This window comes from Larus michahellis, unplaced genomic scaffold (assembly GCF_964199755.1).
Source record: "Larus michahellis unplaced genomic scaffold, bLarMic1.1 SCAFFOLD_26, whole genome shotgun sequence".
NCBI lineage: Eukaryota > Metazoa > Chordata > Aves > Charadriiformes > Laridae > Larus > Larus michahellis.
Genome location: NW_027436225.1, coordinates 1,384,478 through 1,451,107, shown reverse-complemented (window position 1 = coordinate 1,451,107; position 66,630 = coordinate 1,384,478).

Genomic DNA, 66,630 nt, shown 5'->3' with positions numbered 1-66,630 from the left:
CGGGCATGGCGGCGGCCGTCAGCCTCGGCGCCACCGGCGCCCACCTGGCGCCGCCGCGCCAGCCCCCGAAGCATTTTCCGGTAGGGCCGCGGCTCTGGCCACAGCTCCCACGCCCGAAGAGCCAGGAGGGAAAGCCGTGCCTCGTTGGAAAGCTCTTTGGCAGCCGCTCGCGTGGCCCCACAGCCCGTGGGGCTGTGAGCTTTGTGGCGGCCGTCAGCCTCGGCGCCACCGGCGCCCACCTGGCAACGCCGCACCAGCCCCCGAAGCATTTTCCGGTAGGGCCGCGGCTCTGGCCACAGCTCCCACGCCCGAAGAGCCAGGAGGGAAAGCCGTGCCTCGTCGGAAAGCTCTTTGGCAGCCGCTCGCGTGGCCCCACAGCCCGTGGGGCTGCGGGCTTTCCGGCGGCTGTCAGCCTCGGCTCCAGCGACGCCCACGTGGCGTCGCCGCGCCAGCCTGCAAAACATTTTCCGGTAGGGCCGCGGCTCTGGCCACAGCTCCCACGCCCGAAGAGCCAGGAGGGAAAGCCATGCCTCGTTGGAAAGCGCTTTGGCAGCCGCTCGCGTGGCCCCACAGACCGTGGGGCTGCGGGCTTTGCGGCGGCCGTCAGCCTCGGCGCCACCGGCGCCCACCTGGCGCCGCCGCGCCAGCCCCCGAAGCATTTTCCGGTAGGGCCGCGGCTCTGGCCACAACTCCCACGCCCGAAGAGCCAGGAGGGAAAGCCGTGCCTCGTTGGAAAGCTCTTTGGCAGCCGCTCGCGTGGCCCCACAGCCCGTGGGGTTGCGGGCTTTGCGGCGGCCGTCAGCCTCGGCGCCACCGGCGCCCACCTGGCGCCGCCGCACCAGCCCCCGCAGCATTTTCCGGTAGGGCCGCGACTCTGGCCACAGCTCCCACGCCCGAAGAGCCAGGAGGGAAAGCCGTGCCTCGTCGGAAAGCTCTTTGGCAGCCGCTCGCGTGGCCCCACAGCCCGTGGGGCTGCGGGCTTTCCGGCGGCTGTCAGCCTCGTCTCCAGCGACGCCCACGTGGCGCCGCCGCGCCAGCCTGCAAAGCATTTTCAGGTAGGGCCGCGGCTCTGGCCACAGCTCCCACGCCCAAAGAGCCAGGAGGGAAAGCCGTGCCTCGTTGGAAAGCTCTTTGGCAGCCGCTCGCGTGGCCCCACAGCCCGTGGGGCTGCGGGCTTTCCGGCGGCCGTCAGCCTCGGCGCCACCGGCGCCCATGTGGTGCCGCCACGCCAGCCTGCGAAGCATTTTCCGGTAGGGCGGCGGCTCTGGCCACAGCTCCCACGCCCGAAGAGCCAGGAGGGAAAGCCGTGCCTCGTCGGAAAGCTCTTTGGCAGCCGCACCCGTGGCCCCACAGCCGTGGGGCTGCGGGCTTTCCGGCGGCTGTCAGCCTCGGCTCCACCGACGCCTACGTGGCGCCGCCACGCCAGCTTGCAAAGCATTTTCCGGTAGGGCCGCGGCTCTGGCCACAGCTCCCACGCCCGAAGAGCCAGGAGGGAAAGCCGTGCCTCGTTGGAAAGCTCTTTGGCAGCCGCTCGCGTGGCCCCACAGCCCGTGGGGCTGCGGGCTTTCCAGCGGCCGTCAGCCTCGGCGCCACCGGCGCCCACCTGGCGCCGCCGCGCCAGCCACCGAAGCATTTTCCGGTAGGGCCGCGGCTCTGGCCACAGCTCCCACGCCCGAAGAGCCAGGAGGGAAAGCCGTGCCTCGTTGGAAAGCTCTTTGGCAGCCGCTCGCGTGGCCCCACAGCCCGTGGGGCTGCGGGCTTTCCGGCGGCCGTCAGCCTCGGCGCCACCGGCGCCCACGTGGTGCCGCCACGCCAGCCTGCGAAGCATTTTCCGGTAGGGCCGCGGCTCTGGCCACAGCTCCCACGCCCGAAGAGCCAGGAGGGAAAGCCGTGCCTCGTTGGAAAGCTCTTTGGCAGCCGCTCGCGTGGCCCCACAGCCGTGGGGCTGCGGGCTTTCCGGCGGCTGTCAGCCTCGGCTCCACCGACGCCCACGTGGCGCCGCCACGCCAGCCTGGAAAACATTTTCCGGTAGGGCCGCGGCTCTGGCCACAGCTCCCACGCCCGAAGAGCCAGGAGGGAAAGCCGTGCCTCGTTGGAAAGCTCTTTGGCAGCCGCTCGCGTGGCCCCACAGCCCGTGGGGCTGCGGGCTTTCCAGCGGCCGTCAGCCTCGGCGCCACCGGCGCCCACCTGGCGCCGCCGCGCCAGCCTGCGAAGCATTTTCCGGTAGGGCCGCGGCTCTGGCCACAGCTCCCACGCCCGAAGAGCCAGGAGGGAAAGCCGTGCCTCGTTGGAAAGCTCTTTGGCAGCCGCTCGCGTGGCCCCACAGACCGTGGGGCTGCGGGCTTTGCGGCGGCCGTCAGCCTCGGCGCCACCGGCGCCCACCTGGCGCCGCCGCGCCAGCCCCCGAAGCATTTTCCGGTAGGGCCGCGGCTCTGGCCACAGCTCCCACGCCCGAAGAGCCAGGAGGGAAAGCCGTGCCTCGTTGGAAAGCTCTTTGGCAGCCGCTCGCGTGGCCCCACAGCCCGTGGGGCTGCGGGCTTTCCGGCGGCCGTCAGCCTCGGCTCCACCGACGCCCACGTGGCGCCGCCGCGCCAGCCTGCGAAGCATTTTCCGGTAGGGCCGCGGCTCTGGCCACAGCTCCCACGCCCGAAGAGCCAGGAGGGAAAGCCGTGCCTCGTTGGAAAGCTCTTTGGCAGCCGCTCGCGTGGCCCCACAGCCCGTGGGGCTGCGGGCTTTCCGGCGGCCGTCAGCCTCGGCGCCACCGGCGCCCACCTGGCGCCACCGCGCCAGCCTGCGAAGCATTTTCCGGTAGGGCCGCGGCTCTGGCCACAGCTCCCACGCCCGAAGAGCCAGGAGGGAAAGCCGTGCCTCGTTGGAAAGCTCTTTGGCAGCCGCTCGCGTGGCCCCACAGCCCGTGGGGCTGCGGGCTTTGCGGCGGCCGTCAGCCTCGGCGCCACCGGCGCCCACCTGGCGCCGCCGCGCCAGCCCCCGAAGCATTTTCCGGTAGGGCCGCGGCTCTGGCGACAGCTCACACGCCTGAAGAGCCAGGAGGGAAAGCCGTGCCTCATTGGAAAGCTCTTTGGCAGCCGCTCGCGTGGCCCCACAGCCCGTGGAGCTGCGGGCTTTGCAGCGGCCGTCAGCCTCGGCGCCACCGGCGCCCACCTGGCGCCGCCGCGCCAGCCTGCGAAGCATTTTCCGGTAGGGCCGCGGCTCTGGCCACAGCTCCCACGCTCGAAGAGCCAGGAGGGAAATCCGTGCCTCGTTGGAAAGCTCTTTGGCAGCCGCTCGCGTGGCCCCACAGCCCGTGGGGCTGCGGGCTTGGCGGCGGCCGTCAGCCTCGGCGCCACCGGCGCCCACCTGGCGCCGCCGCGCCAGCCCCCGAAGCATTTTCCGGTAGGGCCGCGGCTCTGGCGACAGCTCCCACGCCCGAAGAGCCAGGAGGGAAAGCCGTGCCTCGTTGGAAAGCTCTTTGGCAGCCGCTCGCGTGGCCCCACAGCCCGTGGGGCTGTGAGCTTTGCGGCGGCCGTCAGCCTCGGCACCACCGGCGCCCACCTGGCGCCGCCGCACCAGCCCCTGAAGCATTTTCCGGTAGGGCCGCGGCTCTGGCCACAGCTCCCACGCCCGAAGAGCCAGGAGGGAAAGCCGTGCCTCGTCGGAAAGCTCTTTGGCAGCCGCTCGCGTGGCCCCACAGCCCGTGGGGCTGCGGGCTTTCCGGCGGCTGTCAGCCTCGGCTCCAGCGACGCCCACGTGGCACCGCCGCGCCAGCCTGCAAAGCATTTTCCGGTAGGGCCGCGGCTCTGGCCACAGCTCCCACGCCCGAAGAGCCAGGAGGGAAAGCCATGCCTCGTTGGAAAGCGCTTTGGCAGCCGCTCGCGTGGCCCCACAGCCCGTGGGGCTGCGGGCTTTGCGGCGGCCGTCAGCCTCGGCGCCACCGGCGCCCACCTGGCGCCGCCGTGCCAGCCCCCGAAGCATTTTCCGGTAGGGCCGCGGCTCTGGCCACAGCTCCCACGCCCGAAGAGCCAGGAGGGAAAGCCGTGCCTCGTTGGAAAGCTCTTTGGCAGCCGCTCGCGTGGCCCCACAGCCCGTGGGGCTGCGGGCTTTGCGGCGGCCGTCAGCCTCGGCGCCACCGGCGCCCACCTGGCGCCGCCGCACCAGCCCCCGCAGCATTTTCCGGTAGGGCCGCGACTCTGGCCACAGCTCCCACGCCCGAAGAGCCAGGAGGGAAAGCCGTGCCTCGTCGGAAAGCTCTTTGGCAGCCGCTCGCGTGGCCCCACAGCCCGTGGGGCTGCGGGCTTTGCGGCGGCCGTCAGCCTCGTCTCCAGCGACGCCCACCTGGCGCCGCCGCACCAGCCCCCGCAGCATTTTCCGGTAGGGCCGCGGCTCTGGCCACAGCTCCCACGCTCGAAGAGCCAGGAGGGAAATCCGTGCCTCGTTGGAAAGCTCTTTGGCAGCCGCTCGCGTGGCCCCACAGCCCGTGGGGCTGCGGGCTTGGCGGCGGCCGTCAGCCTCGGCGCCACCGGCGCCCACCTGGCGCCGCCGCGCCAGCCCCCGAAGCATTTTCCGGTAGGGCCGCGGCTCTGGCGACAGCTCCCACGCCCGAAGAGCCAGGAGGGAAAGCCGTGCCTCGTTGGAAAGCTCTTTGGCAGCCGCTCGCGTGGCCCCACAGCCCGTGGGGCTGTGAGCTTTGCGGCGGCCGTCAGCCTCGGCACCACCGGCGCCCACCTGGCGCCGCCGCACCAGCCCCCGAAGCATTTTCCGGTAGGGCCGCGGCTCTGGCCACAGCTCCCACGCCCGAAGAGCCAGGAGGGAAAGCCATGCCTCGTTGGAAAGCGCTTTGGCAGCCGCTCGCGTGGCCCCACAGCCCGTGGGGCTGCGGGCTTTGCGGCGGCCGTCAGCCTCGGCGCCACCGGCGCCCACCTGGCGCCGCCGCGCCAGCCCCCGAAGCATTTTCCGGTAGGGCCGCGGCTCTGGCCACAGCTCCCACGCCCGAAGAGCCAGGAGGGAAAGCCGTGCCTCGTTGGAAAGCTCTTTGGCAGCCGCTCGCGTGGCCCCACAGCCCGTGGGGCTGCGGGCTTTGCGGCGGCCGTCAGCCTCGGCGCCACCGGCGCCCACCTGGCGCCGCCGCACCAGCCCCCGCAGCATTTTCCGGTAGGGCCGCGACTCTGGCCACAGCTCCCACGCCCGAAGAGCCAGGAGGGAAAGCCGTGCCTCGTCGGAAAGCTCTTTGGCAGCCGCTCGCGTGGCCCCACAGCCCGTGGGGCTGCGGGCTTTGCGGCGGCCGTCAGCCTCGTCTCCAGCGACGCCCACCTGGCGCCGCCGCACCAGCCCCCGCAGCATTTTCCGGTAGGGCCGCGACTCTGGCCACAGCTCCCACGCCCGAAGAGCCAGGAGGGAAAGCCGTGCCTCGTTGGAAAGCTCCTTGGCAGCCTCTCGCGTGGCCCAACAGCCCGTGGGGCTGCGGGCTTTCCGGCGGCCGTCAGCCTCGGCGCTGCCGGTGCCCACCTGGCACCGCCGCGCCAGCCCCCGAAGCATTTTCCGGTAGGGCCGTGGCTCTGGCCACAGCTCCCACGCCCGAAGAGCCAGGAGGGAAAGCCGTGCCTCATTGGAAAGCTCTTTGGCAGCCGCTCGCGTGGCCCCACAGCCCGTGGGACTGCGCGCTTTCCGGCGGAGGTCAGCCTCGGCGCCACTGGTGTCCACCTGACGCCGCCGCGCCAGCCTGCAAAGCATTTTCCGGTAGGGCCGCGGCTCTGGCCACAGCTCCCACGCCCGAAGAGCCAGGAGGGAAAGCCGTGCCTCGTTGGAAAGCTCTTTGGCAGCCGCTCGCGTGGCCCCACAGCCCGTGGGGCTGCGGGCTTTCCGGCGGCCATCAGCCTCGGCGCCACCGGTGCCCACCTGGCGCCGCCGCGCCAGCCCCCGAAGCATTTTCCGGTAGGGCCGCGGCTCTGGCGACAGCTCACACGCCTGAAGAGCCAGGAGGGAAAGCCGTGCCTCATTGGAAAGCTCTTTGGCAGCCGCTCGCGTGGCCCCACAGCCCGTGGGGCTGCGGGCTTTGCGGCGGCCGTCAGCCTCGGCGCCACCGGCGCCCACCTGGCGCCGCCACGCCAGCCCCCGAAGCATTTTCCGGTAGGGCCGCGGCTCTGGCCACAGCTCCCACGCCCGAAGAGCCAGGAGGGAAAGCCGTGCCTCGTTGGAAAGCTCTTTGGCAGCCGCTCGCGTGGCCCCACAGCCCGTGGGGCTGCGGGCTTTCCAGCGGCCGTCAGCCTCGGCGCCACCGGCGCCCACCTGGCGCCGCCGCGCCAGCCTGCAAAGCATTTTCCCGTAGGGCCGCGGCTCTGGCCACAGCTCCCACGCCCGAAGAGCCAGGAGGGAAAGCCGTGCCTCGTTGGAAAGCTCTTTGGCAGCCGCTCGCGTGGCCCCACAGCCCGTGGGGCTGCGGGCTTTCCGGCGGCCGTCAGCCTCGGCGCCACCGGTGCCCACCTGGCGCCGCCGCTCCAGCCCCCGAAGCATTTTCTGATAGGGCCGCGGCTCTGGCCACAGCTCCCACGCCCGAAGAGCCAGGAGGGAAAGCCGTGCCTCGTTGGAAAGCTCTTTGGCAGCCGCTCGCGTGGCCCAACAGCCCGTGGGGCTGCGCGCTTTCCAGCGGCCGTCAGCCTCAGCGCCACTGGTGTCCACCTGGCGCCGCCGCGCCAGCCTGCAAAGCATTTTCCGGTAGGGCCGCGGCTCTGGCCACAGCTCCCACGCCCGAAGAGCCAGGAGGGAAAGCCGTGCCTCGTTGGAAAGCTCTTTGGCAGCCGCTCGCGTGGCCCAACAGCCCGTGGGGCTGCGCGCTTTCCAGCGGCCGTCAGCCTCGGCGCCACTGGTGTCCACCTGGCGCCGCCGCGCCAGCCTGCAAAGCATTTTCCGGTAGGGCCGCGGCTCTGGCCACAGCTCCCACGCCCGAAGAGCCAGGAGGGAAAGCCGTGCCTCGTTGGAAAGCTCTTTGGCAGCCGCTCGCGTGGCCCCACAGCCCGTGGGGCTGCGCGCTTTCCGGCGGCCGTCAGCCTAGGCGCCACTGGTGTCCACCTGGCGCCGCCGCGCCAGCCCCCGAAGCATTTTCCGGTAGGGCCGCGGCTCTGGCCACAGCTCCCACGCCCGAAGAGCCAGGAGGGAAAGCCGTGCCTCGTTGGAAAGCTCTTTGGCAGCCGCTCGCGTGGCCCCACAGCCCTTGGCGCTGCGGGCTTTCCGGCGGCCGTCAGCCTCGGCGCCACCGGCGCCCACGTGGTGCCGCCACGCCAGCCTGCGAAGCATTTTCCGGTAGGGCCGCGGCTCTGGCCACAGCTCCCACGCCCGAAGAGCCAGGAGGGAAAGCCGTGCCTCGTCGGAAAGCTCTTTGGCAGCCGCTCCCGTGGCCCCACAGCCGTGGGGCTGCGGGCTTTCCGGCGGCTGTCAGCCTCGGCTCCACCGACGCCCACGTGGCGCCGCCGCGCCAGCCTGCAAAACATTTTCCGGTAGGGCCGCGGCTCTGGCCACAGCTCCCACGCCCGAAGAGCCAGGAGGGAAAGCCGTGCCTCGTTGGAAATCTCTTTGGCAGCCGCTCGCGTGGCCCCACAGCCCGTGGGGCTGCGGGCTTTCCGGCGGCCGTCAGCCTCGGCGCCACCGGCGCCCACCTGGCGCCGCCGCACCAGCCCCCGAAGCATTTTCCGGTAGGGCCGCGGCTCTGGCCACAGCTCCCACGCCCGAAGAGCCAGGAGGGAAAGCTGTGCCTCGTTGGAAAGCTCTTTGGCAGCCGCTCGCGTGGCCCCACAGCCCGTGGGGCTGCGGGCTTTCCGGCGGCCGTCAGCCTCGGTGCCACTGGTGTCCACCTGGCGCCGCCGCGCAAGCCTGCGAAGCATTTTCCGGTAGGGCCGCGGCTCTGGCCACAGCTCCCACGCCCGAAGAGCCAGGAGGGAAAGCCGTGCCTCGTTGGAAAGCTCTTTGGCAGCCGCTCGCGTGGCCCCACAGCCCGTGGGGCTGCGCGCTTTCCGGCGGCCGTCAGCCTCGGCGCCAGTGGTGTCCACCTGGCGCCGCCGCGCCAGCCTGCAAAGCATTTTCAGGTAGGGCCGCGGCTCTGGCCACAGCTCCCACGCCCGAAGAGCCAGGAGGGAAAGCCGTGCCTCGTTGGAAAGCTCTTTGGCAGCCGCTCGCGTGGCCCCACAGCCCTTGGCGCTGCGGGCTTTCCGGCGGCCGTCAGCCTCGGCGCCACCGGCGCCCACGTGGTGCCGCCACGCCAGCCTGCGAAGCATTTTCCGGTAGGGCCGCGGCTCTGGCCACAGCTCCCACGCCCGAAGAGCCAGGAGGGAAAGCCGTGCCTCGTCGGAAAGCTCTTTGGCAGCCGCTCCCGTGGCCCCACAGCCGTGGGGCTGCGGGCTTTCCGGCGGCTGTCAGCCTCGGCTCCACCGACGCCCACGTGGCGCCGCCGCGCCAGCCTGCAAAACATTTTCCGGTAGGGCCGCGGCTCTGGCCACAGCTCCCACGCCCGAAGAGCCAGGAGGGAAAGCCGTGCCTCGTTGGAAAGCTCTTTGGCAGCCGCTCGCGTGGCCCCACAGCCCGTGGGGCTGCGGGCTTTGCGGCGGCCGTCAGCCTCGGCGCCACCGGCGCCCACCTGGCGCCGCCGCACCAGCCCCCGCAGCATTTTCCGGTAGGGCCGCGGCTCTGGCCACAGCTCCCACGCCCGAAGAGCCAGGAGGGAAAGCCATGCCTCGTTGGAAAGCTCTTTGGCAGCCGCTCGCGTGGCCCCACAGCCCGTGGGGCTGCGGGCTTTCCGGCGGCCGTCAGCCTCGGTGCCACTGGTGTCCACCTGGCGCCGCCGCGCAAGCCTGCGAAGCATTTTCCGGTAGGGCCGCGGCTCTGGCCACAGCTCCCACGCCCGAAGAGCCAGGAAGGAAATCCGTGCCTCGTTGGAAAGCTCTTTGGCAGCCGCTCGCGTGGCCCCACAGCCCGTGGGGCTGCGGGCTTGGCGGCGGCCGTCAGCCTCGGCGCCACCGGCGCCCACCTGGCGCCGCCGCGCCAGCCCCCGAAGCATTTTCCGGTAGGGCCGCGGCTCTGGCCACAGCTCCCACGCCCGAAGAGCCAGGAGGGAAAGCCGTGCCTCGTTGGAAAGCTCTTTGGCAGCCGCTCGCGTGGCCCCACAGCCCGTGGGGCTGTGAGCTTTGCGGCGGCCGTCAGCCTCGGCGCCACCGGCGCCCACCTGGCAACGCCGCACCAGCCCCCGAAGCATTTTCCGGTAGGGCCGCGGCTCTGGCCACAGCTCCCACGCCTGAAGAGCCAGGAGGGAAAGCCGTGCCTCGTCGGAAAGCTCTTTGGCAGCCGCTCGCGTGGCCCCACAGCCCGTGGGGCTGCGGGCTTTCCGGCGGCTGTCAGCCTCGGCTCCAGCGACGCCCACGTGGCGTCGCCGCGCCAGCCTGCAAAGCATTTTCCGGTAGGGCCGCGGCTCTGGCCACAGCTCCCACGCCCGAAGAGCCAGGAGGGAAAGCCATGCCTCGTTGGAAAGCGCTTTGGCAGCCGCTCGCGTGGCCCCACAGCCCGTGGGGCTGCGGGCTTTGCGGCGGCCGTCAGCCTCGGCGCCACCGGCGCCCACCTGGCGCCGCCGCGCCAGCCCCCGAAGCATTTTCCGGTAGGGCCGCGGCTCTGGCCACAGCTCCCACGCCCGAAGAGCCAGGAGGGAAAGCCGTGCCTCGTTGGAAAGCTCTTTGGCAGCCGCTCGCGTGGCCCCACAGCCCGTGGGGTTGCGGGCTTTGCGGCGGCCGTCAGCCTCGGCGCCACCGGCGCCCACCTGGCGCCGCCGCACCAGCCCCCGCAGCATTTTCCGGTAGGGCCGCGACTCTGGCCACAGCTCCCACGCCCGAAGAGCCAGGAGGGAAAGCCGTGCCTCGTCGGAAAGCTCTTTGGCAGCCGCTCGCGTGGCCCCACAGCCCGTGGGGCTGCGGGCTTTCCGGCGGCTGTCAGCCTCGTCTCCAGCGACGCCCACGTGGCGCCGCCGCGCCAGCCTGCAAAGCATTTTCCGGTAGGGCCGCGGCTCTGGCCACAGCTCCCACGCCCAAAGAGCCAGGAGGGAAAGCCGTGCCTCGTTGGAAAGCTCTTTGGCAGCCGCTCGCGTGGCCCCACAGCCCGTGGGGCTGCGGGCTTTCCGGCGGCCGTCAGCCTCGGCGCCACCGGCGCCCATGTGGTGCCGCCACGCCAGCCTGCGAAGCATTTTCCGGTAGGGCGGCGGCTCTGGCCACAGCTCCCACGCCCGAAGAGCCAGGAGGGAAAGCCGTGCCTCGTCGGAAAGCTCTTTGGCAGCCACACCCGTGGCCCCACAGCCGTGGGGCTGCGGGCTTTCCGGCGGCTGTCAGCCTCGGCTCCACCGACGCCTACGTGGCGCCGCCACGCCAGCTTGCAAAGCATTTTCCGGTAGGGCCGCGGCTCTGGCCACAGCTCCCACGCCCGAAGAGCCAGGAGGGAAAGCCGTGCCTCGTTGGAAAGCTCTTTGGCAGCCGCTCGCGTGGCCCCACAGCCCGTGGGGCTGCGGGCTTTCCAGCGGCCGTCAGCCTCGGCGCCACCGGAGCCCACCTGGCGCCGCCGCGCCAGCCACCGAAGCATTTTCCGGTAGGGCCGCGGCTCTGGCCACAGCTCCCACGCCCGAAGAGCCAGGAGGGAAAGCCGTGCCTCGTTGGAAAGCTCTTTGGCAGCCGCTCGCGTGGCCCCACAGCCCGTGGGGCTGCGGGCTTTCCGGCGGCCGTCAGCCTCGGCGCCACCGGCGCCCACGTGGTGCCGCCACGCCAGCCTGCGAAGCATTTTCCGGTAGGGCCGCGGCTCTGGCCACAGCTCCCACGCCCGAAGAGCCAGGAGGGAAAGCCGTGCCTCGTTGGAAAGCTCTTTGGCAGCCGCTCCCGTGGCCCCACAGCCGTGGGGCTGCGGGCTTTCCGGCGGCTGTCAGCCTCGGCTCCACCGACGCCCACGTGGCGCCGCCACGCCAGCCTGGAAAACATTTTCCGGTAGGGCCGCGGCTCTGGCCACAGCTCCCACGCCCGAAGAGCCAGGAGGGAAAGCCGTGCCTCGTTGGAAAGCTCTTTGGCAGCCGCTCGCGTGGCCCCACAGCCCGTGGGGCTGCGGGCTTTCCAGCGGCCGTCAGCCTCGGCGCCACCGGCGCCCACCTGGCGCCGCCGCGCCAGCCTGCGAAGCATTTTCCGGTAGGGCCGCGGCTCTGGCCACAGCTCCCACGCCCGAAGAGCCAGGAGGGAAAGCCGTGCCTCGTTGGAAAGCTCTTTGGCAGCCGCTCGCGTGGCCCCACAGACCGTGGGGCTGCGGGCTTTGCGGCGGCCGTCAGCCTCGGCGCCACCGGCGCCCACCTGGCGCCGCCGCGCCAGCCCCCGAAGCATTTTCCGGTAGGGCCGCGGCTCTGGCCACAGCTCCCACGCCCGAAGAGCCAGGAGGGAAAGCCGTGCCTTGTCGGAAAGCTCTTTGGCAGCCGCACCCGTGGCCCCACAGCCGTGGGGCTGCGGGCTTTCCGGCGGCTGTCAGCCTCGGCTCCACCGACGCCCACCTGGCGCCGCCGCGCCAGCCCCCGAAGCATTTTAGGGTAGGGCCGCGGCTCTGGCCACAGCTCCCACGCCCGAAGAGCCAGGAGGGAAAGCCGTGCCTCGTTGGAAAGCTCTTTGGCAGCCGCTCGCGTGGCCCCACAGCCCGTGGGGCTGCGGGCTTTGCGGCGGCCGTCAGCCTCGGCGCCACCGGCGCCCACCTGGCGCCGCCGCGCCAGCCCCCGCAGCATTTTCCGGTAGGGCCGCGGCTCTGGCCACAGCTCCCACGCCCGAAGAGCCAGGAGGGAAAGCCATGCCTCGTTGGAAAGCTCTTTGGCAGCCGCTCGCGTGGCCCCACAGCCCGTGGGGCTGCGGGCTTTCCGGCGGCCGTCAGCCTCGGCGCCACCGGCGCCCACCTGGCGCCGCCGCACCAGCCCCCGCAGCATTTTCCGGTAGGGCCGCGACTCTGGCCACAGCTCCCACGCCCGAAGAGCCAGGAGGGAAAGCCGTGCCTCGTCGGAAAGCTCTTTGGCAGCCGCTCGCGTGGCCCCACAGCCCGTGGGGCTGCGGGCTTTCCGGCGGCTGTCAGCCTCGGCTCCACCGACGCCCACGTGGCGCCGCCGCGCCAGCCTGCAAAGCATTTTCCGGTAGGGCCGCGTCTCTGGCCACAGCTCCCACGCCCGAAGAGCCAGGAGGGAAAGCCATGCCTCGTTGGAAAGCTCTTTGGCAGCCGCTCGCGTGGCCCCACAGCCCGTGGGGCTGCGGGCTTTCCGGCGGCCGTCAGCCTCGGTGCCACTGGTGCCCACCTGGCGCCGCCGCGCCAGCCTGCGAAGCATTTTCCGGTAGGGCCGCGGCTCTGGCCACAGCTCCCACGCCCGAAGAGCCAGGAAGGAAATCCGTGCCTCGTTGGAAAGCACTTTGGCAGCCGCTCACGTGGCCCCACAGCCCGTGGGGCTGCGGGCTTTGCGGCGGCCGTCAGCCTCGGCGCCACCGGCGCCCACCTGGCGCCGCCGCGCCAGCCCCCGAAGCATTTTAGGGTAGGGCCGCGGCTCTGGCCACAGCTCCCACGCCCGAAGAGCCAGGAGGGAAAGCCGTGCCTCGTTGGAAAGCTCTTTGGCAGCCGCTCGCGTGGCCCCACAGCCCTTGGCGCTGCGGGCTTTGCGGCGGCCGTCAGCCTCGGCGCCACCGGCGCCCACCTGGCGCCGCCGCGCCAGCCCCCGCAGCATTTTCCGGTAGGGCCGCGGCTCTGGCCACAGCTCCCACGCCCGAAGAGCCAGGAGGGAAAGCCATGCCTCGTTGGAAAGCTCTTTGGCAGCCGCTCGCGTGGCCCCACAGCCCGTGGGGCTGCGGGCTTTCCGGCGGCCGCCAGCCTCGGCACCACTGGTGTCCACCTGGCGCCGCCGCGCCAGCCTGCAAAGCATTTTCCGGTAGGGCCGCGGCTCTGGCCACAGCTCCCACGCCCGAAGAGCCAGGAGGGAAAGCCGTGCCTCGTTGGAAAGCTCTTTGGCAGCCGCTCGCGTGGCCCCACAGCCCGTGGGGCTGCGGGCTTTCCGGCGGCTGTCAGCCTCGGCGCCACCGGCGCCCATGTGGTGCCGCCACGCCAGCCTGCGAAGCATTTTCCGGTAGGGCCGCGGCTCTGGCCACAGCTCCCACGCCCGAAGAGCCAGGAGGGAAAGCCGTGCCTTGTCGGAAAGCTCTTTGGCAGCCGCACCCGTGGCCCCACAGCCGTGGGGCTGCGGGCTTTCCGGCGGCTGTCAGCCTCGGCTCCACCGACGCCCACGTGGCGCCGCCGCGCCAGCCTGCAAAGCATTTTCCGGTAGGGCCGCGGCTCTGGCCACAGCTCCCACGCCCGAAGAGCCAGGAGGGAAAGCCGTGCCTCGTTGGAAAGCTCTTTGGCAGCCACTCGCGTGGCCCCACAGCCCGTGGAGCTGCGGGCTTTGCAGCGGCCGTCAGCCTCGGCGCCACCGGCGCCCACCTGGCGCCGCCGCGCCAGCCTGCGAAGCATTTTCCGGTAGGGCCGCGGCTCTGGCCACAGCTCCCACGCCCGAAGAGCCAGGAAGGAAATCCGTGCCTCGTTGGAAAGCTCTTTGGCAGCCGCTCGCGTGGCCCCACAGCCCGTGGGGCTGCGGGCTTGGCGGCGGCCGTCAGCCTCGGCGCCACCGGCGCCCACCTGGCGCCGCCGCGCCAGCCCCCGAAGCATTTTCCGGTAGGGCCGCGGCTCTGGCCACAGCTCCCACGCCCGAAGAGCCAGGAGGGAAAGCCGTGCCTCGTTGGAAAGCTCTTTGGCAGCCGCTCGCGTGGCCCCACAGCCCGTGGGGCTGTGAGCTTTGCGGCGGCCGTCAGCCTCGGCACCACCGGCGCCCACCTGGCGCCGCCGCACCAGCCCCCGCAGCATTTTCCGGTAGGGCCGCGGCTCTGGCCACAACTCCCACGCCCGAAGAGCCAGGAGGGAAAGCCGTGCCTCGTCGGAAAGCTCTTTGGCAGCCGCTCGCGTGGCCCCACAGCCCGTGGGGCTGCGGGCTTTCCGGCAGCTGTCAGCCTCGGCTCCAGCGACGCCCACGTGGCGCCGCCGCGCCAGCCTGCAAAGCATTTTCCGGTAGGGCCGCGGCTCTGGCCACAGCTCCCACGCCCGAAGAGCCAGGAGGGAAAGCCATGCCTCGTTGGAAAGCGCTTTGGCAGCCGCTCGCGTGGCCCCACAGCCCGTGGGGCTGCGGGCTTTGCGGCGGCCGTCAGCCTCGGCGCCACCGGCGCCCACCTGGCGCCGCCGCACCAGCCCCCGCAGCATTTTCCGGTAGGGCCGCGACTCTGGCCACAGCTCCCACGCCCGAAGAGCCAGGAGGGAAAGCCGTGCCTCGTCGGAAAGCTCTTTGGCAGCCGCTCGCGTGGCCCCACAGCCCGTGGGGCTGCGGGCTTTCCGGCGGCTGTCAGCCTCGTCTCCAGCGACGCCCACGTGGCGCCGCCGCGCCAGCCTGCAAAGCATTTTCAGGTAGGGCCGCGGCTCTGGCCACAGCTCCCACGCCCAAAGAGCCAGGAGGGAAAGCCGTGCCTCGTTGGAAAGCTCTTTGGCAGCCGCTCGCGTGGCCCCACAGCCCGTGGGGCTGCGGGCTTTCCGGCGGCCGTCAGCCTCGGCGCCACCGGCGCCCATGTGGTGCCGCCACGCCAGCCTGCGAAGCATTTTCCGGTAGGGCGGCGGCTCTGGCCACAGCTCCCACGCCCGAAGAGCCAGGAGGGAAAGCCGTGCCTCGTCGGAAAGATCTTTGGCAGCCGCACCCATGGCCCCACAGCCGTGGGGCTGCGGGCTTTCCGGCGGCTGTCAGCCTCGGCTCCACCGACGCCTACGTGGCGCCGCCGCGCCAGCCTGCAAAGCATTTTCCGGTAGGGTCGCGGCTCTGGCCACAGCTCCCACGCCCGAAGAGCCAGGAGGGAAAGCCGTGCCTCGTTGGAAAGCTCTTTGGCAGCCGCTCGCGTGGCCCCACAGCCCGTGGGGCTTCGGGCTTTCCAGCGGCCGTCAGCCTCGGCGCCACCGGCGCCCACGTGGCGCCGCCACGCCAGCCACCGAAGCATTTTCCGGTAGGGCCGCGGCTCTGGCCACAGCTCCCACGCCCGAAGAGCCAGGAGGGAAAGCCGTGCCTCGTCGGAAAGCTCTTTGGCAGCCGCTCGCGTGGCCCCACAGCCCGTGGGGCTGCGGGCTTTCCAGCGGCCGTCAGCCTCGGCGCCACCGGCGCCCACCTGGCGCCGCCGCGCCAGCCTGCGAAGCATTTTCCGGTAGGGCCGCGGCTCTGGCCACAGCTCCCACGCCCGAAGAGCCAGGAGGGAAAGCCGTGCCTCGTTGGAAAGCTCTTTGGCAGCCGCTCGCGTGGCCCCACAGCCCGTGGGGCTGCGGGCTTTGCGGCGGCCGTCAGCCTCGGCGCCACCGGCGCCCACCTGGCGCCGCCGCGCCAGCCCCCGAAGGATTTTCCGGTAGGGCCACGGCTCTGGCCACAGCTCCCACGCCCGAAGAGCCAGGAGGGAAAGCCGTGCCTCGTTGGAAAGCTCTTTGGCAGCCGCTCGCGTGGCCCCACAGCCCGTGGGGCTGTGAGCTTTCCGGCGGCCGTCAGCCTCGGCGCCACCGGCGCCCACCTGGCGCCGCCGCACCAGCCCCCGCAGCATTTTCCGGTAGGGCCGCGACTCTGGCCACAGCTCCCACGCCCGAAGAGCCAGGAGGGAAAGCCGTGCCTCGTCGGAAAGCTCTTTGGCAGCCGCTCGCGTGGCCCCACAGCCCGTGGGGCTGCGGGCTTTCCGGCGGCTGTCAGCCTCGGCTCAAGCAACGCCCACGTGGCGCCGCCGCGCCAGCCTGCAAAGCATTTTCCGGTAGGGCCGCGGCTCTGTCCACAGCTCCCACGCCCGAAGAGCCAGGAGGGAAAGCCATGCCTCGTTGGAAAGCTCTTTGGCAGCCGCTCGCGTGGCCCCACAGCCCGTGGGGCTGCGGGCTTTCCGGCGGCCGTCAGCCTCGGTGCCACTGGTGCCCACCTGGCGCCGCCGCGCCAGCCTGCGAAGCATTTTCCGGTAGGGCCGCGGCTCTGGCCACAGCTCCCACGCCCGAAGAGCCAGGAAGGAAATCCGTGCCTCGTTGGAAAGCACTTTGGCAGCCGCTCACGTGGCCCCACAGCCCGTGGGGCTGCGGGCTTTGCGGCGGCCGTCAGCCTCGGCGCCACCGGCGCCCACCTGGCGCCGCCGCGCCAGCCCCCGAAGCATTTTAGGGTAGGGCCGCGGCTCTGGCCACAGCTCCCACGCCCGAAGAGCCAGGAGGGAAAGCCGTGCCTCGTTAGAAAGCTCTTTGGCAGCCGCTCGCGTGGCCCCACAGCCCTTGGCGCTGCGGGCTTTGCGGCGGCCGTCAGCCTCGGCGCCACCGGCGCCCACCTGGCGCCGCCGCGCCAGCCCCCGCAGCATTTTCCGGTAGGGCCGCGGCTCTGGCCACAGCTCCCATGCCCGAAGAGCCAGGAGGGAAAGCCATGCCTCGTTGGAAAGCTCTTTGGCAGCCGCTCGCGTGGCCCCACAGCCCGTGGGGCTGCGGGCTTTCCGGCGGCCGTCAGCCTCGGTGCCACGGGTGTCCACCTGGCGCCGCCGCGCCAGCCTGCAAAGCATTTTCCGGTAGGGCCGCGGCTCTGGCCACAGCTCCCACGCCCGAAGAGCCAGGAGGGAAAGCCGTGCCTCGTTGGAAAGCTCTTTGGCAGCCGCTCGCGTGGCCCCACAGCCCGTGGGGCTGCGGGCTTTCCGGCGGCCGTCAGCCTCGGCGCCACCGGCGCCCATGTGGTGCCGCCACGCCAGCCTGCGAAGCATTTTCCGGTAGGGCCGCGGCTCTGGCCACAGCTCCCACGCCCGAAGAGCCAGGAGGGAAAGCCGTGCCTCGTTGGAAAGCTCTTTGGCAGCCGCTCGCGTGGCCCCACAGACCGTGGGGCTGCGGGCTTTGCGGCGGCCGTCAGCCTCGGCTCCACCGGCGCCCACCTGGCGCCGCCGCGCCAGCCCCCGAAGCATTTTCCGGTAGGGCCGCGGCTCTGGCGACAGCTCACACGCCTGAAGAGCCAGGAGGGAAAGCCGTACCTCGTTGGAAAGCTCTTTGGCAGCCGCTCGCGTGGCCCCACAGCCCGTGGAGCTGCGGGCTTTGCAGCGGCCGTCAGCCTCGGCGCCACCGGCACCCACCTGGCGCCGCCGCGCCAGCCCCCGAAGCATTTTCCGGTAGGGCCGCGTCTCTGGCCACAGCTCCCACGCCCGAAGAGCCAGGAGGGAAAGCCGTGCCTCGTTGGAAAGCTCTTTGGCAGCCGCTCGCGTGGCCCCACAGCCCGTGGGGCTGCGGGCTTTCCGGCGGCCGTCAGCCTCGGTGCCACGGGTGTCCACCTGGCGCCGCCGCGCCAGCCTGCAAAGCATTTTCCGGTAGGGCCGCGGCTCTGGCCACAGCTCCCACGCCCGAAGAGCCAGGAGGGAAAGCCGTGCCTCGTTGGAAAGCTCTTTGGCAGCCGCTCGCGTGGCCCCACAGCCCGTGGGGCTGCGGGCTTTCCGGCGGCCGTCAGCCTCGGCGCCACCGGCGCCCATGTGGTGCCGCCACGCCAGCCTGCGAAGCATTTTCCGGTAGGGCCGCGGCTCTGGCCACAGCTCCCACGCCCGAAGAGCCAGGAGGGAAAGCCGTGCCTCGTTGGAAAGCTCTTTGGCAGCCGCTCGCGTGGCCCCACAGACCGTGGGGCTGCGGGCTTTGCGGCGGCCGTCAGCCTCGGCGCCACCGGCGCCCACCTGGCGCCGCCGCGCCAGCCCCCGAAGCATTTTCCGGTAGGGCCGCGGCTCTGGCGACAGCTCACACGCCTGAAGAGCCAGGAGGGAAAGCCGTACCTCGTTGGAAAGCTCTTTGGCAGCCGCTCGCGTGGCCCCACAGCCCGTGGAGCTGCGGGCTTTGCAGCGGCCGTCAGCCTCGGCGCCACCGGCGCCCACCTGGCGCCGCCGTGCCAGCCCCCGAAGCATTTTCCGGTAGGGCCGCGTCTCTGGCCACAGCTCCCACGCCCGAAGAGCCAGGAGGGAAAGCCGTGCCTCGTTGGAAAGCTCTTTGGCAGCCGCTCGCGTGGCCCCACAGCCCGTGGGGCTGCGGGCTTTGCGGCGGCCGTCAGCCTCGGCGCCACCGGCGCCCACCTGGCGCCGCCGCGCCAGCCCCCGAAGCATTTTCCGGTAGGGCCGCGGCTCTGGCCACAGCTCCCACGCCCGAAGAGCCAGGAGGGAAAGCCGTGCCTCGTTGGAAAGCTCTTTGGCAGCCGCTCGCGTGGCCCCACAGCCCGTGGGGCTGCGGGCTTTGCGGCGGCCGTCAGCCTCGGCGCCACCGGCGCCCACCTGGCTCCGCCGCGCCAGCCTGCGAAGCATTTTCCAGTAGGGCCGCGGCTCTGGCCACAGCTCCCACGCCCGAAGAGCCAGGAGGGAAAGCCATGCCTCGTCGGAAAGCTCTTTGGCAGCCGCTCGCGTGGCCCCACAGTCCGTGGGGCTGCGGGCTTTCCGGCGGCTGTCAGCCTCGGCTCTAGCGACGCCCACGTGGCGACGCCGCGCCAGCCTGCAAAGCATTTTCCGGTAGGGCCGCGGCTCTGGCCACAGCTCCCACGCCCGAAGAGCCAGGAGGGAAAGCCGTGCCTCGTCGGAAAGCTCTTTGGCAGCCGCTCGCGTGGCCCCACAGTCCGTGGGGCTGCGGGCTTTCCGGCGGCTGTCAGCCTCGGCTCTAGCGACGCCCACGTGGCGACGCCGCGCCAGCCTGCAAAGCATTTTCCGGTAGGGCCGCGGCTCTGGCCACAGCTCCCACGCCCGAAGAGCCAGGAGGGAAAGCCATGCCTCGTTGGAAAGCTCTTTGGCAGCCGCTCGCGTGGCCCCACAGCCCGTGGGGCTGTGAGCTTTCCGGCGGCCGTCAGCCTCGGCGCCACCGGCGCCCACTTGGCGCCGCCGCACCAGCCCCCGCAGCATTTTCCGGTAGGGCCGCGACTCTGGCCACAGCTCCCACGCCCGAAGAGCCAGGAGGGAAAGCCGTGCCTCGTCGGAAAGCTCTTTGGCAGCCGCTCGCGTGGCCCCACAGCCCGTGGGGCTGCGGGCTTTCCGGCGGCTGTCAGCCTCGGCTCAAGCAACGCCCACGTGGCGCCGCCGCGCCAGCCTGCAAAGCATTTTCCGGTAGGGCCGCGGCTCTGTCCACAGCTCCCACGCCCGAAGAGCCAGGAGGGAAAGCCATGCCTCGTTGGAAAGCTCTTTGGCAGCCGCTCGCGTGGCCCCACAGCCCGTGGGGCTGCGGGCTTTCCGGCGGCCGTCAGCCTCGGCGCCACCGGCGCCCACCTGGCGCCGCCGCGCCAGCCGCCGAAGCATTTTAGGGTAGGGCCGCGGCTCTGGCCACAGCTCCCACGCCCGAAGAGCCAGGAGGGAAAGCCGTGCCTCGTTAGAAAGCTCTTTGGCAGCCGCTCGCGTGGCCCCACAGCCCTTGGCGCTGCGGGCTTTGCGGCGGCCGTCAGCCTCGGCGCCACCGGCGCCCACCTGGCGCCGCCGCGCCAGCCCCCGCAGCATTTTCCGGTAGGGCCGCGGCTCTGGCCACAGCTCCCATGCCCGAAGAGCCAGGAGGGAAAGCCATGCCTCGTTGGAAAGCTCTTTGGCAGCCGCTCGCGTGGCCCCACAGCCCGTGGGGCTGCGGGCTTTCCGGCGGCCGTCAGCCTCGGTGCCACGGGTGTCCACCTGGCGCCGCCGCGCCAGCCTGGAAAGCATTTTCCGGTAGGGCCGCGGCTCTGGCCACAGCTCCCACGCCCGAAGAGCCAGGAGGGAAAGCCGTGCCTCGTTGGAAAGCTCTTTGGCAGCCGCTCGCGTGGCCCCACAGCCCGTGGGGCTGCGGGCTTTCCGGCGGCCGTCAGCCTCGGCGCCACCGGCGCCCATGTGGTGCCGCCACGCCAGCCTGCGAAGCATTTTCCGGTAGGGCCGCGGCTCTGGCCACAGCTCCCACGCCCGAAGAGCCAGGAGGGAAAGCCGTGCCTCGTTGGAAAGCTCTTTGGCAGCCGCTCGCGTGGCCCCACAGACCGTGGGGCTGCGGGCTTTGCGGCGGCCGTCAGCCTCGGCGCCACCGGCGCCCACCTGGCGCCGCCGCGCCAGCCCCCGAAGCATTTTCCGGTAGGGCCGCGGCTCTGGCGACAGCTCACACGCCTGAAGAGCCAGGAGGGAAAGCCGTACCTCGTTGGAAAGCTCTTTGGCAGCCGCTCGCGTGGCCCCACAGCCCGTGGAGCTGCGGGCTTTGCAGCGGCCGTCAGCCTCGGCGCCACCGGCGCCCACCTGGCGCCGCCGCGCCAGCCCCCGAAGCATTTTCCGGTAGGGCCGCGTCTCTGGCCACAGCTCCCACGCCCGAAGAGCCAGGAGGGAAAGCCGTGCCTCGTTGGAAAGCTCTTTGGCAGCCGCTCGCGTGGCCCCACAGCCCGTGGGGCTGCGGGCTTTCCAGCGGCCGTCAGCCTCGGCGCCACCGGCGCCCACCTGGCGCCGCCGCGCCAGCCCCCGAAGCATTTTCCGGTAGGGCCGCGGCTCTGGCCACAGCTCCCACGCCCGAAGAGCCAGGAGGGAAAGCCGTGCCACATTGGAAAGCTCTTTGGCAGCCACTCGCGTGGCCCCACAGCCCGTGGGGCTGCGGGCTTTGCGGCGGCCGTCAGCCTCGGCGCCACCGGCGCCCACCTGGCTCTGCCGCGCCAGCCTGCGAAGCATTTTCCAGTAGGGCCGAGGCTCTGGCCACAGCTCCCAGGCCCGAAGAGCCAGGAGGGAAAGCCGTGCCTCGTTGGAAAGCTCTTTGGCAGCCGCTCGCGTGGCCCCACAGCCCGTGGGGCTGCGGGCTTTCCGGTGGCCGTCAGCCTCGGCGCCACCGGCGCCCACCTGGCTCCGCCGCGCCAGCCTGCGAAGCATTTTCCAGTAGGGCCGCGGCTCTGGCCACAGCTCCCACGCCCGAAGAGCCAGGAGGGAAAGCCGTGCCTCGTCGGAAAGCTCTTTGGCAGCCGCTCGCGTGGCCCCACAGTCCGTGGGGCTGCGGGCTTTCCGGCGGCTGTCAGCCTCGGCTCTAGCGACGCCCACGTGGCGACGCCGCGCCAGCCTGCAAAGCATTTTCCGGTAGGGCCGCGGCTCTGGCCACAGCTCCCACGCCCGAAGAGCCAGGAGGGAAAGCCATGCCTCGTTGGAAAGCTCTTTGGCAGCCGCTCGCGTGGCCCCACAGCCCATGGGGCTGCGCGCTTTCCGGCGGCCGTCAGCCTCGGCGCCACTGGTGTCCACCTGGCGCCATCGCGCCAGCCTGCAAAGCATTTTCCGGTAGGGCCGCGGCTCTGGCCACAGCTCCCACGCCCGAAGAGCCAGGAGGGAAAGCCGTGCCTCGTCGGAAAGCTCTTTGGCAGCCGCACCCGTGGCCCCACAGCCGTGGGGCTGCGGGCTTTCCGGCGGCTGTCAGCCTCGGCTCCACCGACGCCCACCTGGCGCCGCCGCGCCAGCCTGCAAAGCATTTTCCGGTAGGGCCGCGGCTCTGGCCACAGCTCCCACGCCCGAAGAGCCAGGAGGGAAAGCCGTGCCTCGTTGGAAAGCTCTTTGGCAGCCGCTCGCGTGGCCCCACAGCCCGTGGGGCTGCGCGCTTTCCGGCGGCCGTCAGCCTCGGCGCCACCGGCGCCCATGTGGTGCCGCCACGCCAGCCTGCGAAGCATTTTCCGGTAGGGCCGCGGCTCTGGCCACAGCTCCCACGCCCGAAGAGCCAGGAGGGAAAGCCGTGCCTCGTCGGAAAGCTCTTTGGCAGCCGCTCGCGTGGCCCCACAGCCCGTGGAGCTGCGGGCTTTGCAGCGGCCGTCAGCCTCGGCGCCACCGGCGCCCACCTGGCGCCGCCGCGCCAGCCTGCGAACCATTTTCCGGTAGGGCCGCGTCTCTGGCCACAACTCCCACGCCCGAAGAGCCAGGAGGGAAAGCCGTGCCTCGTTGGAAAGCTCTTTGGCAGCCGCTCGCGTGGCCCCACAGCCCGTGGGGCTGCGGGCTTTCCAGCGGCCGTCAGCCTCGGCGCCACCGGCGCCCACCTGGCGCCGCCGCGCCAGCCTGCAAAGCATTTTCCGGTAGGGCCGCGGCTCTGGCGACAGCTCCCACGCCCGAAGAGCCAGGAGGGAAAGCCGTGCCTCGTTGGAAAGCTCTTTGGCAGCCGCTCGCGTGGCCCCACAGCCCGTGGGGCTGCGGGCTTTGCGGCGCCGTCAGCCTCGGCGCCACCGGCGCCCACCTGGCGCCGCCGCGCCAGCCTGCGAAGCATTTTCCAGTAGGGCCGAGGCTCTGGCCACAGCTCCCAGGCCCGAAGAGCCAGGAGGGAAAGCCGTGCCTCGTTGGAAAGCTCTTTGGCAGCCGCTCGCGTGGCCCCACACCCCGTGGGGCTGCGGGCTTTCCGGCGGCCGTCAGCCTCGGCGCCGCCGGTGCCCACCTGGCACCGCCGCGCCAGCCCCCGAAGCATTTTCCGATAGGGCCGCGGCTCTGGCCACAGCTCCCACGCCCAAAGAGCCAGGAGGGAAAGCCGTGCCTCGTTGGAAAGCTCTTTGGCAGCCGCTCGCGTGGCCCCACAGCCCGTGGGGCTGCGGGCTTTCCGGCGGCCATCAGCCTCGGCGCCACCGGCGCCCACGTGGTGCCGCCACGCCAGCCTGCGAAGCATTTTCCGGTAGGGCCGCGGCTCTGGCCACAGCTCCCACGCCCGAAGAGCCAGGAGGGAAAGCCGTGCCTCGTCGGAAAGCTCTTTGGCAGCCGCTCGCGTGGCCCCACAGCCCGTGGGGCTGCGGGCTTTCCGGCGGCTGTCAGCCTCGGCTCTAGCGACGCCCACGTGGCGCCGCCGCGCCAGCCTGCAAAGCATTTTCCGGTAGGGCCGCGGCTCTGGCCACAGCTCCCACGCCCGAAGAGCCAGGAGGGAAAGCCATGCCTCGTTGGAAAGCTCTTTGGCAGCCGCTCGCGTGGCCCCACAGCCCGTGGGGCTGCGCGCTTTCCGGCGGCCGTCAGCCTCGGCGCCACTGGTGTCCACCTGGCGCCATCACGCCAGCCTGCAAAGCATTTTCCGGTAGGGCCGCGGCTCTGGCCACAGCTCCCACGCCCGAAGAGCCAGGAGGAAAAGCCGTGCCTCGTTGGAAAGCTCTTTGGCAGCCGCTCGCGTGGCCCCACAGCCCGTGGGGCTGCGGGCTTTCCGGCGGCCGTCAGCCTCGGTGCCACTGGTGCCCACGTGGCGCCGCCGCGCCAGCCTGCGAAGCATTTTCCGGTAGGGCCGCGGCTCTGGCCACAGCTCCCACGCCCGAAGAGCCAGGAGGGAAAGCCATGCCTCGTTGGAAAGCTCTTTGGCAGCCGCTCCCGTGGCCCCACACACCGTGGGGCTGCGCGCTTTCCGGCGGCCGTCAGCCTCGGCGCCACTGGTGTCCACCTGGCGCCGCCGCGCCAGCCTGCAAAGCATTTTCAGGTAGGGCCGCGGCTCTGGCCACAGCTCCCACGCCCGAAGAGCCAGGAGGGAAAGCCGTGCCTCGTTGGAAAGCTCTTTGGCAGCCGCTCGCGTGGCCCCACAGCCCGTGGGGCTGCGGGTTTTCCGGCGGCTGTCAGCCTCGGCTCTAGCGACGCCCACGTGGCGCCGCCGCGCCAGCCTGCAAAGCATTTTCCGGTAGGGCCGCGGCTCTGGCCACAGCTCCCACGCCCGAAGAGCCAGGAGGGAAAGCCATGCCTCGTTGGAAAGCTCTTTGGCAGCCGCTCGCGTGGCCCCACAGCCCGTGGGGCTGCGGGCTTTGCGGCGGCCGTCAGCCTCGGCGCCACCGGCGCCCACCTGGCGCCGCCGCGCCAGCCCCCGAAGCATTTTCCGGTAGGGCCGCGGCTCTGGCCACAGCTCCCACGCCCGAAGAGCCAGGAGGGAAAGCCGTGCCTCGTTGGAAAGCTCTTTGGCAGCCACTCGCGTGGCCCCACAGCCCGTGGGGCTGCGGGCTTTGCGGCGCCGTCAGCCTCGGCGCCACCGGCGCCCACCTGGCGCCGCCGCGCCAGCCTGCGAAGCATTTTCCAGTAGGGCCGAGGCTCTGGCCACAGCTCCCAGGCCCGAAGAGCCAGGAGGGAAAGCCGTGCATCGTTGGAAAGCTCTTTGGCAGCCGCTCGCGTGGCCCCACAGCCCGTGGGGCTGCGGGCTTTCCGGCGGCCGTCAGCCTCGGCGCCGCCGGTGCCCACCTGGCACCGCCGCGCCAGCCCCCGAAGCATTTTCCGATAGGGCCGCGGCTCTGGCCACAGCTCCCACGCCCAAAGAGCCAGGAGGGAAAGCCGTGCCTCGTTGGAAAGCTCTTTGGCAGCCGCTCGCGCGGCCCCACAGCCCGTGGGGCTGCGCGCTTTCCGGCGGCCGTCAGCCTCGGCGCCACTGGTGTCCACCTGGCGCCGCCGCGCCAGCCTGCAAAGCATTTTCCGGTAGGGCCGCGGCTCTGGCCACAGCTCCCACGCCCGAAGAGCCAGGAGGGAAAGCCGTGCCTCGTCGGAAAGCTCTTTGGCAGCCGCTCGCGTGGCCCCACAGCCCGTGGGGCTGCGGGCTTTCCGGCGGCTGTCAGCCTCGGCTCTAGCGACGCCCACGTGGCGCCGCCGCGCCAGCCTGCAAAGCATTTTCCGGTAGGGCCGCGGCTCTGGCCACAGCTCCCACGCCCGAAGAGCCAGGAGGGAAAGCCGTGCCTCGTTGGAAAGCTCTTTGGCAGCCGCTCGCGTGGCCCCACAGCCCGTGGGGCTGCGGGCTTTCCGGCGGCCGTCAGCCTCGGCGCCACCGGCGCCCACCTGGCGCCGCCGCACCAGCCCCCGCAGCATTTTCCGGTAGGGCCGCGGCTCTGGCCACAGCTCCCACGCCCGAAGAGCCAGGAGGGAAAGCCGTGCCTCGTTGGAAAGCTCTTTGGCAGCCGCTCGCGTGGCCCCACAGCCCGTGGGGCTGCGGGCTTTCCGGCGGCCGTCAGCCTCGGCGCCACCGGCGCCCACCTGGCGCCGCCGCGCCAGCGTGCGAAGCATTTTCCGGTAGGGCCGCGGCTCTGGCCACAGCTCCCACGCCCGAAGAGCCAGGAAGGAAATCCATGCCTCGTTGGAAAGCTCTTTGGCAGCCGCTCACGTGGCCCCACAGCCCGTGGGGCTGCGGGCTTTCCGGCGGCCGTCAGCCTCGGCGCCACCGGCGCCCACCTGGCGCCGCCGCGCCAGCCCCCGCAGTATTTTCCGGTAGGGCCGCGGCTCTGGCCACAGCTCCCACGCCCGATGACCCAGGAGGGAAAGCCATGCCTCGTTGGAAAGCTCTTTGGCAGCCGCTCGAGTGGCCACACAGCCCGTGGGGCTGCGCGCTTTCCGGCGGCCGTCAGCCTCGGCGCCACTGGTGTCCACCTGGCGCCGCCGCGCCAGCCTGCAAAGCATTTTCCGGTAGGGCCGCGGCTCTGGCCACAGCTCCCACGCCCGAAGAGCCAGGAAGGAAAGCCGTGCCTCGTTGGAAAGCTCTTTGGCAGCCGCTCGCGTGGCCCCACAGCCCGTGGGGCTGCGGGCTTTCCGGCGGCCGTCAGCCTCGGCGCCACCGGCGCCCACCTGGCGCCGCCGCGCCAGCCTGCGAACCATTTTCCGGTAGGGCCGCGTCTCTGGCCACAACTCCCACGCCCGAAGAGCCAGGAGGGAAAGCCGTGCCTCGTTGGAAAGCTCTTTGGCAGCCGCTCGCGTGGCCCCACAGCCCGTGGAGCTGCGGGCTTTGCAGCGGCCGTCAGCCTCGGCGCCACCGGCGCCCACCTGGCGCCGCCGCGCCAGCCTGCGAACCATTTTCCGGTAGGGCCGCGTCTCTGGCCACAACTCCCACGCCCGAAGAGCCAGGAGGGAAAGCCGTGCCTCGTTGGAAAGCTCTTTGGCAGCCGCTCGCGTGGCCCCACAGCCCGTGGGGCTGCGGGCTTTCCAGCGGCCGTCAGCCTCGGCGCCACCGGCGCCCACCTGGCGCCGCCGCGCCAGCCTGCAAAGCATTTTCCGGTAGGGCCGCGGCTCTGGCGACATCTCCCACGCCCGAAGAGCCATGAGGGAAAGCCGTGCCTCGTTGGAAAGCTCTTTGGCAGCCGCTCGCGTGGCCCCACAGCCCGTGGGGCTGCGGGCTTTGCGGCGCCGTCAGCCTCGGCGCCACCGGCGCCCACCTGGCGCCGCCGCGCCAGCCTGCGAAGCATTTTCCAGTAGGGCCGAGGCTCTGGCCACAGCTCCCAGGCCCGAAGAGCCAGGAGGGAAAGCCGTGCCTCGTTGGAAAGCTCTTTGGCAGCCGCTCGCGTGGCCCCACACCCCGTGGGGCTGCGGGCTTTCCGGCGGCCGTCAGCCTCGGCGCCGCCGGTGCCCACCTGGCACCGCCGCGCCAGCCCCCGAAGCATTTTCCGATAGGGCCGCGGCTCTGGCCACAGCTCCCACGCCCAAAGAGCCAGGAGGGAAAGCCGTGCCTCGTTGGAAAGCTCTTTGGCAGCCGCTCGCGCGGCCCCACAGCCCGTGGGGCTGCGCGCTTTCCGGCGGCCGTCAGCCTCGGCGCCACTGGTGTCCACCTGGCGCCGCCGCGCCAGCCTGCAAAGCATTTTCCGGTAGGGCCGTGGCTCTGGCCACAGCTCCCACGCCCGAAGAGCCAGGAGGGAAAGCCGTGCCTCGTCGGAAAGCTCTTTGGCAGCCGCTCGCGTGGCCCCACAGCCCGTGGGGCTGCGGGCTTTCCGGCGGCTGTCAGCCTCGGCTCTAGCGACGCCCACGTGGCGCCGCCGCGCCAGCCTGCAAAGCATTTTACGGTAGGGCCGCGGCTCTGGCCACAGCTCCCACGCCCGAAGAGCCAGGAGGGAAAGCCGTGCCTCGTTGGAAAGCTCTTTGGCAGCCGCTCGCGTGGCCCCACAGCCCGTGGGGCTGCGGGCTTTCCGGCGGCCATCAGCCTCGGCGCCACCGGCGCCCACGTGGTGCCGCCACGCCAGCCTGCGAAGCATTTTCCGGTAGGGCCGCGGCTCTGGCCACAGCTCCCACGCCCGAAGAGCCAGGAGGGAAAGCCGTGCCTCGTCGGAAAGCTCTTTGGCAGCCGCTCGCGTGGCCCCACAGCCCGTGGGGCTGCGGGCTTTCCGGCGGCTGTCAGCCTCGGCTCTAGCGACGCCCACGTGGCGCCGCCGCGCCAGCCTGCAAAGCATTTTCCGGTAGGGCCGCGGCTCTGGCCACAGCTCCCACGCCCGAAGAGCCAGGAGGGAAAGCCATGCCTCGTTGGAAAGCTCTTTGGCAGCCGCTCGCGTGGCCCCACAGCCCGTGGGGCTGCGCGCTTTCCGGCGGCCGTCAGCCTCGGCGCCACTGGTGTCCACCTGGCGCCATCGCGCCAGCCTGCAAAGCATTTTCCGGTAGGGCCGCGGCTCTGGCCACAGCTCCCACGCCCGAAGAGCCAGGAGGAAAAGCCGTGCCTCGTTGGAAAGCTCTTTGGCAGCCGCTCGCGTGGCCCCACAGCCCGTGGGGCTGCGGGCTTTCCGGCGGCCGTCAGCCTCGGTGCCACTGGTGCCCACGTGGCGCCGCCGCGCCAGCCTGCGAAGCATTTTCCGGTAGGGCCGCGGCTCTGGCCACAGCTCCCACGCCCGAAGAGCCAGGAGGGAAAGCCATGCCTCGTTGGAAAGCTCTTTGGCAGCCGCTCCCGTGGCCCCACACACCGTGGGGCTGCGCGCTTTCCGGCGGCCGTCAGCCTCAGCGCCACTGGTGTCCACCTGGCGCCGCCGCGCCAGCCTGCAAAGCATTTTCAGGTAGGGCCGCGGCTCTGGCCACAGCTCCCACGCCCGAAGAGCCAGGAGGGAAAGCCGTGCCTCGTTGGAAAGCTCTTTGGCAGCCGCTCGCGTGGCCCCACAGCCCGTGGGGCTGCGGGTTTTCCGGCGGCTGTCAGCCTCGGCTCTAGCGACGCCCACGTGGCGCCGCCGCGCCAGCCTGCAAAGCATTTTCCGGTAGGGCCGCGGCTCTGGCCACAGCTCCCACGCCCGAAGAGCCAGGAGGGAAAGCCATGCCTCGTTGGAAAGCTCTTTGGCAGCCGCTCGCGTGGCCCCACAGCCCGTGGGGCTGCGGGCTTTCCGGCGGCCGTCAGCCTCGGCGCCACCGGCGCCCACCTGGCGCCGCCGCGCCAGCCCCCGAAGCATTTTCCGATAGGGCCGCGGCTCTGGCCACAGCTCCCACGCCCAAAGAGCCAGGAGGGAAAGCCGTGCCTCGTTGGAAAGCTCTTTGGCAGCCGCTCGCGCGGCCCCACAGCCCGTGGGGCTGCGCGCTTTCCGGCGGCCGTCAGCCTCGGCGCCACTGGTGTCCACCTGGCGCCGCCGCGCCAGCCTGCAAAGCATTTTCCGGTAGGGCCGCGGCTCTGGCCACAGCTCCCACGCCCGAAGAGCCAGGAGGGAAAGCCGTGCCTCGTCGGAAAGCTCTTTGGCAGCCGCTCGCGTGGCCCCACAGCCCGTGGGGCTGCGGGCTTTCCGGCGGCTGTCAGCCTCGGCTCTAGCGACGCCCACGTGGCGCCGCCGCGCCAGCCTGCAAAGCATTTTCCGGTAGGGCCGCGGCTCTGGCCACAGCTCCCACGCCCGAAGAGCCAGGAGGGAAAGCCGTGCCTCGTTGGAAAGCTCTTTGGCAGCCGCTCGCGTGGCCCCACAGCCCGTGGGGCTGCGGGCTTTGCGGCGGCCGTCAGCCTCGGCGCCACCGGCGCCCACCTGGCGCCGCCGCACGAGCCCCCGCAGCATTTTCCGGTAGGGCCGCGGCTCTGGCCACAGCTCCCACGCCCGAAGAGCCAGGAGGGAAAGCCGTGCCTCGTTGGAAAGCTCTTTGGCAGCCGCTCGCGTGGCCCCACAGCCCGTGGGGCTGCGGGCTTTCCCGCGGCCGTCAGCCTCGGTGCCACTGGTGCCCACCTGGCGCCGCCGCGCCAGCGTGCGAAGCATTTTCCGGTAGGGCCGCGGCTCTGGCCACAGCTCCCACGCCCGAAGAGCCAGGAAGGAAATCCATGCCTCGTTGGAAAGCTCTTTGGCAGCCGCTCACGTGGCCCCACAGCCCGTGGGGCTGCGGGCTTTCCGGCGGCCGTCAGCCTCGGCGCCACCGGCGCCCACCTGGCGCCGCCGCGCCAGCCCCCGCAGTATTTTCCGGTAGGGCCGCGGCTCTGGCCACAGCTCCCACGCCCGATGACCCAGGAGGGAAAGCCATGCCTCGTTGGAAAGCTCTTTGGCAGCCGCTCGAGTGGCCACACAGCCCGTGGGGCTGCGCGCTTTCCGGCGGCCGTCAGCCTCGGCGCCACTGGTGTCCACCTGGCGCCGCCGCGCCAGCCTGCAAAGCATTTTCCGGTAGGGCCGCGGCTCTGGCCACAGCTCCCACGCCCGAAGAGCCAGGAAGGAAAGCCGTGCCTCGTTGGAAAGCTCTTTGGCAGCCGCTCGCGTGGCCCCACAGCCCGTGGAGCTGCGGGCTTTGCAGCGGCCGTCAGCCTCGGCGCCACCGGCGCCCACCTGGCGCCGCCGCGCCAGCCTGCGAACCATTTTCCGGTAGGGCCGCGTCTCTGGCCACAACTCCCACGCCCGAAGAGCCAGGAGGGAAAGCCGTGCCTCGTTGGAAAGCTCTTTGGCAGCCGCTCGCGTGGCCCCACAGCCCGTGGGGCTGCGGGCTTTCCAGCGGCCGTCAGCCTCGGCGCCACCGGCGCCCACCTGGCGCCGCCGCGCCAGCCTGCAAAGCATTTTCCGGTAGGGCCGCGGCTCTGGCCACAGCTCCCACGCCCGAAGAGCCAGGAGGGAAAGCCGTGCCTCGTTGGAAAGCTCTTTGGCAGCCGCTCGCGTGGCCCCACAGCCCGTGGGGCTGCGGGCTTTGCGGCGCCGTCAGCCTCGGCGCCACCGGCGCCCACCTGGCGCCGCCGCGCCAGCCTGCGAAGCATTTTCCAGTAGGGCCGAGGCTCTGGCCACAGCTCCCAGGCCCGAAGAGCCAGGAGGGAAAGCCGTGCCTCGTTGGAAAGCTCTTTGGCAGCCGCTCGCGTGGCCCCACACCCCGTGGGGCTGCGGGCTTTCCGGCGGCCGTCAGCCTCGGCGCCGCCGGTGCCCACCTGGCACCGCCGCGCCAGCCCCCGAAGCATTTTCCGATAGGGCCGCGGCTCTGGCCACAGCTCCCACGCCCGAAGAGCCAGGAGGGAAAGCCGTGCCTCGTTGGAAAGCTCTTTGGCAGCCGCTCGCGCGGCCCCACAGCCCGTGGGGCTGCGCGCTTTCCGGCGGCCGTCAGCCTCGGCGCCACTGGTGTCCACCTGGCGCCGCCGCGCCAGCCTGCAAAGCATTTTCCGGTAGGGCCGCGGCTCTGGCCACAGCTCCCACGCCCGAAGAGCCAGGAGGGAAAGCCGTGCCTCGTCGGAAAGCTCTTTGGCAGCCGCTCGCGTGGCCCCACAGCCCGTGGGGCTGCGGGCTTTCCGGCGGCTGTCAGCCTCGGCTCTAGCGACGCCCACGTGGCGCCGCCGCGCCAGCCTGCAAAGCATTTTACGGTAGGGCCGCGGCTCTGGCCACAGCTCCCACGCCCGAAGAGCCAGGAGGGAAAGCCGTGCCTCGTTGGAAAGCTCTTTGGCAGCCGCTCGCGTGGCCCCACAGCCCGTGGGGCTGCGGGCTTTCCGGCGGCCATCAGCCTCGGCGCCACCGGCGCCCACGTGGTGCCGCCACGCCAGCCTGCGAAGCATTTTCCGGTAGGGCCGCGGCTCTGGCCACAGCTCCCACGCCCGAAGAGCCAGGAGGGAAAGCCGTGCCTCGTCGGAAAGCTCTTTGGCAGCCGCTCGCGTGGCCCCACAGCCCGTGGGGCTGCGGGCTTTCCGGCGGCTGTCAGCCTCGGCTCTAGCGACGCCCACGTGGCGCCGCCGCGCCAGCCTGCAAAGCATTTTCCGGTAGGGCCGCGGCTCTGGCCACAGCTCCCACGCCCGAAGAGCCAGGAGGGAAAGCCATGCCTCGTTGGAAAGCTCTTTGGCAGCCGCTCGCGTGGCCCCACAGCCCGTGGGGCTGCGCGCTTTCCGGCGGCCGTCAGCCTCGGCGCCACTGGTGTCCACCTGGCGCCATCGCGCCAGCCTGCAAAGCATTTTCCGGTAGGGCCGCGGCTCTGGCCACAGCTCCCACGCCCGAAGAGCCAGGAGGGAAAGCCGTGCCTCGTTGGAAAGCTCTTTGGCAGCCGCTCGCCTGGCCCCACAGCCCGTGGGGCTGCGCGCTTTCCGGCGGCCGTCAGCCTCGGTGCCACTGGTGCCCACGTGGCGCCGCCGCGCCAGCCTGCGAAGCATTTTCCGGTAGGGCCGCGGCTCTGGCCACAGCTCCCACGCCCGAAGAGCCAGGAGGGAAAGCCATGCCTCGTTGGAAAGCTCTTTGGCAGCCGCTCCCGTGGCCCCACACACCGTGGGGCTGCGCGCTTTCCGGCGGCCGTCAGCCTCGGCGCCACTGGTGTCCACCTGGCGCCGCCGCGCCAGCCTGCAAAGCATTTTCAGGTAGGGCCGCGGCTCTGGCCACAGCTCCCACGCCCGAAGAGCCAGGAGGGAAAGCCGTGCCTCGTTGGAAAGCTCTTTGGCAGCCGCTCGCGTGGCCCCACAGCCCGTGGGGCTGCGGGTTTTCCGGCGGCTGTCAGCCTCGGCTCTAGCGACGCCCACGTGGCGCCGCCGCGCCAGCCTGCAAAGCATTTTCCGGTAGGGCCGCGGCTCTGGCCACAGCTCCCACGCCCGAAGAGCCAGGAGGGAAAGCCATGCCTCGTTGGAAAGCTCTTTGGCAGCCGCTCGCGTGGCCCCACAGCCCGTGGGGCTGCGGGCTTTCCGGCGGCCGTCAGCCTCGGCGCCACCGGCGCCCACCTGGCGCCGCCGCGCCAGCCCCCGAAGCATTTTCCGGTAGGGCCGCGGCTCTGGCCACAGCTCCCACGCCCGAAGAGCCAGGAGGGAAAGCCGTGCCTCGTTGGAAAGCTCTTTGGCAGCCACTCGCGTGGCCCCACAGCCCGTGGGGCTGCGGGCTTTGCGGCGCCGTCAGCCTCGGCGCCACCGGCGCCCACCTGGCGCCGCCGCGCCAGCCTGCGAAGCATTTTCCAGTAGGGCCGAGGCTCTGGCCACAGCTCCCAGGCCCGAAGAGCCAGGAGGGAAAGCCGTGCATCGTTGGAAAGCTCTTTGGCAGCCGCTCGCGTGGCCCCACAGCCCGTGGGGCTGCGGGCTTTCCGGCGGCCGTCAGCCTCGGCGCCACTGGTGTCCACCTGGCGCCGCCGCGCCAGCCTGCAAAGCATTTTCCGGTAGGGCCGCGGCTCTGGCCACAGCTCCCACGCCCGAAGAGCCAGGAGGGAAAGCCGTGCCTCGTCGGAAAGCTCTTTGGCAGCCGCTCGCGTGGCCCCACAGCCCGTGGGGCTGCGGGCTTTCCGGCGGCTGTCAGCCTCGGCTCTAGCGACGCCCACGTGGCGCCGCCGCGCCAGCCTGCAAAGCATTTTCCGGTAGGGCCGCGGCTCTGGCCACAGCTCCCACGCCCGAAGAGCCAGGAGGGAAAGCCGTGCCTCGTTGGAAAGCTCTTTGGCAGCCGCTCGCGTGGCCCCACAGCCCGTGGGGCTGCGGGCTTTGCGGCGGCCGTCAGCCTCGGCGCCACCGGCGCCCACCTGGCGCCGCCGCACCAGCCCCCGCAGCATTTTCCGGTAGGGCCGCGGCTCTGGCCACAGCTCCCACGCCCGAAGAGCCAGGAGGGAAAGCCGTGCCTCGTTGGAAAGCTCTTTGGCAGCCGCTCGCGTGGCCCCACAGCCCGTGGGGCTGCGGGCTTTCCCGCGGCCGTCAGCCTCGGTGCCACTGGTGCCCACCTGGCGCCGCCGCGCCAGCGTGCGAAGCATTTTCCGGTAGGGCCGCGGCTCTGGCCACAGCTCCCACGCCCGAAGAGCCAGGAAGGAAATCCATGCCTCGTTGGAAAGCTCTTTGGCAGCCGCTCACGTGGCCCCACAGCCCGTGGGGCTGCGGGCTTTCCGGCGGCCGTCAGCCTCGGCGCCACCGGCGCCCACCTGGCGCCGCCGCGCCAGCCCCCGCAGTATTTTCCGGTAGGGCCGCGGCTCTGGCCACAGCTCCCACGCCCGATGACCCAGGAGGGAAAGCCATGCCTCGTTGGAAAGCTCTTTGGCAGCCGCTCGAGTGGCCACACAGCCCGTGGGGCTGCGCGCTTTCCGGCGGCCGTCAGCCTCGGCGCCACTGGTGTCCACCTGGCGCCGCCGCGCCAGCCTGCAAAGCATTTTCCGGTAGGGCCGCGGCTCTGGCCACAGCTCCCACGCCCGAAGAGCCAGGAAGGAAAGCCGTGCCTCGTTGGAAAGCTCTTTGGCAGCCGCTCGCGTGGCCCCACAGCCCGTGGGGCTGCGGGCTTTCCGGCGGCCGTCAGCCTCGGCGCCACCGGCGCCCACCTGGCGCCGCCGCGCCAGCCCCCGCAGCATTTTCCGGTAGGGCCGCGGCTCTGGCCACAGCTCCCACGCCCGAAGAGCCAGGAGGGAAAGCCATGCCTCGTTGGAAAGCTCTTTGGCAGCCGCTCGCGTGGCCCCACAGCCCGTGGGGCTGCGGGCTTTCCGGCGGCCGTCAGCCTCGGCGCCACTGGTGTCCACCTGGCGCCGCCGCGCCAGCCTGCAAAGCATTTTCAGGTAGGGCCGCGGCTCTGGCGACAGCTCCCACGCCCGAAGAGCCAGGAGGGAAAGCCGTGCCTCGTCGGAAAGCTCTTTGGCAGCCGCTCCCGTGGCCCCACAGCCGTGGGGCTGCGGGCTTTCCCGCGGCTGTCAGCCTCGGCTCCACCGACGCCCACGTGGCGCCGCCACGCCAGCCTGCAAAGCATTTTCCGGTAGGGCCGCGGCTCTGGCCACAGCTCCCACGCCCGAAGAGCCAGGAGGGAAAGCCGTGCCTCGTTGGAAAGCTCTTTGGCAGCCGCTCGCGTGGCCCCACAGCCCGTGGGGCTGCGCGCTTTCCAGCGGCCGTCAGCCTCAACGCCACCGGCGCCCACCTGGCGCCGCCGCGCCAGCCTGCGAACCATTTTCCGGTAGGGCCGCGGCTCTGGCCACAGCTCCCACGCCCGAAGAGCCAGGAGGGAAAGCCGTGCCTCGTTGGAAAGCTCTTTGGCAGCCGCTCGCGTGGCCCCACAGCCCTTGGCGCTGCGGGCTTCCCGGCGGCCGTCAGCCTCGGCGCCACCGGCGCCCACCTGGCTCCGCCGCGCCAGCCTGCGAAGCATTTTCCGGTAGGGCCGCGGGTCTGGCCACAGCTCCCACGCCCGAAGAGCCAGGAGGGAAAGCCATGCCTCGTTGGAAATCTCTTTAGCAGCCGCTCGCGCGGCCCCACAGCCCGTGGGGCTGCGCGCTTTCCGGCGGCCGTCAGCCTCGGCGCCACTGGTGTCCACCTGGCGCCGCCGCGCCAGCCTGCAAAGCATTTTCCGGTAGGGCCGCGGCTCTGGCCACAGCTCCCACGCCCGAAGAGCCAGGAGGGAAAGCCGTGCCTCGTTGGAAAGCTCTTTGGCAGCCGCTCGCGTGGCCCCACAGCCCGTGGGGCTGCGGGCTTTCCGGCGGCCATCAGCCTCGGCGCCACTGGCGCCCACGTGGTGCCGCCACGCCAGCCTGCGAAGCATTTTCCGGTAGGGCCGCGGCTCTGGCCACAGCTCCCACGCCCGAAGAGCCAGGAGGGAAAGCCGTGCCTCGTTGGAAAGCTCTTTGGCAGCCGCTCGCGTGGCCCCACAGCCCGTGGGGCTGCGGGCTTTCCGGCGGCTGTCAGCCTCGGCTCTAGCGACGCCCACGTGGCGCCGCCGCGCCAGCCTGCAAAGCATTTTCCGGTAGGGCCGCGGCTCTGGCCACAGCTCCCACGCCCGAAGAGCCAGGAGGGAAAGCCATGCCTCGTTGGAAAGCTCTTTGGCAGCCGCTCGCGTGGCCCCACAGCCCGTGGGGCTGCGCGCTTTCCGGCGGCCGTCAGCCTCGGCGCCACTGGTGTCCACCTGGCGCCATCGCGCCAGCCTGCAAAGCATTTTCCGGTAGGGCCGCGGCTCTGTCCACAGCTCCCACGCCCGAAGAGCCAGAAGGAAAAGCCGTGCCTCGTTGGAAAGCTCTTTGGCAGCCGCTCGCGTGGCCCCACAGCCCGTGGGGCTGCGGGCTTTCCGGCGGCCGTCAGCCTCGGTGCCACTGGTGCCCACGTGGCGCCGCCGCGCCAGCCTGCGAAGCATTTTCCGGTAGGGCCGCGGCTCTGGCCACAGCTCCCACGCCCGAAGAGCCAGGAGGGAAAGCCATGCCTCGTTGGAAAGCTCTTTGGCAGCCGCTCCCGTGGCCCCACACACCGTGGGGCTGCGCGCTTTCCGGCGGCCGTCAGCCTCGGCGCCACTGGTGTCCACCTGGCGCCGCCGCGCCAGCCTGCAAAGCATTTTCAGGTAGGGCCGCGGCTCTGGCCACAGCTCCCACGCCCGAAGAGCCAGGAGGGAAAGCCGTGCCTCGTTGGAAAGCTCTTTGGCAGCCGCTCGCGTGGCCCCACAGCCCGTGGGGCTGCGGGTTTTCCGGCGGCTGTCAGCCTCGGCTCTAGCGACGCCCACGTGGCGCCGCCGCGCCAGCCTGCAAAGCATTTTCCGGTAGGGCCGCGGCTCTGGCCACAGCTCCCACGCCCGAAGAGCCAGGAGGGAAAGCCATGCCTCGTTGGAAAGCTCTTTGGCAGCCGCTCGCGTGGCCCCACAGCCCGTGGGGCTGCGGGCTTTCCGGCGGCCGTCAGCCTCGGCGCCACTGGTGTCCACCTGGCGCCGTCGCGCCAGCCTGCAAAGCATTTTCCGGTAGGGCCGCGGCTCTGGCCACAGCTCCCACGCCCGAAGAGCCAGGAGGGAAAGCCGTGCCTCGTCGGAAAGCTCTTTGGCAGCCGCTCGCGTGGCCCCACAGCCCGTGGGGCTGCGGGCTTTCCGGCGGCCGTCAGCCTCGGCGCCACTGGTGTCCACCTGGCGCCGTCGCGCCAGCCTGCAAAGCATTTTCCGGTAGGGCCGCGTCTCTGGCCACAGCTCCCACGCCCGAAGAGCCAGGAGGGAAAGCCGTGCCTCGTTGGAAAGCTCTTTGGCAGCTGCTCGCGTGGCCCCACAGCCCGTGGGGCTGCGGGCTTTGCGGCGGCCGTCAGCCTCGGTGCCACCGGCGCCCACCTGGCGCCGCCGCACCAGCCCCCGCAGCATTTTCTGGTAGGGCCGCGGCTCTGGCCACAGCTCCCACGCCCGAAGAGCCAGGAGGGAAAGCCGTGCCTCGTTGGAAAGCTCTTTGGCAGCCGCTCACGTGGCCCCACAGCCCGTGGGGCTGCGGGCTTTCCGGCGGCCGTCAGCCTCGGTGCCACTGGTGCCGACCTGGCGCCGCCGCGCCAGCCTGCAAAGCATTTTCCGGTAGGGCCGCGGCTCTGGCCACAGCTCCCACGCCCGAAGAGCCAGGAAGGAAATCCGTGCCTCGTTGGAAAGCTCTTTGGCAGCCGCTCACGTGGCCCCACAGCCCGTGGGGCTGCGGGCTTTCCGGCGGCCGTCAGCCTCGGCGCCACCGGCGCCCACCTGGCGCCGCCGCGCCAGCCCCCGCAGCATTTTCTGGTAGGGCCGCGGCTCTGGCCACAGCTCCCACGCCCGAAGAGCCAGGAGGGAAAGCCGTGCCTCGTTGGAAAGCTCTTTGGCAGCCGCTCGCGTGGCCCCACAGCCCGTGGGGCTGCGGGCTTTGCGGCGGCCGTCAGCCTCGGCGCCACCGGCGCCCACGTGGTGCCGCCACGCCAGCCTGCGAAGCATTTTCCGGTAGGGCCGCGGCTCTGGCCACAGCTCCCACGCCCGAAGAGCCAGGAGGGAAAGCCGTGCCTCGTCGGAAAGCTCTTTGGCAGCCGCTCTCGTGGCCCCACAGCCGTGGGGCTGCGGGCTTTCCGGCGGCTGTCAGCCTCGGCTCCACCGACGCCCACGTGGCGCCGCCGCGCCAGCCTGCAAAGCATTTTCCGGTAGGGCCGCGGCTCTGGCGACAGCTCCCACGCCCGAAGAGCCAGGAGGGAAAGCCGTGCCTCGTTGGAAAGCTCTTTGGCAGCCGCTCGCGTGGCCCCACAGCCCGTGGGGCTGCGGGTTTTCCGGCGGCTGTCAGCCTCGGCTCTAGCGACGCCCACGTGGCGCCGCCGCGCCAGCCTGCAAAGCATTTTCCGGTAGGGCCGCGGCTCTGGCCACAGCTCCCACGCCCGAAGAGCCAGGAGGGAAAGCCATGCCTCGTTGGAAAGCTCTTTGGCAGCCGCTCGCGTGGCCCCACAGCCCGTGGGGCTGCGGGCTTTCCGGCGGCCGTCAGCCTCGGCGCCACTGGTGTCCACCTGGCGCCGTCGCGCCAGCCTGCAAAGCATTTTCCGGTAGGGCCGCGGCTCTGGCCACAGCTCCCACGCCCGAAGAGCCAGGAGGGAAAGCCGTGCCTCGTTGGAAAGCTCTTTGGCAGCTGCTCGCGTGGCCCCACAGCCCGTGGGGCTGCGGGCTTTGCGGCGGCCGTCAGCCTCGGTGCCACCGGCGCCCACCTGGCGCCGCCGCACCAGCCCCCGCAGCATTTTCTGGTAGGGCCGCGGCTCTGGCCACAGCTCCCACGCCCGAAGAGCCAGGAGGGAAAGCCGTGCCTCGTTGGAAAGCTCTTTGGCAGCCGCTCACGTGGCCCCACAGCCCGTGGGGCTGCGGGCTTTCCGGCGGCCGTCAGCCTCGGTGCCACTGGTGCCCACCTGGCGCCGCCGCGCCAGCCTGCAAAGCATTTTCCGGTAGGGCCACGGCTCTGGCCACAGCTCCCACACCCGAAGAGCCAGGAAGGAAATCCGTGCCTCGTTGGAAAGCTCTTTGGCAGCCGCTCACGTGGCCCCACAGCCCGTGGGGCTGCGGGCTTGGCGGCGGCCGTCAGCCTCGGCGCCACCGGCGCCCACCTGGCGCCGCCGCGCCAGCCCCCGCAGCATTTTCCGGTAGGGCCGCGGCTCTGGCCACAGCTCCCACGCCCGAAGAGCCAGGAGGGAAAGCCCTGCCTCATTGGAAAGCTCTTTGGCAGCCGCTCGCGTGGCCCCACAGCCCGTGGGGCTGCGCGCTTTCCGGCGGCCGTCAGCCTCGGCGCCAGTGGTGTCCACCTGGCGCCGCCGCGCCAGCCTGCAAAGCATTTTCAGGTAGGGCCGCGGCTCTGGCCACAGCTCCCACGCCCGAAGAGCCAGGAGGGAAAGCCGTGCCTCGTTGGAAAGCTCTTTGGCAGCCGCTCGCGTGGCCCCACAGCCCGTGGGGCTGCGGGCTTTGCGGCGGCCGTCAGCCTCGGCGCCACCGGCGCCCACGTGGTGCCGCCACGCCAGCCTGCGAAGCATTTTCCGGTAGGGCCGCGGCTCTGGCCACAGCTCCCACGCCCGAAGAGCCAGGAGGGAAAGCCGTGCCTCGTCGGAAAGCTCTTTGGCAGCCGCTCTCGTGGCCCCACAGCCGTGGGGCTGCGGGCTTTCCGGCGGCTGTCAGCCTCGGCTCCACCGACGCCCACCTGGCGCCGCCGCGCCAGCCTGCAAAGCATTTTCCGGTAGGGCCGCGGCTCTGGCCACAGCTCCCACGCCCGAAGAGCCAGGAGGGAAAGCCGTGCCTCGTCGGAAAGCTCTTTGGCAGCCGCTCGCGTGGCCCCACAGCCCGTGGGGCTGCGGGCTTTCCGGCGGCCGTCAGCCTCGGTGCCACCGGCGCCCACCTGGCGCCGCCGCACCAGCCCCCGCAGCATTTTCTGGTAGGGCCGCGGCTCTGGCCACAGCTCCCACGCCCGAAGAGCCAGGAGGGAAAGCCGTGCCTCGTTGGAAAGCTCTTTGGCAGCCGCTCACGTGGCCCCACAGCCCGTGGGGCTGCGGGCTTTCCGGCGGCCGTCAGCCTCGGTGCCACTGGTGCCGACCTGGCGCCGCCGCGCCAGCCTGCAAAGCATTTTCCGGTAGGGCCGCGGCTCTGGCCACAGCTCCCACACCCGAAGAGCCAGGAAGGAAATCCGTGCCTCGTTGGAAAGCTCTTTGGCAGCCGCTCACGTGGCCCCACAGCCCGTGGGGCTGCGGGCTTTCCGGCGGCCGTCAGCCTCGGCGCCACCGGCGCCCACCTGGCGCCGCCGCGCCAGCCCCCGCAGCATTTTCCGGTAGGGCCGCGGCTCTGGCCACAGCTCCCACGCCCGAAGAGCCAGGAGGGAAAGCCCTGCCTCATTGGAAAGCTCTTTGGCAGCCGCTCGCGTGGCCCCACAGCCCGTGGGGCTGCGCGCTTTCCGGCGGCCGTCAGCCTCGGCGCCAGTGGTGTCCACCTGGCGCCGCCGCGCCAGCCTGCAAAGCATTTTCAGGTAGGGCCGCGGCTCTGGCCACAGCTCCCACGCCCGAAGAGCCAGGAGGGAAAGCCGTGCCTCGTTGGAAAGCTCTTTGGCAGCCGCTCGCGTGGCCCCACAGCCCGTGGGGCTGCGGGCTTTGCGGCGGCCGTCAGCCTCGGCGCCACCGGCGCCCACGTGGTGCCGCCACGCCAGCCTGCGAAGCATTTTCCGGTAGGGCCGCGGCTCTGGCCACAGCTCCCACGCCCGAAGAGCCAGGAGGGAAAGCCGTGCCTCGTCGGAAAGCTCTTTGGCAGCCGCTCTCGTGGCCCCACAGCCGTGGGGCTGCGGGCTTTCCGGCGGCCGTCAGCCTCGGCGCCACTGGTGTCCACCTGGCGCCGTCGCGCCAGCCTGCAAAGCATTTTCCGGTAGGGCCGCGGCTCTGGCCACAGCTCCCACGCCCGAAGAGCCAGGAGGGAAAGCCGTGCCTCATTGGAAAGCTCTATGGCAGCCGCTCACGTGGCCCCACAGCCCGTGGGGCTGCGGGCTTTCCGGCGGCCGTCAGCCTCGGCGCCACCGGCGCCCACCTGGCGCCGCCGCGCCAGCCCCCGCAGCATTTTCCGGTAGGGCCGCGGCTCTGGCCACAGCTCCCACGCCCGAAGAGCCAGGAGGGAAAGCCGTGCCTCGTTGGAAAGCTCTTTGGCAGCCGCTCGCGTGGCCCCACAGCCCGTGGGGCTGCGCGCTTTCCGGCGGCCGTCAGCCTCGGCGCCACTGGTGTCCACCTGGCGCCGCCGCGCCAGCCTGCAAAGCATTTTCCGGTAGGGCCGCGGCTCTGGCCACAGCTCCCACGCCCGAAGAGCCAGGAGGGAAAGCCTTGCCTCGTTGGAAAGCTCTTTGGCAGCCGCTCGCGTGGCCCCACAGCCCGTGGGGCTGCGGGCTTTCCGGCGGCCGTCAGCCTCGGTGCCACTGGTGCCCACCTGGCGCCGCCGCGCCAGCCTGCGAAGCATTTTCCGGTAGGGCCGCGGCTCTGGCCACAGCTCCCACGCCCGAAGAGCCAGGAAGGAAATCCATGCCTCGTTGGAAAGCTCTTTGGCAGCCGCTCACGTGGCCCCACAGCCCGTGGGGCTGCGGGCTTTCCGGCGGCCGTCAGCCTCGGCGCCACCGGCGCCCACCTGGCGCCGCCGCGCCAGCCCCCGCAGCATTTTCCGGTAGGGCCGCGGCTCTGGCCACAGCTCCCACGCCCGAAGAGCCAGGAGGGAAAGCCATGCCTCGTTGGAAAGCTCTTTGGCAGCCGCTCGCGTGGCCCCACACACCGTGGGGCTGCGCGCTTTCCGGCGGCCGTCAGCCTCGGCGCCACTGGTGTCCACCTGGCGCCGCCGCGCCAGCCTGCAAAGCATTTTCCGGTAGGGCCGCGGCTCTGGCCACAGCTCCCACGCCCGAAGAGCCAGGAGGGAAAGCCATGCCTCGTTGGAAAGCTCTTTGGCAGCCGCTCGCGTGGCCCCACAGCCCGTGGGGCTGCGCGCTTTCCGGCGTCCGTCAGCCTCGGCGCCACTGGTGTCCACCTGGCGCCGCCGCGCCAGCCTGCGAAGCATTTTCAGGTAGGGCCGCGGCTCTGGCCACAGCTCCCACGCCCGAAGAGCCAGGAGGGAAAGCCGTGCCTCGTCGGAAAGCTCTTTGGCAGCCGCTCGCGTGGCCCCACAGCCCGTGGGGCTGCGGGTTTTCCGGCGGCTGTCAGCCTCGGCTATAGCGACGCCCACGTGGCGACGCCGCGCCAGCCTGCAAAGCATTTTCCGGTAGGGCCGCGGCTCTGGCCACAGCTCCCAGGCCCGAAGAGCCAGGAGGGAAAGCCGTGCCTCGTCGGAAAGCTCTTTGGCAGCCGCTCGCGTGGCCCCACAGCCCGTGGGGCTGCGGGCTTTGCGGCGGCCGTCAGCCTCGGTGCCACCGGCGCCCACGTGGCGCCGCCGCACCAGCCCCCGCAGCAATTTCTGGTAGGGCCGCGGCTCTGGCCACAGCTCCCACGCCCGAAGAGCCAGGAGGGAAAGCCGTGCCTCGTTGGAAAGCTCTTTGGCAGCCGCTCACGTGGCCCCACAGCCCGTGGGGCTGTGGGCTTTCCGGCGGCCGTCAGCCTCGGCGCCACCGGCGCCCACCTGGCGCCGCCGCGCCAGCCCCCGCAGCATTTTCCGGTAGGGCCGCGGCTCTGGCCACAGCTCCCACGCCCGAAGAGCCAGGAGGGAAAGCCGTGCCTCGTTGGAAAGCTCTTTGGCAGCCGCTCGCGTGGCCCCACAGCCCGTGGGGCTGCGGGCTTTCCGGCGGCCGTCAGCCTCGGCGCCACCGGCGCCCACCTGGCGCCGCCGCGCCAGCCCCCGCAGCATTTTCCGGTAGGGCCGCGGCTCTGGCCACAGCTCCCACGCCCGAAGAGCCAGGAGGGAAAGCCGTGCCTCGTTGGAAAGCTCTTTGGCAGCCGCTCGCGTGGCCCCACAGCCCGTGGGGCTGCGCGCTTTCCGGTGGCCGTCAGCCTCGGCGCCACTGGTGTCCACCTGGCGCCGCCGCGCCAGCCTGCAAAGCATTTTCCGGTAGGGCCGCGGCTCTGGCCACAGCTCCCACGCCCGAAGAGCCAGGAGGGAAAGCCGTGCCTCGTTGGAAAGCTCTTTGGCAGCCGCTCGCGTGGCCCCACAGCCCGTGGGGCTGCGGGCTTTCCGGCGGCCGTCAGCCTCGGCGCCACCGGCGCCCACGTGGTGCCGCCACGCCAGCCTGCGAAGCAATTTCCGGTAGGGCCGCGGCTCTGGCCACAGCTCCCACGCCCGAAGAGCCAGGAGGGAAAGCCGTGCCTCGTCGGAAAGCTCTTTGGCAGCCGCTCTCGTGGCCCCACAGCCGTGGGGCTGCGGGCTTTCCGGCGGCTGTCAGCCTCGGCTCCACCGACGCCCACGTGGCGCCGCCGCGCCAGCCTGCAAAGCATTTTCCGGTAGGGCCGCGGCTCTGGCCACAGCTCCCACGCCCGAAGAGCCAGGAGGGAAAGCCGTGCCTCGTCGGAAAGCTCTTTGGCAGCCGCTCGCGTGGCCCCACAGCCCGTGGGGCTGCGGGCTTTCCGGCGGCTGTCAGCCTCGGCTCTAGCGACGCCCACGTGGCGCCGCCGCGCCAGCCTGCAAAGCATTTTCCGGTAGGGCCGCGGCTCTGGCCACAGCTCCCACGCCCGAAGAGCCAGGAGGGAAAGCCGTGCCTCGTTGGAAAGCTCTTTGGCAGCCGCTCGCCTGGCCCCACAGCCCGTGGGGCTGCGCGCTTTCCGGCGGCCGTCAGCCTCGGCGCCACTGGTGTCCACCTGGCGCCGTCGCGCCAGCCTGCAAAGCATTTTCCGGTAGGGCCGCGGCTCTGGCCACAGCTCCCACGCCCGAAGAGCCAGGAGGGAAAGCCTTGCCTCGTTGGAAAGCTCTTTGGCAGCCGCTCGCGTGGCCCCACAGCCCGTGGGGCTGCGGGCTTTCCGGCGGCCGTCAGCCTCGGTGCCACTGGTGCCCACCTGGCGCCGCCGCGCCAGCCTGCGAAGCATTTTCCGGTAGGGCCGCGGCTCTGGCCACAGCTCCCACGCCCGAAGAGCCAGGAAGGAAATCCATGCCTCGTTGGAAAGCTCTTTGGCAGCCGCTCACGTGGCCCCACAGCCCGTGGGGCTGCGGGCTTTCCGGCGGCCGTCAGCCTCGGCGCCACAGGCGCCCACCTGGCGCCGCCGCGCCAGCCCCCGAAGCATTTTCCGGTAGGGCCGCGGCTCTGGCCACAGCTCCCACGCCCGAAGAGCCAGGAGGGAAAGCCGTGCCTCGTTGGAAAGCTCTTTGGCAGCCGCTCGCGTGGCCCCACAGCCCGTCGGGCTGCGCGCTTTCCGGCGGCCGTCAGCCTCGGCGCCACTGGTGTCCACCTGGCGCCGCCGCGCCAGCCTGCAAAGCATTTTCAGGTAGGGCCGCGGCTCTGGCCACAGCTCCCACGCCCGAAGAGCCAGGAGGGAAAGCCGTGCCTCGTCGGAAAGCTCTTTGGCAGCCGCTCGCGTGGCCCCACAGCCCGTGGGGCTGCGGGTTTTCCGGCGGCTGTCAGCCTCGGCTATAGCGACGCCCACGTGGCGACGCCGCGCCAGCCTGCAAAGCATTTTCCGGTAGGGCCGCGGCTCTGGCCACAGCTCCCACGCCCGAAGAGCCAGGAGGGAAAGCCATGCCTCGTTGGAAAGCTCTTTGGCAGCCGCTCGCGTGGCCCCACAGCCCGTGGGGCTGCGCGCTTTCCGGCGGCCGTCAGCCTCGGCGCCACTGGTGTCCACCTGGCGCCGTCGCGCCAGCCTGCAAAGCATTTTCCGGTAGGGCCGCGGCTCTGGCCACAGCTCCCACGCCCGAAGAGCCAGGAGGGAAAGCCGTGCCTCGTTGGAAAGCTCTTTGGCAGCCGCTCGCGTGGCCCCACAGCCCGTGGGGCTGCGCGCTTTCCGGCGGCCGTCAGCCTCGGCGCCACTGGTGTCCACCTGGCGCCGTCGCGCCAGCCTGCAAAGCATTTTCCGGTAGGGCCGCGGCTCTGGCCACAGCTCCCACGCCCGAAGAGCCAGGAGGGAAAGCCTTGCCTCGTTGGAAAGCTCTTTGGCAGCCGCTCGCGTGGCCCCACAGCCCGTGGGGCTGCGGGCTTTCCGGCGGCCGTCAGCCTCGGTGCCACTGGTGCCCACCTGGCGCCGCCGCGCCAGCCTGCGAAGCATTTTCCGGTAGGGCCGCGGCTCTGGCCACAGCTCCCACGCCCGAAGAGCCAGGAAGGAAATCCATGCCTCGTTGGAAAGCTCTTTGGCAGCCGCTCACGTGGCCCCACAGCCCGTGGGGCTGCGGGCTTTCCGGCGGCCGTCAGCCTCGGCGCCACAGGCGCCCACCTGGCGCCGCCGCGCCAGCCCCCGCAGCATTTTCCGGTAGGGCCGCGGCTCTGGCCACAGCTCCCACGCCCGAAGAGCCAGGAGGGAAAGCCATGCCTCGTTGGAAAGCTCTTTGGCAGCCGCTCGCGTGGCCCCACACACCGTGGGGCTGCGCGCTTTCCGGCGGCCGTCAGCCTCGGCGCCACTGGTGTCCACCTGGCGCCGCCGTGCCAGCCTGCAAAGCATTTTCAGGTAGGGCCGCGGCTCTGGCCACAGCTCCCACGCCCGAAGAGCCAGGAGGGAAAGCCGTGCCTCGTCGGAAAGCTCTTTGGCAGCCGCTCGCGTGGCCCCACAGCCCGTGGGGCTGCGGGTTTTCCGGCGGCTGTCAGCCTCGGCTATAGCGACGCCCACGTGGCGACGCCGCGCCAGCCTGCAAAGCATTTTCCGGTAGGGCCGCGGCTCTGGCCACAGCTCCCACGCCCGAAGAGCCAGGAGGGAAATCCGTGCCTCGTTGGAAAGCTCTTTGGCAGCCGCTCGCGTGGCCCCACAGCCCGTGGGGCTGCGCGCTTTCCGGCGGCCGTCAGCCTCGGCGCCACTGGTGTCCACCTGGCGCCGCCGCGCCAGCCTGCAAAGCATTTTCCGGTAGGGCCGCGGCTCTGGCCACAGCTCCCACGCCCGAAGAGCCAGGAGGGAAAGCCGTGCCTCGTTGGAAAGCTCTTTGGCAGCCGCTCGCGTGGCCCCACAGCCCGTGGGGCTGCGGGCTTTCCGGCGGCCGTCAGCCTCGGCGCCACCGGCGCCCACGTGGTGCCGCCACGCCAGCCTGCGAAGCAATTTCCGGTAGGGCCGCGGCTCTGGCCACAGCTCCCACGCCCGAAGAGCCAGGAGGGAAAGCCGTGCCTCGTCGGAAAGCTCTTTGGCAGCCGCTCCCGTGGCCCCACAGCCGTGGGGCTGCGGGCTTTCCGGCGGCTGTCAGCCTCGGCTCCACCGACGCCCACGTGGCGCCGCCGCGCCAGCCTGCAAAGCATTTTCCGGTAGGGCCGCGGCTCTGGCCACAGCTCCCACGCCCGAAGAGCCAGGAGGGAAAGCCCTGCCTCGTTGGAAAGCTCTTTGGCAGCCGCTCACGTGGCCCCACAGCCCGTGGGGCTGCGGGCTTTCCGGCGGCCGTCAGCCTCGGTGCCACTGGTGCCCACCTGGCGCCGCCGCGCCAGCCTGCGAAGCATTTTCCGGTAGGGCCGCGGCTCTGGCCACAGCTCCCACGCCCGAAGAGCCAGGAAGGAAATCCGTGCCTCGTTGGAAAGCTCTTTGGCAGCCGCTCACGTGGCCCCACAGCCCGTGGGGCTGCGGGCTTTCCGGCGGCCGTCAGCCTCGGCGCCACCGGCGCCCACCTGGCGCCGCCGCGCCAGCCCCCGCAGCATTTTCCGGTAGGGCCGCGGCTCTGGCCACAGCTCCCACGCCCGAATAGCCAGGAGGGAAAGCCATGCCTCGTTGGAAAGCTCTTTGGCAGCCGCTCGCGTGGCCCCACAGCCCGTGGGGCTGCGGGCTTTCCGGCGGCCATCAGCCTCGGCGCCACCGGCGCCCACGTGGTGCCTCCACGCCAGCCTGCGAAGCATTTTCCGGTAGGGCCGCGGCTCTGGCCACAGCTCCCACGCCCGAAGAGCCAGGAGGGAAAGCCGTGCCTCGTCGGAAAGCTCTTTGGCAGCCGCTCACGTGGCCCCACAGCCCGTGGGGCTGCGCGCTTTCCGGCGGCTGTCAGCCTCGGCTCTAGCGACGCCCACCTGGCGCCGCCGCGCCAGCCTGCAAAGCATTTTCCGGTAGGGCCGCGGCTCTGGCCACAGCTCCCACGCCCGAAGAGCCAGGAGGGAAAGCCGTGCCTCGTTGGAAAGCTCTTTGGCAGCCGCTCGCGTGGCCCCACAGCCCGTGGGGCTGCGGGCTTTGCGGCGGCCGTCAGCCTCGGTGCCACCGGCGCCCACCTGGCGCCGCCGCGCCAGCCCCCGCAGCATTTTCCGGTAGGGCCGCGGCTCTGGCCACAGCTCCCACGCCCGAAGAGCCAGGAGGGAAAGCCGTGCCTCGTTGGAAAGCTCTTTGGCAGCCGCTCGCGTGGCCCCACAGCCCGTGGGGCTGCACGCTTTCCGGCGGCCGTCAGCCTCGGCGCCACTGGTGTCCACCTGGCGCCGCCGCGCCAGCCTGCAAAGCATTTTCCGGTAGGGCCGCGGCTCTGGCCACAGCTCCCACGCCCGAAGAGCCAGGAGGGAAAGCCGTGCCTCGTTGGAAAGCTCTTTGGCAGCCGCTCGCGTGGCCCCACAGCCCGTGGGGCTGCGGGCTTTCCGGCGGCCGTCAGCCTCGGCGCCACCGGCGCCCACGTGGTGCCGCCACGCCAGCCTGCGAAGCAATTTCCGGTAGGGCCGCGGCTCTGGCCACAGCTCCCACGCCCGAAGAGCCAGGAGGGAAAGCCGTGCCTCGTCGGAAAGCTCTTTGGCAGCCGCTCCCGTGGCCCCACAGCCGTGGGGCTGCGGGCTTTCCGGCGGCTGTCAGCCTCGGCTCCACCGACGCCCACGTGGCGCCGCCGCGCCAGCCTGCAAAGCATTTTCCGGTAGGGCCGCGGCTCTGGCCACAGCTCCCACGCCCGAAGAGCCAGGAGGGAAAGCCCTGCCTCGTTGGAAAGCTCTTTGGCAGCCGCTCACGTGGCCCCACAGCCCGTGGGGCTGCGGGCTTTCCGGCGGCCGTCAGCCTCGGTGCCACTGGTGCCCACCTGGCGCCGCCGCGCCAGCCTGCGAAGCATTTTCCGGTAGGGCCGCGGCTCTGGCCACAGCTCCCACACCCGAAGAGCCAGGAAGGAAATCCGTGCCTCGTTGGAAAGCTCTTTGGCAGCCGCTCACGTGGCCCCACAGCCCGTGGGGCTGCGGGCTTTCCGGCGGCCGTCAGCCTCGGCGCCACCGGCGCCCACCTGGCGCCGCCGCGCCAGCCCCCGCAGCATTTTCCGGTAGGGTCGCGGCTCTGGCCACAGCTCCCACGCCCGAAGAGCCAGGAGGGAAAGCCATGCCTCGTTGGAAAGCTCTTTGGCAGCCGCTCGCGTGGCCCCACAGCCCGTGGGGCTGCGGGCTTTCCGGCGGCCATCAGCCTCGGCGCCACCGGCGCCCACGTGGTGCCGCCACGCCAGCCTGCGAAGCATTTTCCGGTAGGGCCGCGGCTCTGGCCACAGCTCCCACGCCCGAAGAGCCAGGAGGGAAAGCCGTGCCTCGTTGGAAAGCTCTTTGGCAGCCGCTCGCGTGGCCCCACAGCCCGTGGGGCTGCGCGCTTTCCGGCGGCTGTCAGCCTCGGCTCTAGCGACGCCCACGTGGCGCCGCCGCGCCAGCCTGCAAAGCATTTTCCGGTAGGGCCGCGGCTCTGGCCACAGCTCCCACGCCCGAAGAGCCAGGAGGGAAAGCCATGCCTCGTTGGAAAGCTCTTTGGCAGCCGCTCGCGTGGCCCCACAGCCCGTGGGGCTGCGCGCTTTCCGGCGGCCGTCAGCCTCGGCGCCACTGGTGTCCACCTGGCGCCATCGCGCCAGCCTGCAAAGCATTTTCCGGTAGGGCCGCGGCTCTGGCCACAGCTCCCACGCCCGAAGAGCCAGGAGGGAAAGCCCTGCCTCGTTGGAAAGCTCTTTGGCAGCCGCTCGCATGGCCCCACAGCCCGTGGGGCTGCGGGCTTTCCGGCGGCCGTCAGCCTCGGTGCCACTGGTGCCCACCTGGCGCCGCCGCGCCAGCCTGCGAAGCATTTTCCGGTAGGGCCGCGGCTCTGGCCACAGCTCCCACGCCCGAAGAGCCAGGAGGGAAAGCCATGCCTCGTTGGAAAGCTCTTTGGCAGCCGCTCGCGTGGGCCCACACACCGTGGGGCTGCGCGCTTTCCGGCGGCCGTCAGCCTCGGCGCCACTGGTGTCCACCTGGCGCTGCCGCGCCAGCCTGCAAAGCATTTTCAGGTAGGGCCGCGGCTCTGGCCACAGCTCCCACGCCCGAAGAGCCAGGAGGGAAAGCCGTGCCTCGTTGTAAAGCTCTTTGGCAGCCGCTCGCGTGGCCCCACAGCCCGTGGGGCTGCGGGCTTTGCGGCGGCCGTCAGCCTCGGCGCCACCGGCGCCCACCTGGCGCCGCCGCACCAGCCCCCGCAGCATTTTCCGGTAGGGCCACGGCTCTGGCCACAGCTCCCACGCCCGAAGAGCCAGGAGGGAAAGCCGTGCCTCGTCGGAAAGCTCTTTGGCAGCCGCTCGCGTGGCCCCACAGCCCGTGGGGCTGCGGGTTTTCCGGCGGCTGTCAGCCTCGGCTCTAGCGACGCCCACGTGGCGACGCCGCGCCAGCCTGCAAAGCATTTTCCGGTAGGGCCGCGGCTCTGGCCACAGCTCCCACGCCCGAAGAGCCAGGAGGGAAAGCCGTGCCTCGTTGGAAAGCTCTTTGGCAGCTGCTCGCGTGGCCCCACAGCCCGTGGGGCTGCGGGCTTTGCGGCGGCCGTCAGCCTCGGTGCCACCGGCGCCCACCTGGCGCCGCCGCACGAGCCCCCGCAGCATTTTCCGGTAGGGCCGCGGCTCTGGCCACAGCTCCCACGCCCGAAGAGCCAGGAGGGAAAGCCGTGCCTCGTTGGAAAGCTCTTTGGCAGCCGCTCGCGTGGCCCCACAGCCCGTGGGGCTGCGGGCTTTCCGGCGGCCGTCAGCCTCGGCGCCACCGGCGCCCACCTGGCGCCGCCGCGCCAGCCCCCGAAGCATTTTCCGGTAGGGCCGCGGCTCTGGCCACAGCTCCCACGCCCGAAGAGCCAGGAGGGAAAGCCGTGCCTCATTGGAAAGCTCTTTGGCAGCCGCTCGCGTGGCCCCACAGCCCGTGGGGCTGCGCGCTTTCCAGCGGCCGTCAGCCTCGGCGCCAGTGGTGTCCACCTGGCGCCGCCGCGCCAGCCTGCAAAGCATTTTCCGGTAGGGCCGCGGCTCTGGCCACAGCTCCCACGCCCGAAGAGCCAGGAGGGAAAGCCGTGCCTCGTTGGAAAGCTCTTTGGCAGCCGCTCCCGTGGCCCCACAGCCCGTGGGGCTGCGGGCTTTCCGGCGGCCGTCAGCCTCGGCGCCACCGGCGCCCACGTGGTGCCGCCACGCCAGCCTGCGAAGCAATTTCCGGTAGGGCCGCGGCTCTGGCCACAGCTCCCACGCCCGAAGAGCCAGGAGGGAAAGCCTTGCCTCGTTGGAAAGCTCTTTGGCAGCCGCTCGCGTGGCCCCACAGCCCGTGGGGCTGCGGGCTTTCCGGCGGCCGTCAGCCTCGGTGCCACTGGTGCCCACCTGGCGCCGCCGCGCCAGCCTGCGAAGCATTTTCCGGTAGGGCCGCGTCTCTGGCCACAGCTCCCACGCCCGAAGAGCCAGGAAGGAAATCCATGCCTCGTTGGAAAGCTCTTTGGCAGCCGCTCACGTGGCCCCACAGCCCGTGGGGCTGCGCGCTTTCCGGCGGCTGTCAGCCTCGGCTCTAGCGACGCCCACCTGGCGCCGCCGCGCCAGCCTGCAAAGCATTTTCCGGTAGGGCCGCGGCTCTGGCCACAGCTCCCACGCCCGAAGAGCCAGGAGGGAAAGCCGTGCCTCGTTGGAAAGCTCTTTGGCAGCCGCTCGCGTGGCCCCACAGCCCGTGGGGCTGCGGGCTTTGCGGCGGCCGTCAGCCTCGGTGCCACCGGCGCCCACCTGGCGCCGCCGCGCCAGCCCCCGCAGCATTTTCCGGTAGGGCCGCGGCTCTGGCCACAGCTCCCACGCCCGAAGAGCCAGGAGGGAAAGCCGTGCCTCGTTGGAAAGCTCTTTGGCAGCCGCTCGCGTGGCCCCACAGCCCGTGGGGCTGCGCGCTTTCCGGCGGCCGTCAGCCTCGGCGCCACTGGTGTCCACCTGGCGCCGCCGCGCCAGCCTGCAAAGCATTTTCCGGTAGGGCCGCGGCTCTGGCCACAGCTCCCACGCCCGAAGAGCCAGGAGGGAAAGCCGTGCCTCGTTGGAAAGCTCTTTGGCAGCCGCTCGCGTGGCCCCACAGCCCGTGGGGCTGCGGGCTTTCCGGCGGCCGTCAGCCTCGGCGCCACCGGCGCCCACGTGGTGCCGCCACGCCAGCCTGCGAAGCAATTTCCGGTAGGGCCGCGGCTCTGGCCACAGCTCCCACGCCCGAAGAGCCAGGAGGGAAAGCCGTGCCTCGTCGGAAAGCTCTTTGGCAGCCGCTCCCGTGGCCCCACAGCCGTGGGGCTGCGGGCTTTCCGGCGGCTGTCAGCCTCGGCTCCACCGACGCCCACGTGGCGCCGCCGCGCCAGCCTGCAAAGCATTTTCCGGTAGGGCCGCGGCTCTGGCCACAGCTCCCACGCCCGAAGAGCCAGGAGGGAAAGCCCTGCCTCGTTGGAAAGCTCTTTGGCAGCCGCTCACGTGGCCCCACAGCCCGTGGGGCTGCGGGCTTTCCGGCGGCCGTCAGCCTCGGTGCCACTGGTGCCCACCTGGCGCCGCCGCGCCAGCCTGCGAAGCATTTTCCGGTAGGGCCGCGGCTCTGGCCACAGCTCCCACGCCCGAAGAGCCAGGAAGGAAATCCGTGCCTCGTTGGAAAGCTCTTTGGCAGCCACTCACGTGGCCCCACAGCCCGTGGGGCTGCGGGCTTTCCGGCGGCCGTCAGCCTCGGCGCCACCGGCGCCCACCTGGCGCCGCCGCGCCAGCCTGCAAAGCATTTTCCGGTAGGGCCGCGGCTCTGGCCACAGCTCCCACGCCCGAAGAGCCAGGAGGGAAAGCCATGCCTCGTTGGAAAGCTCTTTGGCAGCCGCTCGCGTGGCCCCACAGCCCGTGGGGCTGCGGGCTTTCCGGCGGCCATCAGCCTCGGCGCCACCGGCGCCCACGTGGTGCCGCCACGCCAGCCTGCGAAGCATTTTCCGGTAGGGCCGCGGCTCTGGCCACAGCTCCCACGCCCGAAGAGCCAGGAGGGAAAGCCGTGCCTCGTTGGAAAGCTCTTTGGCAGCCGCTCGCGTGGCCCCACAGCCCGTGGGGCTGCGCGCTTTCCGGCGGCTGTCAGCCTCGGCTCTAGCGACGCCCACGTGGCGCCGCCGCGCCAGCCTGCAAAGCATTTTCCGGTAGGGCCGCGGCTCTGGCCACAGCTCCCACGCCCGAAGAGCCAGGAGGGAAAGCCATGCCTCGTTGGAAAGCTCTTTGGCAGCCGCTCGCGTGGCCCCACACACCGTGGGGCTGCGCGCTTTCCGGCGGCCGTCAGCCTCGGCGCCACTGGTGTCCACCTGGCGCCATCGCGCCAGCCTGCAAAGCATTTTCCGGTAGGGCCGCGGCTCTGGCCACAGCTCCCACGCCCGAAGAGCCAGGAGGAAAAGCCCTGCCTCGTTGGAAAGCTCTTTGGCAGCCGCTCGCATGGCCCCACAGCCCGTGGGGCTGCGGGCTTTCCGGCGGCCGTCAGCCTCGGTGCCACTGGTGCCCACCTGGCGCCGCCGCGCCAGCCTGCGAAGCATTTTCCGGTAGGGCCGCGGCTCTGGCCACAGCTCCCACGCCCGAAGAGCCAGGAGGGAAAGCCATGCCTCGTTGGAAAGCTCTTTGGCAGCCGCTCGCGTGGCCCCACACACCGTGGGGCTGCGCGCTTTCCGGCGGCCGTCAGCCTCGGCGCCACTGGTGTCCACCTGGCGCTGCCGCGCCAGCCTGCGAAGCATTTTCCGGTAGGGCCGCGGCTCTGGCCACAGCTCCCACGCCCGAAGAGCCAGGAGGGAAAGCCGTGCCTCGTTGTAAAGCTCTTTGGCAGCCGCTCGCGTGGCCCCACAGCCCGTGGGGCTGCGGGCTTTGCGGCGGCCGTCAGCCTCGGCGCCACCGGCGCCCACCTGGCGCCGCCGCACCAGCCCCCGCAGCATTTTCCGGTAGGGCCACGGCTCTGGCCACAGCTCCCACGCCCGAAGAGCCAGGAGGGAAAGCCGTGCCTCGTTGGAAAGCTCTTTGGCAGCCGCTCGCGTGGCCCCACAGCCCGTGGGGCTGCGCGCTTTCCGGCGGCCGTCAGCCTCGGCGCCACTGGTGTCCACCTGGCGCCGCCGCGCCAGCCTGCAAAGCATTTTCCGGTAGGGCCGCGGCTCTGGCCACAGCTCCCACGCCCGAAGAGCCAGGAGGGAAAGCCGTGCCTCGTTGGAAAGCTCTTTGGCAGCCGCTCGCGTGGCCCCACAGCCCGTGGGGCTGCGGGCTTTCCGGCGGCCGTCAGCCTCGGCGCCACCGGCGCCCACGTGGTGCCGCCACGCCAGCCTGCGAAGCAATTTCCGGTAGGGCCGCGGCTCTGGCCACAGCTCCCACGCCCGAAGAGCCAGGAGGGAAAGCCGTGCCTCGTCGGAAAGCTCTTTGGCAGCCGCTCCCGTGGCCCCACAGCCGTGGGGCTGCGGGCTTTCCGGCGGCTGTCAGCCTCGGCTCCACCGACGCCCACGTGGCGCCGCCGCGCCAGCCTGCAAAGCATTTTCCGGTAGGGCCGCGGCTCTGGCCACAGCTCCCACGCCCGAAGAGCCAGGAGGGAAAGCCCTGCCTCGTTGGAAAGCTCTTTGGCAGCCGCTCACGTGGCCCCACAGCCCGTGGGGCTGCGGGCTTTCCGGCGGCCGTCAGCCTCGGTGCCACTGGTGCCCACCTGGCGCCGCCGCGCCAGCCTGCGAAGCATTTTCCGGTAGGGCCGCGGCTCTGGCCACAGCTCCCACGCCCGAAGAGCCAGGAAGGAAATCCGTGCCTCGTTGGAAAGCTCTTTGGCAGCCGCTCACGTGGCCCCACAGCCCGTGGGGCTGCGGGCTTTCCGGCGGCCGTCAGCCTCGGCGCCACCGGCGCCCACCTGGCGCCGCCGCGCCAGCCCCCGCAGCATTTTCCGGTAGGGCCGCGGCTCTGGCCACAGCTCCCACGCCCGAAGAGCCAGGAGGGAAAGCCATGCCTCGTTGGAAAGCTCTTTGGCAGCCGCTCGCGTGGCCCCACAGCCCGTGGGGCTGCGGGCTTTCCGGCGGCCATCAGCCTCGGCGCCACCGGCGCCCACGTGGTGCCGCCACGCCAGCCTGCGAAGCATTTTCCGGTAGGGCCGCGGCTCTGGCCACAGCTCCCACGCCCGAAGAGCCAGGAGGGAAAGCCGTGCCTCGTCGGAAAGCTCTTTGGCAGCCGCTCGCGTGGCCCCACAGCCCGTGGGGCTGCGGGCTTTCCGGCGGCTGTCAGCCTCGGCTCTAGCGACGCCCACGTGGCGCCGCCGCGCCAGCCTGCAAAGCATTTTCCGGTAGGGCCGCGGCTCTGGCCACAGCTCCCACGCCCGAAGAGCCAGGAGGGAAAGCCATGCCTCGTTGGAAAGCTCTTTGGCAGCCGCTCGCATGGCCCCACAGCCCGTGGGGCTGCGCGCTTTCCGGCGGCCGTCAGCCTCGGCGCCACTGGTGTCCACCTGGCGCCATCGCGCCAGCCTGCGAAGCATTTTCCGGTAGGGCCGCGGCTCTGGCCACAGCTCCCACGCCCGAAGAGCCAGGAGGGAAAGCCGTGCCTCGTTGGAAAGCTCTTTGGCAGCCGCTCGCGTGGCCCCACAGCCCGTGGGGCTGCGGGCTTTCCGGCGGCCGTCAGCGTCGGTGCCACTGGTGCCCACCTGGCGCCGCCGCGCCAGCCTGCGAAGCATTTTCCGGTAGGGCCGCGGCTCTGGCCACAGCTCCCACGCCCGAAGAGCCAGGAGGGAAAGCCGTGCCTCGTTGCAAAGCTCTTTGGCAGCCGCTCGCGTGGCCCCACAGCCCGTGGGGCTGCGGGCTTTGCGGCGGCCGTCAGCCTCGGCGCCACCGGCGCCCACCTGGCGCCGCCGCACCAGCCCCCGCAGCATTTTCCGGTAGGGCCGCGGCTCTGGCCACAGCTCCCACGCCCGAAGAGCCAGGAAGGAAAGCCGTGCCTCGTTGGAAAGCTCTTTGGCAGCCGCTCGCGTGGCCCCACAGCCCGTGGGGCTGCGCGCTTTCCGGCGGCCGTCAGCCTCGGCGCCACTGGTGTCCACCTGGCGCCGCCGCGCCAGCCTGCGAAGCATTTTCTGGTAGGGCCGCGGCTCTGGCCACAGCTCCCACGCCCGAAGAGCCAGGAGGGAAAGCCGTGCCTCGTCGGAAAGCACTTTGGCAGCCGCTCGCGTGGCCCCACAGCCCGTGGGGCTGCGGGTTTTCCGGCGGCTGTCAGCCTCGGCTCTAGCGACGCCCACGTGGCGACGCCGCGCCAGCCTGCAAAGCATTTTCCGGTAGGGCCGCGGCTCTGGCCACAGCTCCCACGCCCGAAGAGCCAGGAGGGAAAGCCGTGCCTCGTTGGAAAGCTCTTTGGCAGCTGCTCGCGTGGCCCCACAGCCCGTGGGGCTGCGGGCTTTCCGGCGGCCGTCAGCCTCGGTGCCACTGGTGCCGACCTGGCGCCGCCGCGCCAGCCTACAAAGCATTTTCCGGTAGGGCCGCGGCTCTGGCCACAGCTCCCACGCCCGAAGAGCCAGGAAGGAAATCCGTGCCTCATTGGAAAGCTCTTTGGCAGCCGCTCACGTGGCCCCACAGCCCGTGGGGCTGCGGGCTTTCCGGCGGCCGTCAGCCTCGGCGCCACCGGCGCCCACCTGGCGCCGCCGCGCCAGCCCCCGAAGCATTTTCCGGTAGGGCCGCGGCTCTGGCCACAGCTCCCACGCCCGAAGAGCCAGGAGGGAAAGCCGTGCCTCATTGGAAAGCTCTTTGGCAGCCGCTCGCGTGGCCCCACAGCCCGTGGGGCTGCGCGCTTTCCAGCGGCCGTCAGCCTCGGCGCCAGTGGTGTCCACCTGGCGCCGCCGCGCCAGCCTGCAAAGCATTTTCAGGTAGGGCCGCGGCTCTGGCCACAGCTCCCACGCCCGAAGAGCCAGGAGGGAAAGCCGTGCCTCGTTGGAAAGCTCTTTGGCAGCCGCTCCCGTGGCCCCACAGCCCGTGGGGCTGCGGGCTTTCCGGCGGCCGTCAGCCTCGGCGCCACCGGCGCCCACGTGGTGCCGCCACGCCAGCCTGCGAAGCAATTTCCGGTAGGGCCGCGGCTCTGGCCACAGCTCCCACGCCCGAAGAGCCAGGAGGGAAAGCCTTGCCTCGTTGGAAAGCTCTTTGGCAGCCGCTCGCGTGGCCCCACAGCCCGTGGGGCTGCGGGCTTTCCGGCGGCCGTCAGCCTCGGTGCCACTGGTGCCCACCTGGCGCCGCCGCGCCAGCCTGCGAAGCATTTTCCGGTAGGGCCGCGGCTCTGGCCACAGCTCCCACGCCCGAAGAGCCAGGAAGGAAATCCATGCCTCGTTGGAAAGCTCTTTGGCAGCCGCTCACGTGGCCCCACAGCCCGTGGGGCTGCGGGCTTTCCGGCGGCCGTCAGCCTCGGCGCCACCGGCGCCCACCTGGCGCCGCCGCGCCAGCCCCCGCAGCATTTTCCGGTAGGGCCGCGGCTCTGGCCACAGCTCCCACGCCCGAAGAGCCAGGAGGGAAAGCCATGCCTCGTTGGAAAGCTCTTTGGCAGCCGCTCGCGTGGCCCCACACACCGTGGGGCTGCGCGCTTTCCGGCGGCCATCAGCCTCGGCGCCACTGGTGTCCACCTGGCGCCGCCGCGCCAGCCTGCAAAGCATTTTCCGGTAGGGCCGCGGCTCTGGCCACAGCTCCCACGCCCGAAGAGCCAGGAGGGAAAGCCGTGCCTCGTTGGAAAGCTCTTTGGCAGCCGCTCGCGTGGCCGCACAGCCCGTGGGGCTGCGGGCTTTGCGGCGGCCGTCAGCCTCGGCGCCACCGGCGCCCACCTGGCGCCGCCGCACCAGCCCCCGCAGCATTTTCCGGTAGGGCCGCGGCTCTGGCCACAGCTCCCACGCCCGAAGAGCCAGGAGGGAAAGCCATGCCTCGTTGGAAAGCTCTTTGGCAGCCGCTCGCGTGGCCCCACAGCCCGTGGGGCTGCGGGCTTTGCGGCGGCCGTCAGCCTCGGTGCCACCGGCGCCCACCTGGCGCCGCCGCACCAGCCCCCGCAGCATTTTCCGGTAGGGCCGCGGCTCTGTCCACAGCTCCCACGCCCGAAGAGCCAGGAGGGAAAGCCGTGCCTCGTTGGAAAGCTCTTTGGCAGCCGCTCACGTGGCCCCACAGCCCGTGGGGCTGCGGGCTTTCCGGCGGCCGTCAGCCTCGGTGCCACTGGTGCCCACCTGGCGCTGCCGCGCCAGCCTGCGAAGCATTTTCCGGTAGGGCCGCGGCTCTGGCCACAGCTCCCACGCCCGAAGAGCCAGGAAGGAAATCCGTGCCTCGTTGGAAAGCTCTTTGGCAGCCGCTCACGTGGCCCCACAGCCCGTGGGGCTGCGGGCTTTGCGGCGGCCGTCAGCCTCGGCGCCACCGGCGCCCACCTGGCGCCGCCGCGCCAGCCCCCGCAGCATTTTCCGGTAGGGCCGCGGCTCTGGCCACAGCTCCCACGCCCGAAGAGCCAGGAGGGAAAGCCATGCCTCGTTGGAAAGCTCTTTGGCAGCCGCTCGCGTGGCCCCACAGCCCGTGGGGCTGCGCGCTTTCCGGCGGCCGTCAGCCTCGGCGCCACTGGTGTCCACCTGGCGCCGCCGCGCCAGCCTGCAAAGCATTTTCCGGTAGGGCCGCGGCTCTGGCCACAGCTCCCACACCCGAAGAGCCAGGAGGGAAAGCCGTGCCTCGTTGGAAAGCTCTTTGGCAGCCGCTCGCGTGGCCCCAGAGCCCGTGCAGCTGCGCGCTTTCCGGCGGCCGTCAGCTTCGGCGCCACCGGCGCCCACGTGGTGCCGCCACGCCAGCCTGCGAAGCATTTTCCGGTAGTGCCGCGGCTCTGGCCACAGCTCCCACGCCCGAAGAGCCAGGAGGGAAAGCCGTGCCTCGTCGGAAAGCTCTTTGGCAGCCGCTCCCGTGGCCCCACAGCCCGTGGGGCTGCGCGCTTTCCGGCGGCTGTCAGCCTCGGCTCCACCGACGCCCACGTGGCGCCGCCGCGCCAGCCTGCAAAGCATTTTCCGGTAGGGCCGCGGCTCTGGCCACAGCTCCCACGCCCGAAGAGCCAGGAGGGAAAGCCGTGCCTCGTTGGAAAGCTCTTTGGCAGCCGCTCGCGTGGCCCCACAGCCCGTGGGGCTGCGGGCTTTCCGGCGGCCGTCAGCCTCGGCGCCACCGGCGCCCACCTGGCGCCGCCGCACCAGCCTGCGAAGCATTTTCTGGTAGGGCCGCGGCTCTGGCCACAGCTCCCACGCCCGAAGAGCCAGGAGGGAAAGCCGTGCCTCGTCGGAAAGCTCTTTGGCAGCCGCTCCCGTGGCCCCACAGCCCGTGGGGCTGCGGGCTTTCCGGCGGCTGTCAGCCTCGGCTCTAGCGACGCCCACGTGGCGCCGCCGCGCCAGCCTGCAAAGCATTTTCCGGTAGGGCCGCGGCTCTAGCCACAGCTCCCACGCCCGAAGAGCCAGGAGGGAAAGCCATGCCTCGTCGGAAAGCTCTTTGGCAGCCGCTCGCGTGGCCCCACAGCCCGTGGGGCTGCGCGCTTTCCGGCGGCCGTCAGCCTCGGCGCCACTGGTGTCCACCTGGCGCCGTCGCGCCAGCCTGCAAAGCAATTTCCGGTAGGGCCGCGGCTCTGGCCACAGCTCCCACGCCCAAAGAGCCAGGAGGGAAAGCCGTGCCTCGTTGGAAAGCTCTTTGGCAGCCGCTCGCGTGGCCCCACAGCCCGTGGGGCTGCGGGCTTTCCGGTGGCCATCAGCCTCGGCGACACTGGCGCCCACGTGGCGCCGCCGCGCAAGCCTGCGAAGCATTTTCCGGTAGGGCCGCGGCTCTGGCCACAGCTCCCAGGCCTGAAGAGCCAGGAGGGAAAGCCGTGCCTTGTTGGAAAGCTCTTTGGCAGCCGCTCGCGTGGCCCCACAGCCCGTGGGGCTGCGGGCTTTGCGGCGGCCGTCAGCCTCGGCGCCAACGGCGCCCACCTGGCGCCGCCGCGCCAGCCCCCGAAGCATTTTCCGGTAGGGCCGCGGCTCTGGCCACAGCTCCCACGCCCGAAGAGCCAGGAGGGAAAGCCATGCCTCGTTGCAAAGCTCTTTGGCAGCCGCTCGCGTGGCCCCACAGCCCGTGGGGCTGCGGGCTTTCCGGCGGCCGTCAGCCTCGGCCCCACCGGCGCCCACCTAGTGCCGCAGCGCCAGCCCCCGAAGCATTTTCCGATAGGGCCGCGGCTCTGGCCACAGCTCCCACGCCCGAAGAGCCAGGAGGGAAAGCCGTGCCTCGTTGGAAAGCTCTTTGGCAGCCGCTCGCGTGGCCCCACAGCCCGTGGGGTTGCGGGCTTTCCGGCGGCCGTCAGCCTCGGCGCCACCGGCGCCCACGTGGTGCCGCCACGCCAGCCTGCGAAGCAATTTCCGGTAGGGCCGCGGCTCTGGCCACAGCTCCCACGCCCGAAGAGCCAGGAGGGAAAGCCGTGCCTCGTCGGAAAGCTCTTTGGCAGCCGCTCCCGTGGCCCCACAGCCGTGGGGCTGCGGGCTTTCCGGTGGCTGTCAGCCTCGGCTCCACCGACGCCCACGTGGTGCCGCCGCGCCAGCCCCCGAAGCATTTTCCGGTAGGGCCGCGGCTCTGGCCACAGCTCCCACGCCCGAAGAGCCAGGAGGGAAAGCCATGCCTCGTTGGAAAGCTCTTTGGCAGCCGCTCGCGTGGCCCCACAGCCCGTGGGGCTGCGGGCTTTCCGGCGGCCGTCAGCCTCGGCGACTCTGGTGTCCACCTGGCGCCGCCGCGCCAGCCTGCAAAGCATTTTCCGGTAGGGCCGCGGCTCTGGCCACAGCTCCCACGCCCGAAGAGCCAGGAGGGAAAGCCGTGCCTCGTTGGAAAGCTCTTTGGCAGCCGCTCGCGTGGCCCCACAGCCCGTGGGGCTGCGGGCTTTGCGGCGGCCGTCAGCCTCGGCGCCACCGGCGCCCACCTGGCGCCGACGCACCAGCCCCTGCAGCATTTTCCGGTAGGGCCGCGGCTCTGGCCACAGCTCCCACGCCCGAAGAGCAAGGAGGGAAAGCCATGCCTCGTTGGAAAGCTCTTTGGCAGCCGCTCACGTGGCCCCACAGCCCGTGGGGCTGCGGGCTTTGCGGCGGCCGTCAGCCTCGGCGCCACCGGCGCCCACGTGGCGCCGCCGCGCCAGCCCCCGAAGCATTTTCCGGTAGGGCCGCGGCTCTGGCCACAGCTCCCATGCCCGAAGAGCCAGGAGGGAAAGCCGTGCCTCGTTGGAAAGCTCTTTGGCAGCCGCTCGCGCGGCCCCACAGCCCGTGGGGCTGCGGGCTTTCCGGCGGCCATCAGCCTCGGCGAAACTGGCGCCCACGTGGCGCCGCCGCGCCAGCCCCCGAAGCATTTTCCGGTAGGGCCGCGGCTCTGGCCACAGCTCCCACGCCCGAAGAGCCAGGAGGGAAAGCCGTGCCTCGTTGGAAAGCTCTTTGGCAGCCGCTCGCGTGGCCCCACAGACCGTGGGGCTGCGGGCTTTCCAGCGGCCGTCAGCCTCGGCGCCACCGGCGCCCACCTGGCGCCGCCGCGCCAGCCTGCAAAGCATTTTCCGGTAGGGCCGCGGCTCTGGCCACAGCTCCCACGCCCGAAGAGCCAGGAGGGAAAGCCATGCCTCGTTGGAAAGCTCTTTGGCAGCCGCTCACGTGGCCCCACAGCCCGTGGGGCTGCGGGCTTTCCGGCGGCCGTCAGCCTCGGCGCCACCGGCGCCCACCTGGCGCCGCCGCGCCAGCCCCCGCAGCATTTTCCGGTAGGGCCGCGGCTCTGGCCACAGCTCCCACGCCCGAAGAGCCAGGAGGGAAAGCCATGCCTCGTTGGAAAGCTCTTTGGCAGCCGCTCGCGTGGCCCCACAGCCCGTGGGGCTGCGCGCTTTCCGGCGGCCGTCAGCCTCGGCGCCACCGGCGCCCACGTGGTGCCGCCACGCCAGCCTGCGAAGCATTTTCCGGTAGGGCCGCGGCTCTGGCCACAGCTCCCACGCCCGAAGAGCCAGGAGGGAAAGCCGTGCCTCGTCGGAAAGCTCTTTGGCAGCCGCTCCCGTGGCCCCACAGCCCGTGGGGCTGCGGGCATTCCGGCGGCTGTCAGCCTCGGCTCCACCGACGCCCACGTGGCGCCGCCGCGCCAGCCTGCAAAGCATTTTCCGGTAGGGCCGCGGCTCTGGCCACAGCTCCCACGCCCGAAGAGCCAGGAGGGAAAGCCGTGCCTCGTTGGAAAGCTCTTTGGCAGCCGCTCGCGTGGCCCCACAGCCCGTGGGGCTGCGGGCTTTCCGGCGGCCGTCAGCCTCGGCGCCACCGGCGCCCACGTGGTTCCGCCACGCCAGCCCCCGAAGCATTTTCCGGTAGGGCCGCGGCTCTGGCCACAGCTCCCACGCCCGAAGAGCCAGGAGGGAAAGCCGTGCCTCGTTGGAAAGCTCTTTGGCAGCCGCTCTCGTGGCCCCACACACCGTGGGGCTGCGGGCTTTGCGGCGGCCATCAGCCTCGGCGACACTGGCGCCCACGTGGCGCCGCCGCGCCAGCCTGCGAAGCATTTTCCGGTAGGGCCGCGGCTCTGGCCACAGCTCCCAGGCCTGAAGAGCCAGGAGGGAAAGCCATGCCTCGTTGCAAAGCTCTTTGGCAGCCGCTCGCGTGGCCCCACAGCCCGTGGGGCTGCGGGCTTTCCGGCGGCCGTCAGCCTCGGCCCCACCGGCGCCCACCTAGTGCCGCAGCGCCAGCCCCCGAAGCATTTTCCGATAGGGCCGCGGCTCTGGCCACAGCTCCCACGCCCGAAGAGCCAGGAGGGAAAGCCGTGCCTCGTTGGAAAGCTCTTTGGCAGCCGCTCGCGTGGCCCCACAGCCCGTGGGGTTGCGGGCTTTCCGGCGGCCGTCAGCCTCGGCGCCACCGGCGCCCACGTGGTGCCGCCACGCCAGCCTGCGAAGCAATTTCCGGTAGGGCCGCGGCTCTGGCCACAGCTCCCACGCCCGAAGAGCCAGGAGGGAAAGCCGTGCCTCGTCGGAAAGCTCTTTGGCAGCCGCTCCCGTGGCCCCACAGCCGTGGGGCTGTGGGCTTTCCGGTGGCTGTCAGCCTCGGCTCCACCGACGCCCACGTGGCGCCGCCGCGCCAGCCCCCGAAGCATTTTCCGGTAGGGCCGCGTCTCTGGCCACAGCTCCCACGCCCGAAGAGCCAGGAGGGAAAGCCGTGCCTCGTTGGAAAGCTCTTTGGCAGCCGCTCGCGTGGCCCCACAGCCCGTGGGGCTGCGGGCTTTGCGGCGGCCGTCAGCCTCGGCGCCACCGGCGCCCACCTGGCGCCGCCGCACCAGCCCCTGCAGCATTTTCCGGTAGGGCCGCGGCTCTGGCCACAGCTCCCACGCCCGAAGAGCAAGGAGGGAAAGCCATGCCTCGTTGGAAAGCTCTTTGGCAGCCGCTCGCGTGGCCCCACAGCCCGTGGGGCTGCGGGCTTTGCGGCAGCCGTCAGCCTCGGCGCCACCGGCGCCCACCTGGCGCCGCCGCGCCAGCCCCCGAAGTGTTTTCCGGTAGGGCCGCGGCTCTGGCCACAGCTCCCATGCCCGAAGAGCCAGGAGGGAAAGCCGTGCCTCGTTGGAAAGCTCTTTGGCAGCCGCTCGCGTGGCCCCACAGCCCGTGGGGCTGCGGGCTTTGCGGCGGCCATCACCCTCGGCGCCACCGGCGCCCACCTGGCGCCGCCGCACCAGCCCCTGCAGCATTTTCCGGTAGGGCCGCGGCTCTGGCCACAGCTCCCACGCCCGAAGAGCCAGGAGGGAAAGCCGTGCCTCGTTGGAAAGCTCTTTGGCAGCCGCTCGCGTGGGCCCACAGCCCGTGGGGCTGCGGGCTTTCCGGCGGCTGTCAGCCTCGGCTCCAGCGACGCCCACGTGGCGCCGCCGCGCCAGCCTGCAAAGCATTTTCCGGTAGGGCCGCGGCTCTGGCCACAGCTCCCACGCCCGAAGAGCCAGGAGGGAAAGCCGTGCCTCCTTGGAAAGCTCTTTGGCAGCCGCTCGCGTGGCCCCACAGCCCGTGGGGCTGCGGGCTTTCCGGCGGCTGTCAGCCTCGGCTCCAGCGACGCCCACGTGGCGCCGCCGCGCCAGCCCCCGAAGCATTTTCCGGTAGGGCCGCGGCTCTGGCCACAGCTCCCACGCCCGAAGAGCCAGGAGGGAAAGCCGTGCCTCCTTGGAAAGCTCTTTGGCAGCCGCTCAGGTGGCCCCACAGCCCGTGGGGCTGCGCGCTTTCCGGCGGCCGTCAGCCTCGGCGCCTCTGGTGTCCACCTGGCGCCGCCGCGCCAGCCTGCAAAGCATTTTCCGGTAGGGCCGCGGCTCTGGCCACAGCTCCCACGCCCGAAGAGCCAGGAGGGAAAGCCGTGCCTCGTTGGAAAGCTCTTTGGCAGCCGCTCGCGTGGCCCCACAGCCCGTGGGGCTGCGGGCTTTGCGGCGGCCGTCACCCTCGGCGCCACCGGCGCCCACCTGGCGCCGCCGCACCAGCCCCTGCAGCATTTTCCGGTAGGGCCGCGGCTCTGGCCACAGCTCCCACGCCCGAAGAGCCAGGAGGGAAAGCCGTGCCTCGTTGGAAAGCTCTTTGGCAGCCGCTCGCGTGGCCCCACACACCGTGGGGCTGCGGGCTTTGCGGCGGCCGTCAGCCTCGGCGCCACCGGCGCCCACGTGGCGCCGCCGCGCCAGCCCCCGAAGCATTTTCCGGTAGGGCCGCGGCTCTGGCCACAGCTCCCATGCCCGAAGAGCCAGGAGGGAAAGCCGTGCCTCGTTGGAAAGCTCTTTGGCAGCCGCTCGCGTGGCCCCACAGCCCGTGGGGCTGCGGGCTTTCCGGCGGCCATCAGCCTCGGCGAAACTGGCGCCCACGTGGCGCCGCCGCGCCAGCCTGCAAAGCATTTTCCGGTAGGGCCGCGGCTCTGGCCACAGCTCCCAGGCCTGAAGAGCCAGGAGGGAAAGCCGTGCCTTGTTGGAAAGCTCTTTGGCAGCCGCTCGCGTGGCCCCACAGACCGTGCGGCTGCGGGCTTTCCGGCGGCCGTCAGCCTCGGCGCCACCGGCGCCCACCTGGCGCCGCCGCGCCAGCCCCCGAAGCATTTTCCGGTAGGGCCGCGGCTCTGGCCACAGTTCCCACGCCCGAAGATCCAGGAGGGAAAGCCATGCCTCGTTGGAAAGCTCTTTGGCAGCCGCACGCGTGGCCCCACAGCCCGTGGGGCTGCGGGCTTTCCGGCGGCCATCACCCTCGGCGCCACCGGCGCCCACGTGGTTCCGCCACGCCAGCCCCCGAAGCATTTTCCGGTAGGGCCGCGTCTCTGGCCACAGCTCCCACGCCCGAAGAGCCAGGAGGGAAAGCCGTGCCTCGTTGGAAAGCTCTTTGGCAGCCGCTCGCGTGGCCCCACAGACCGTGGGGCTGCGGGCTTTCCAGCGGCCGTCAGCCTCGGCGCCACCGGCGCCCACCTGGCGCCGCCGCGCCAGCCTGCAAAGCATTTTCCGGTAGGGCCGCGGCTCTGGCCACAGCTCCCACGCCCGATGACCCAGGAGGGAAAGCCATGCCTCGTTGCAAAGCTCTTTGGCAGCCGCTCGCGTGGCCCCACAGCCCGTGGGGCTGCGGGCTTTGCGGCGGCCGTCAGCCTCGGCGCCACCGGCTCCTACGTAGCGCCGCCGCGCCAGCCTGCGAAGCATTTTCCGGTAGGGCCGCGTCTCTGGCCACAGCTCCCACGCCCGAAGAGCCAGGAGGGAAAGCCGTGCCTCGTCGGAAAGCTCTTTGGCAGCCGCTCCCGTGGCCCCACAGCCCGTGGGGCTGCGGGCTTTGCGGCGGCTCTCAGCCTCGGCTCCACCGACGCCCACATGGCGCCGCCGCGCCAGCCTGCCAAGCATTTTCCGGTAGGGCCGCGGCTCTGGCCACAGCTCCCACGCCCGAAGAGCCAGGAGGGAAAGCCGTGCCTCGTTGGAAAGCTCTTTGGCAGCCGCTCGCGTGGCCCCACAGCCCGTGGGGCTGCGGGCTTTCCGGCGGCCGTCAGCCTCGGCGCCACTGGTGTCCACCTGGCGCCGCCGCGCCAGCCTGCAAAGCATTTTCCAGTAGGGCCGCGGCTCTGGCCACAGCTCCCACGCCCGAAGAGCCAGGAGGGAAAGCCGTGCCTCGTTGCAAAGCTCTTTGGCAGCCACTCGCGTGGCCCCACAGCCCGTGGGGATGCGGGCTTTCCGGCGGCCGTCAGCCTCGGCGCGACCGGCGCCCACGTGGCGCCGCCGCACCAACCTGCGAAGCATTTTCCGGTAGGGCCGCGGCTCTGGCCACAGCTTCCTCGCCCGAAGAGCCAGGACGGAAAGCCGTGCCTCTTATGAAAGCCCTTTGGCAGCCGCTCGCGTGGCCCCACAGCCTGTGGGGCTGCGGGCTTTGCGGCGGCCGTCAGCCTCGGCGCCACCAGCGCCTACGTGGCGCCGCCGTGCCAGCATGCGAAGCATTTTCCGGTAGGGCCGCGGCTCTGGCCACAGCTCCCACGCCCGAAGAGCCAGGAGGGAAAGCCGTGCCTCATTGCAAAGCTCTTTGGCAGACGCTCGCGTGGCCCCACAGCCCGTGGGTCGCGGGCTTTCCGGCGGCCGTCAGCCTCGGCGCCACCGGCGCACACCTGGCGCCGCCGCGCCAGCCTGCGAAGCTTTTTCCGGTAGGGTCGCGGCTGTGGCCACAGCTCCCACACCCAAAGAGCCAGGAGGAAAAGCCATGCCTTGTTGGAAATCTCTTTGGCAGCCGCTCGCGTGGCCCCACAGCCCGTGGGGATGCGGGCTTTCCGTCGGCCGTCAGCCTCGGCGCCACCGGCGCCCACCTGGCGCCGCCGCACCAGCCCCCGAAGCATTTTCCGGTAGGGCCGCGGCTCTGGCCACAGCTCCCACGCCCAAAGAGCCAGGAGGGAAAGCCGTGCCTCGTTGGAAAGCTCTTTGGCAGCCGCTCGCGTGGCCCCACAGCCCGTGGGGCTGCGGGCTTTCCGGCGGCCGTCAGCCTCGGTGCCACCGGGGCCTACGTGGCGCCGCAACGGCAGCCCCCAAAGCATTTTCCGGTAGGGCCGCGGCTCTGGCCACAGCTCCCACGCCCAAAGAGCCAGGAGGGAAAGCCGTGCCTCGTTGGAAAGCTCTTTGGCAGCCGCTCGCGTGGCCCCACAGCCCGTGGGGCTGCGGGTTTTGCGGCGGCCGTCAGCCTCGGCGCCACCGGCGCCCACCTGGCGCCGCCGCGCCAACCCCTGAAGCATTTTCCGGTAGGGCCGCGGCTCTGGCCACAGCTCCCACACCTGAAGAGCCAGGAGGGAAAGCCGTGCCTCGTTGGAAAGCTCTTTGGCATCCGCTCGCGTGGCCCCACAGCCCGTGGGGCTGCAGGCGTTGCGGCGGCCGTCAGCCTCGGCAACACCTGCGCCCACCTGGCGCCGCCGCGCCAGCCTGCGAAGCATTTTCCGGTAGGGCCGTGGCTCTGGCCACAGCTCCCACGCCCGAAGAGCCAGGAGGGAAAGCCGTGCCTCGTTGGAAAGCTCTTTGGCAGCCGCTCGCGTGGCCCCACAGCCCGTGGGGCTGCGGGCTTTGCGGCGGCCGTCACCCTCGGCGCCACCGGCGCCCACGTGGCGCCGCCGCACCAACCTGAGAAGCATTTTCCGGTAGGGCCGCGGCTCTGGCCACAGCTCCCATGCCCGAAGAGCCAGGAGGGAAAGCCGTGCCTCGTTGGAAAGCTCTTTGGCAGCTGCTCGCGTGGCCCCACAGCCCGTGGGGCTGCGGGCTTTGCGGCGGCCGTCAGCCTCGGCGCCACCGGCGCCTACGTGGCGCCGCCGTGCCAGCCTGCGAAGCATTTTCCGGTAGGGCCGCGGCTCTGGCCACAGCTCCCACGCCCGAAGAGCCAGGAGGGAAATCCGTGCCTCGTTGGAAAGCTCTTTGGCAGCCGCTCGCGTGGCCCCACAGCCCGTGGGGCTGCGGGCTTTCCGGCGGCCGTCAGCCTCGGCGCCACCGGGGCCTACGTGGCGCCGCCACGGCAGCCCCCAAAGCATTTTCCGGTAGGGCCGCGTCTCTGGCCACAGCTCCCACGCCCAAAGAGCCAGGAGGGAAAGCCGTGCCTCGTTGGAAAGCTCTTTGGCATCCGCTCGCGTGGCCCCACAGCCCGTGGGGCTGCGGGTTTTGCGGCGGCCGTCAGCCTCGGCGCCACCGGCGCCCACCTGGCGCCGCCGCGCCAACCCCTGAAGCATTTTCCGGTAGGGCCGCGGCTCTAGCCACAGCTCCCACGCCCGAAGAGCCAGGAGGGAAAGCCGTGCCTCGTTGGAAAGCTCTTTGGCAGCCGCTCGCGTGGCCCCACAGCCCGTGGGGCTGCGGGTTTTGCGGCGGCCGTCAGCCTCGGCGCCACCGGCGCCTACCTGGCGCCGCCGCACCAACCCCTGAAGCATTTTCCGGTAGGGCCGCGGCTCTGGCAACAGCTCCCACGCCTGAAGAGCCAGGAGGGAAAGCCGTGCCTCGTTGGAAAGCTCTTTGGCAGCCGCTCGCGTGGCCCCACAGCCCGTGGGGCTGCAGGCGTTGCGGCGGCCGTCAGCCTCGGCAACACCGGCGCCCACCTGGCGCCGCCGCGCCAGCCTGCGAAGCATTTTCCGGTAGGGCCGTGGCTCTGGCCACAGCTCCCACGCCCGAAGAGCCAGGAGGGAAAGCCGTGCCTCGTTGGAAAGCTCTTTGGCA